General features: G+C 47.7%; 1 protein-coding gene across 1 annotated transcript; it reads left to right on the top strand.

The window, feature by feature from the left end:
- The first annotated feature begins 41,095 nt into the window (after window positions 1-41,095).
- LOC123187955 (oligouridylate-binding protein 1) lies at window positions 41,096-45,800 on the top strand. The gene is made up of 12 exons (XM_044599968.1): window positions 41,096-41,381; window positions 42,560-42,621; window positions 42,942-43,044; window positions 43,172-43,248; window positions 43,354-43,415; window positions 43,505-43,595; window positions 43,783-43,858; window positions 43,944-43,974; window positions 44,165-44,284; window positions 44,748-44,833; window positions 45,034-45,207; window positions 45,333-45,800. Exons 1-12 carry the CDS (start codon window positions 41,259-41,261, stop codon window positions 45,612-45,614), a joined length of 1,287 nt encoding a protein of 428 aa, XP_044455903.1. The 5' UTR covers window positions 41,096-41,258; the 3' UTR covers window positions 45,615-45,800.
- The last annotated feature ends 26,289 nt before the right edge of the window (window positions 45,801-72,089 follow it).

Below are 72,089 nucleotides of genomic sequence, written 5' to 3'. Positions count from 1 at the left end.
CGCGGCAAAGGAAATGGGTCTTTGGGACAAGCTTTGTTGACATCAGTAAAGTCGATACAAAGTCTCCATTTCCCGTTCGCCTTGCGCACGACTACAGGATTGGCCAACCACGTAGGATGGAGCACTCCTCTGACAAGGCATGCTGCTTCCAATTTCTTGATCTCTTCTGCTATGAATTCTTGGCGCTCCACTGCTTGCTTCCTGATCTTTTGCTTGACGGGCCGCGCATGAGGACAAACGGCAAGGTGGTGCTCAATTACTTTCCTGGGAACACCGGGGATGTCAGACGGTTGCCACGCAAACACGTCGACATTCGCCCGCAGGAAAGCAATGAGCGCGCTTTCCTATTTGGGGTCGAGAGTGGCACTGATGGTGAAGGTTCCACCAGTGCCGTCCTCCTTGGCGGACACCTTCTTGGTCTCTGGCGGAGCTGCCATTATCTGCTTACACTTGCCGGTGGAGCTCGATGGTGCGTCCTCGACGGCAGCGCAGCACCCCGAAGAGGTGCGCTTGCCGGAGTAGGCATCAGAACTCTTGCCGGACTTGGTCTTCTTCCCCCCGGGAGCTTCAACGGCAAGTGACTTGCAGTCTGCTGCGGCTGCCGCTTCCCGGTAGATCTTGTCGGCGCAGATAAGAGCATCTTTCTTGTCGCCGGGGACAGAGATGACGCTTATCGGGCCTGGCATCTTCAGCATGTTGTATGCGTAGTGAGAGGCTGCCATGAACTTGGCGAGTGCTGGACGGCCAAGTATCCCATTGTAAGGTAATGGAATATCGGCAACGTCAAAAGTGACTCTCTCAGTCCTGAAGTTCAGCTTGCTGCCAAATGTTAGTGGCAACGTGACCTTCCCTTCGGCTTGCTCCTTCCCGGGTTAATTCCTTGGAATGTGCCGGTCTCTTCAAGCTCGCCGTCAGGGATCTGGAGTTTCTGGAGTACAGCGGAGGAGACCAGGTTCAAGCCGGCCCCGCCGTCAACTAGCATCTTAGTGACCTTGAGGTTGCGGATAGTTGGTGAAACCAACATCGGCAAACACCCGACCGTAGTTGTGCGATCAGGGTGGTCCTCAATATCAAAGATGATAGGCGTGCTGGACCATTTCAGAAGCTTGCGTGATTCGACGGGTGGTTCTGCTGCATTGACTTCCCGCACCCACTGCTTGAGCTGGCGGTGCGAAGTATGCAGAGAAGCACCACCGTCAACGCACAAGACCTCTGTGGCTTTCTGGAACTCCTGCTCACTGGTCTCGACATCATCCATGTCTTCGTCGTCGTAGTTGTCTTCATCGTTGTCGCGGCCGCGGGGAGGTCTATCTCCTTGCCGCTGCTTGGCCTTGCCGCGACGTCCTCCCCGGCCGGCGCGCTTCTTGCCGGATTCTCCAGCGCCACCTTGGGCCCTCTCCTTGTTGCGTCGCTCGTATTCAGCCTTTTGTTGCTGGACAAGCTGCTCGACCTTCTTGCAGCTCTGGAGGTCATGGCCCTTGGTGCGGTGGATCTTGCAGTACTACTTGTCGGAGCCGTCCTGCTTGTCGGCGACTGCTACAGCCTGGCAGTTGGTGCATGCGGCAATCTCCTTGCCGGAGCTACCAACATTGGCTTTCTTGGCGCCACCTTCATTGCCGGACTGCTCAACGACTAGCACATCTTTGCCTTTCTTCTTCCTATTCCGCCGCCGGTTTTTCTTTGCCGGGGCAGCATCCTCACTGTCAGATCCTCCTGCTCCTGTATCCTCTCCGGGGAGTCTCCTCCCTTCCTCAGCACGTGCACACTTGTCGGCCAGGGCATACAGCTCACTGACGTCTCTGATCTTGCACATCGCCATCTCCTCCCGCATCCTGCGGTTACGCACGTTCTGATGAAACGCGCTGATGACCGCGGCAGGGTGGACATCTGGGATGTTGTGTTGTACACGGCTGAATCTTTGAATGTACTTGCGCAGGGGCTCTCCTTCCTTCTGGGCGAGCAGATGAAGGTCACTCTCTTGGCCATGAGGTTTGTGGCCGCCTGTAAAGGCGCCGACAAACTGATGGCATAGGTCTACCCAGGAGGATATGGAGTTGTCTGGCAAGTGCATGAGCCAGGACCTGACGTTGGGCTTGAGCACCAGCGGGAAGTAGTTGGCAAGGATCTTGTCGTCCCGTCCCCCGGCAGCCTGCACCGCGATGGTGTAGATGCTGAGGAACTCCGACGGATGCGACTTGCCGTCGTACTTCTCCGGTACGTCTGGCTTGAAATTCTTCATGCTGGGCCACTGGACTTGCCGCAGCTCACGGGTAAACGCAGGGCAACCTACCGCGTACGGCAAGTCGCCTGGTTCCCCTGGCGCATGCATGTCGACAGAGGGCCCAGCGCGCTGGTCTGATTGACGTCGCGCTTCTCTTCGGCGCTCGATGAGAGTACGAGCGTCTTCTTGTTGTCGTTCGTGAAGAACTTGGCGCTGATCGCGATGAGCTCGTGGATCTGATGACGCGGTGGAGTCGCTGTCGAGGTGGATCCGGCGAGTCGGCGATCTTGGCCTTCGGAGCGGAGAGTGCACAGTGGTTGCACCCCCGCCGGTCTTGTCGCCACCGGCTTGTGCCTGGCTGACTTGCCGCGGCAGCGACGTGTCCGGCTGCCGTTGGGCGTCGCCATTGGCGAAGCCGATGAAACTCTGAATGGTGGCCCTCCAGTCGTCAATCTTGTCTGCCGTTGGAGGGTAGTCTAGGAGCAGTTGAGCTCGCGCCAAAGCTTCTACTGCAGTGGCGGGTGGCGGTGGCGAACGGTGCGAGGAGCGGGATATGCTCGGACTTCTAACCACGTTAGAAGGAGTAGTATCCCGTCCAGGCGACCGTGTCTCGCTCGCGCCAGCATGTTGGTGTGCATGGTGGTCCTGAGCGCTCCGAGATCCACCAGCTCGATCTTGGTCTAGCAAACGCATGGTACCGTGGGTACCATGACGCTGCCGGTCCCGTGCCTCCTAAGATGGGCGCGGTGCATGTACGGACGCCGAGGTCTTGGAGTGCGCCCGGTCGTTGTGGGAGCCGGCCACGCCGCCGATGGGCAGCGCAGCCTTGTCCTTGGACCTGGCAGCACCATGAGCTCCCTCGTCGACGCCCGTTCTTCCACCGGCACCTGCCCCATCAGCCGCTTGCTCCGGCGATGGTGGGTTCGGCGCGGACGGAGCAACCGCCTCCGAAGCCTTCTTCTTCGGCGGCATGTCGATGAGGATGATGAAGATCTAGGTCGCGTGGTCGCCGGATCTAGTTCACACAACCTCGACGCCCCCTACCTGGCACGCCAAAGATGTCGGGGGACTGATCCACGAACACCTATGGGACCGGCGGGCCGAGTCCCTTTCGGTTCGGCGGGGGCGGAGATCATGCAAAGAGCGGATCGGGGCGAAGCACACGAGCGGTTTACCCAGGTTCGGGCCGCACGGATGCGTAAAACCCTACTCCTGCTTTGTGGTTTGTATTGATTTCTTGCTCGGGAGCGCGGAGTGCTACAGTACACACCAGCAGCTAACGAGACCGAGCGGGAGTGTTCTCCGAACTAGCTAACTAGCTAGCCCGTTAACCAGCCAACCTTCTAACCCCCCTCTACGTTGTGCATGGGCCTCCTTTTATATGCTCAAGGGGTCACCGACAGGTGGCAACGTAGACAAGGGTAAAAATGTAAAGGTGCCGTGGTAGGTACAGCTACCTGCTACAGTGTATCATACCTAACCCTGACGGCAGGGGACAAGGGCATTAAATGCCCGTCTGTGTCGCCTAAACAGTGCAAAAGGGACCGCCAGGGACGCCACCGCTTGCCATGATGGCAATCTTGTCAGCGCCGCTTGCCACCGCGCACCCCTGGCTGCACAGCCTCCCGCCACATACGCCTGGAAGGGTCCCAGAGCGACACGTTGGTGGATGTGCTGGAGCGCGGGCGCGGAGTGGTGGCTTGCCGCGGCAAGCGCCTTGCCGTGGTCGTTGTCTTGTCACGTCCGGGAGCTTGTCGCTCACTGGGCCTTGCCGGGGCGCATGGCGCGTCGCGGCAAGTTCCTTGAGCTGCCTTGGTTGGCCTTCCCGACAAGCTCCTCTTGCCGGGGTCTTGTCTCCTTGGCTTGGATACTTTGTTCTTGAATGGCTCCAAAGGAACCACGGAGGACCTTGGCGGTCACCCGGCAAGCCTTGCCGCGGGACGCTGCGACTGCCCGTGCACAAGTTCGGGATACTAGGGTACCCCTACTCTAGTACACCGACATATAGGCGTCCGTTGCAGGCTCAACACTTGGGCTTCGCACGGACCCTAAAGCCCATAAGTCTACTCGGCCACAATCCGAATACAGCTCGGATCACATCCGACTAGTGTCCTCGGATCCGACCTCGTAGGTTCCTTCCCTTAAGCGTGCGACCCCTTAGGTTCAAGCCGGCTTGGTCGCAGTTCGGATCACCTCCGAACTGCACAGTTGGTAGTGGCCTCTAGCAAGGCATGCCGAACACCAAACAGACTATGAAGCTGGTTAGGCGAACTTGTACATCACACTTCCATTCCTTTTGCCACACGATATATGTTGTCGGGCTCAAGGCGAGTCTATCATCCTTCTGTTAGCCTGACCTCTTTCTCGTTCCAGTGATGCCGACCACAAACCAGATTATCTCATAATCCTTGTCGCATGGCCATGCTTATCCTGGTCGGGTCACACGAGGGGCCTAGAGTATATCTCTCTTGATCAGAGGGGCAAATCCCATCTTGCTTGACCATGTCTCGTGGCATGGGTCTAAACAAGCCCGAAACCTACCTTTGTAACTACCCAGTCACGAAGTAGCGTTTGGTTGGCCCAAAGCAAGTCTGTCACCATCCCGAGTACATGCGACAGCTCAGGTCTTAGGACATAGAAGGTATGTTGTACTAGAGACTCACAGATGACATATCGCTGCGTCTCATAGTTGGGTCTGTCTGACTCGGACCTTATCTCAACTTGGATCCGACTACGTCGAATCCGACCAGATCCTTTCAAGTCCATATTATCCGGTTAGCATACAATGCTTCATGGCTACTTAGACCAAGCCATCGACCATGTCATATGCTAGTCTAGTTGGTTGCGCGTTCACACAACCCTTTCGACTAGGGACCTTTTAGGGCAGTCATCATACAATGCATAGTCCCACAAACAAGTCACGTACTTGCTGATACACATCATTGATAATGTCCAAGGACTATCTTTATTCATAATCACATAGGAAATATCATCATACATGATTGCCTCTAGGGCATATGTCCAACAGTCTCCCACTTGCACTAGAGTCAATCAAATAGACATCGAATGCACATAGCTCTAACGTGCCCCTCATGCTTGGGTTGTGGAAGAGGCTTAGTCAACGGATCCGCAACATTTGCATCCGTGTGAATTTTGCATAACTCTACATCACCACTCTTTACGATCTTTCATATCAGGTGATATTTCCGATCTATGTGTCTGACCTTGTGGTGATTCCTCAGCTCCTTGGCTTGTGTGATGGCACCAGAATTATCACAATAAAGGTCCAATGGTTTTACCGAGGCTGGGAAAATACCAAGATCATCCAGAAAGTTCCGAATCCAAACACCTTCCTTTGCAGCTTCACAAGCCGCAATGTATTCGGCTTATGTAGTAGAATCGGCCACTGTATCTTGCTTGGAACTCATCCAGCTCACTGTTCCTCCGTTCATGACGTACACGAATCCGGACTATGATCGACAATCATCTCTGTCGGTTTGGAAACTAGCATTGTGATAGGTCTCCGTCGTATCTACTTTTCCAAACACTTTTACCCTTGTTTTGGACTCTAACTTGTATGATTTGAATGGAACTAACCCGGACTGACATTGTTTTCAGCAGAATTGCCATGGTGTTGTTTTATGTGCAGAAAACAAATATTCTCGGAATGACCTGAAACTCCACGGAACATCTTAGAAAAAATAAAAAAAATCCTCGCCAAAGATGAAGACCAGGGGGCCCACACCCTGTTCACAAGGGTGGGGGCGTGCCCCCCCAGGGCGCGCCCCCCTACCTCGTGGGCCCCCTGGATGCCCTCCGACGCCAACTCCAACTCTATATATTAGCTTTCGGAGAGAAAAAAATAAGAGAGAAGAAATCATCGCGTTTTACGATACGGAGCCGCCGCCAAGCCCTAAAACCTCTCGGGAGGGCTGATCTGGAGTCTGTTCGGGGCTCCAGAGAGGGGGATTCGTCGCCGTCGTCATCATCAACCATCATCCATCACCAATTTCATGATGCTCACCGCCGTGCGTGAGTAATTCCATCGTAGGCTTGCTGGACGGTGATGGGTTGGATGAGATTTATCATGTAATCGAGTTAGTTTTGTTAGGGTTTGATCCCTAGTATCCATTATGTTCTGAGATTGATGTTGCTATGACTTTGCTATGCTTAATGCTTGTCACTAGGGCCCGAGTGCCATGATTTCAGATCTGAACCTATTATGTTTTCATGAATATATGTGAGTTCTTGATCCTATCTTGCAAGTCTATTGTCACCTACTATGTGTTATGATCCGGCAACACCGAAGTGACAATAATCGGGACCACTCCCAGTGATGACCATAGTCTGAGGAGTTCATGTATTCACTATGTGCTAATGCTTTGTTCCGGTTCTCTATTAAAAGGAGGCCTTAATATCCCTTAGTTTCCAATAGGACCCCGCTGCCACGGGAGGGTAGGACAAAAGATGTCATGCAAGTTCTTTTCCATAAGCACGCATGACTATATACGGAATACATGCCTACATTACATTGATGAATTGGAGCTAGTTCTGTGTCACCCTATGTTATGACTGTTACATGATGAACCGCATCCGGCATAATTATCCATCACTGATCCGGTGCCTACGAGTTTTCCATATACTGGTTCTCGCTTATTTACTTTCCCACTGCTACTATTACAATCACTACAAAATACCAAAAACATTATTTTTGTTGTCTTTACTTTTGTTGTTGCTACCACCACTATCATATTACTTTGCTACTAAACACTTTGCTGCAGATACTAAGTTTCCAGGTCTGGTTGAATTGACAACTCAGTTGCTAATACTTGAGAATATTCTTTGGCTCCCCTTGTGTCGAATCAATAAATTTGGGTTGAATACTCTACCCTCGAAAGCTGTTGCGATCCCCTATACTTGTGGGTTATCAAGACCAAATTCTGGCGTCGTTGCCGGGGAGCATAGCTCTATTTTCTGAGTCACTTGGGATTTATATCTGCTGGACACTATGAAGAACTTGAGAGATCCAAAAACCAAGATCTATCCCTCAACTACGAGGGGAGGTAAGGAACTGCCATCTAGCTCTGCACTTGATTCACCTTCTGTTATGAGTAAGTTTGTGACACCTACACCTGCTTCTGCTATTTGTTCTGATATGTCGCATGTTATTGATGATTCCACTTCTGCTATGCATGATACTTATGATGAAACTGCTTCTATGCCTGATACTACTGTGCCCCTTGGTGAATTTCTTGATGAACAATTTGCTAGGGCTAGAGAAAAAGAAATTATTGAATCTGAACACGATGATGATAGTGATGATGAAAATATGCCTGTTATTCCTTAGGGCTATCTTTTTGATATGGAATCTTCTGCCACTATTTTAGCTTGCAAAGATAGATATGAGCTTAAGAGGTTATTAGTTAAATGGAACAAAGAATCACTTAGAGATAAAATGAAACCCGACCCTGCTTTTGCTACTTCACCTATATGTGTTCCTGATAAGGACTATGAATTCTCTATCGATCCTGATATAATTACTTTGGTTGAATCTGATCCGTTTTATGGCTATGAATCTGAAATTGTTGTGGCACATCTTACTAAGTTAAATAATATAGCTGCCCTGTTCACTAATGATGAGAGATCGCGTTACTTCTATATACTCAAAATATTTCCGTTCTCATTAAAGGGTGATGCTAAGATATGGTTTAATTCTCTTGATCCTGGTTGTGTGCGTAGTCCCCGGGATATGATTTATTACTTCTCTGCTAAATATTTCTCTGCTCATAAGAAACAAGTTGCTTTGAGGGAAATATACAACTTCATGCAAATTAAAGAAGAGAGTCTCCCACAAGCTTGGGGGAGGCTTCTCAAGTTACTTAATTCTTTGCCTGATCATCCTCTTAAGAAACCTGAAATACTTGATATCTTTTATAATGGACTAACCGATGCTTCCAGAGATTACCTGGATAGTTGTGTTGGTTCTCTTTTCAGGGAAAGAACACCGGATGAAGCTGAAATTCTATTGAATAATATGTTGACAAATGAAAATAATTGGGCACCTCCTGAGCCAGCTCCTGAGCCAGCCCCTGCTCCAATTACTGAGCCTATTCTTAAACCAACTCCGAAGAAGAGAGGTGTTCTATTCCTCAGTCCCGAAGATATGCAAGAGGCAAGGAAATCTATGAAAGAGAAAGGTATTAAAGCTGAAGACGTTAAGAATTTACCTCCTATTGAAGAAATACATGGTCTTAATATACCGCCTCATGAAGAAACATATGATCTCAATTCTTTATTTACTGAAGAACCTCCTGATCCCGATATCCCGACACAGGTAGTAAAGGTAAATTCTCTCTATAGATATGATAAAGCTGAAGTCCCTCCTACTAAAATTGCTAGTCAGTGCTTGGATGAGTTTGATAACTTTATGTTTAAGCAAGATGACTTCAATGCTTATTTTGGTAGACAATTAAAAGAAAATGCTTATATGATTAGACGCTTGGGTGATTATATGGCTAATATTAAAGGTGAACTTAAACTTGTTAGCAAACATGCTTCTATGGTTACCACTCAAGTAGAACAAGTACTTAAGGCTCAAAAAGAAGTGCTTGATGAAATGAATAGTAAGAAAAATGATTATGCTGTTAGAGTGGCTACTAGAACTGGTAGAATGACTCAGGAACCTTTGTATCATAAAGGCCACCCTAAGAGAATTGAGCAAGATTCTCAAAGAAATAATATTGATGTTCCTAGTTCTTCTAAAAAGAAGAAGAAGAAAAATGGTAGAACTGTGCAAACTTCTAGTGAACCTATTGCTGAACCACCTGATAATCCAAATGATATCTCTATGTCTGATGCTGAAACACAATCTGGTAATGAACATGAACCTAATGAAAATATTAATGATGATGTTCATGATGATGCTCAACCTAGTAATGATAATGATGTAGAAATTGAACCTGCTGTTGATCTCGATAACCCACAATCAAAGAATCAACGTTATGATAAAAGAGACTTTTTTGCTAGGAAACATGGTAAAGAAAGGGAACCTTGGGTTCAGAAACCCATGCCTTTTCCTCCAAAACCATCCAAGAAAAAGGATGATGAGGATTTTGAGCGCTTTGCTGAAATGATTAGGCCTATCTTTTTGCGTATGCGATTAACTGATGTGCTCAAAACAAATCCTTATGCTAAATATATGAAGGATATCATTACTAATAAAAGAAAGATACCGGAAGCTGAAATTTCCACCATGCTTGCTAATTATACTTTTAAGGGTGGAATACCAAAGAAGCTTGGAGACCCCGGAGTACCTACTATACCTTGCTCCACTAAAAGAAATTATATTAAAACTGCTTTATGTGATCTTGGAGCCGGTGTTAGTGTTATGCCTCTCTCTTTATATCGTAGACTTGATTTGTATAAGCTGACACCTACCGAAATATCTTTGCAAATGGCTGATAAATCAACTGCTATACCTGTCGGTATTTGTGAGGATGTGCCTATTGTGGTTGCAAACGTTACTATTTTAACGGACTTTGTTATTCTTGATATTCCCGAGGATGATAGTATGTCTATTATTCTTGGAAGACCTTTTCTTAATACTGCAGGGGCTGTTATTGATTGCAAAAAAGGCAATGTCACTTTTCATGTTAATGGTAATGAGCATACGGTACACTTTCCGAGGAAACAACCTCAAGTTCATAGTATCAACTCCATTGGAAAAATTCCATCGATTATAATTGGAGGTTTTGAATTTCCTCTTCCTACTGTCAAAAAGAAATGGGGATGTGCATATCCCCGTTGAGGTAACTTAGTGTTATTCGAAATTTCTCCGGTTTCGTGATTATCGGAATGAGTTTGTTAACAAGACTTGATCAACCTTGTTAGTGGATTCTTTTTGATGAGCATGAGATGGATGAAACTAGAAGCACAACCTTCTGTACCCCACTTTTACTTTCTGTTATTTATATTAAATAAAGTAAAAATAGTTTTTTCTGTCTGTTTCCTGGCTTATCCGTGCAATATAAAAATATCCCAAAAATAAAAGTCCTCGGAATGCCATGCCAATTTAATATGATTTTTTCGGGAATATTTGAGGATTTACTCTGCAAAATTACCGCGGGAGGAGCTGCCACCTGGCCACGAGGATGGTGGGCGCGCCCCCTGCCTCGTGGGCCCACGGTGGCCCTCCTCCACTTATCCCAGCACCCATCTTCTTCCTCTATCTCACACAAACCCGAAAAACCAACTCAAGCACGAGTTCCAGCCACTTTTGCTGTGATTTTCGATCTCCTTGCTCAAAGCACCTCTCACAAAACTGCTTGGGGAGATTGTTACTTGGTATGTGACTCCTCCATTGGTCCAATTAGTTTTTGTTCTAGTGCTTTATTCTTTGCAAATTTGTGCTGCATAGGTGACCATGTTCTTGAGCTTGCATGTCAAATTTATATGGTTCCAAGTAGTTCTAATGCTTGATATAGGCTCTAGGCACTTGTAGGAGTAGTTGCTATCAACATTATTGAGTTTGGTTTACTTATATTTTGAAGTTACTAAAAATTTCAAAAAAATTCAGAAAATGGTGAGGAGATTATTGAGGGGCTCATCGAGCCAAAGCTCGAAAGAAAAGACACCGAAGCCTAAGTATAATTTGCCACGCACCGCGGAGATTCGGGCGTGTGAATGGCCTTCTGATGATTTCTTGAGAGCAGCCGGTATCTATGAAGATTTTCATGAATTGGCTCACAATGCAGGCCTCACTGCTTTCCTCCATGACCAATGCGATCAGTATCTCTTACTCATAAATACCTTTGTGCAAAACTTTCATTTTCATTCTAGGAACTCACCACCTACGGTGGAGTTTCATTTATATGATGAGCATAAGGAGATGTCACTTTATGATTTTTGCCGGATTTGTTTAGTCCCTTTTGAGGGAAAGACAGAAGAACCACATCATGATGATGTGGTTGGGTTTATTGATACTATCACTGTAGGAGAAACTAGGAAGGTTTCCGATGCACGAATCACTAGCATACATTTTCCTGTTTTACGTTACTTTGCATTATTTGCTAGTCGTTGTTTAATTGGACGCGGAAACTATGGAAACCTTAGTATCCCTGATATAATTATTCTGCTCCATAGTTTATACATTGATAACACTTTTAGTATGGGTGGTATTATTGCCAGACGGTTAAGTATGAACCGTACCAAAGGCCCCATCTTTGGAGGCATCTATGCTACATGCCTAGCCGTATATTTTAACATACTTATTAGGCATGCTGAGAAGGAAGAAAAGGTGCTGCCCCGTGTTTATCTAGATCATAAAAGTATGGTGGCACATGATTTTATTGTTAAGAATAGGGCAGGAGAGCTTAAATATCAATTGTTCTTTAACAAACATCATCCTAAGGCTATTATCATGCCTGCTCCTTCTTTGTTTGATTTGACTGTAGGCACGTACCTTGTTCCGTTGACGACTATTCACGCCTACCGGAACCCTGCACCAGCCGAGGAGACAGAACCGGAACCACAATTTGATCCTTCACGGCAGTCTAACTATTAGTGGGATCCGGAGATGATTGCCAGCCAGTGGCAATCGGAGCCTTCTTCTTCCTCATCACAGTACGACCCCAACAACTATTATTATGGATATCAGCCAGGCCAGCCGTGGCCATAGACCAACTTAGGCCAAAAGCCTAAGCTTGGGGGAGTACGTATTTCTCATCGACATTACATTTATGTTCACACACACTCATTGCTAGATGTCGGTGCTCATACTTTTTCACTGTAATATCCATGCTAGTTTATTTTCTGTTTCCTGCTTTCTTCTTCTGTGTTTGTTAAACCTTAAAAAAACCAAAAAAAAATAGTAGTAGTTTATTTTTCTATTGTAGTAGTAATAATTAAAAAGAAAACCCAAAAATATTTCCCGTTCTTCTTTTGCTTGTTGGGAGCTTTCCCATGTAAATAGTTTTATTTCTTTTCTTTTATTTGGGGGTCAGTAGGAGCAGACCATAATTAAATTGTTGAAGTGGCTCTTATATGCATTATTGTTGATTTAACCAAGAGCCCATATTGCCTTGTCTTCTCCTATTTTTTGAATGCTCGCAGATTCCAGCTTAGTCCAATGCACGTACACTCTTATTATTATTCACACCGTTCAGTCGTTCAAGTGAAAGGCAATTATGATGATATATGATGGACTGACTGAGATGAGAAAAGCTGGTATGAACTCGACCTCTTTTGTTTTTGTAAATATGATGAGTCCCTCGTTCTTGATTCAGCTTATTATGAATAAACATGTTTGCAATGACAATTAGAGATCGTAGTTGCGTGTGCCATGCTTGATTAGCTATGAGTTATAATGATTTACCTTGTGTGCCAACATGCTATTGAGATGGTTATGATATGGTATGATGGGGTGGTATCCTCCTTTGAATAATTTAAGTGACTTGACTTGGCACATGTCCACGCATGTAGTTGAAACAAAATCAACATAGCCTTCACGATATTTATGTTCATGGTGAATTATATCCTACTCATGCTTGCATCCAATGTTTATTAATTTTAATGCATGTACATGGCTGTTGTTGCTCTCTAGTTGGTCGCTTCCCAGTCTTTTGCTAGCCTTCACTTGTACTAAGCGGGAATACTGCTTGTGCATCCAATCCCTTAAACCCCAAAGTTATTCCAGATGAGTCCACTATGCCTTCCTATATGCGGTATCTACCTGCCGTTCCAAGTAAATTTGTATGTGCCAAACTCTAAACCTTCAAATAAACATTCTGTTTTGTATGCTCGAATAGCTCATGTATCAAGCAATGATGTCCTTATCTTCCGTGTTAGGCGGGTTATTCTCAAGAGGAGTGGACTCCGCTCCTCACTCACGAGAAAGTGGCTAGTCACCGGGATGCCCAGTCCCATGCTTTATGCAAACTAAATCAAAATAATTGCAAACAAAACTCCCCCTAGGACTCTTATTAGTTGGAGGCACTCGTTGTTTCGAGCAAGCCATGGATTGATGCTTGTTGGTGGAGGGGGAGTATAAACTTTACCATTCTATTTGGGAACCGCCTATAATGTGTTTAGCATGGAAGATATCGCCATCTCTTAGTTGTTACGTTGACAATAAAAGTATACCGCTCAAAATACAATTTATCTCTATTTCAAAACCGAGCTCTAGCACCTCTACAAATCCCTGCTTCCCTCTGCGAAGGGCCTATCCATTTACTTTTATGTTGAGTCATCACCCTCTTATTAAAAAGCACTAGCTGGAGAGCACAGCTGTCATTTGCATTCATCACTATTAATTTATATTGGGTGTGACTATGATTGGATCTCTTTTACCATGAATTACAATGTCTAGTCAGTCCTTGATCTTTAAAGGTGCTCTGCATTTATGTTTTGCGGTCTCAGAAAGGGCTAGCGAGATACCATCTTGTTATATCATATTATGATTGTTTTGAGAAAGTGTTGTCATCTGAGATTTATTATTATGGCTTGCTAGTTGATTATGCTATTGATATGAGTAATTGTGAGACCTGAGAATTATTGCAAATGTGGTTAGTTATGATCTATGCTGAAAACTTGAATGCTGGCTTGACATATTTACAACAACAAGAGCAAACAGAGTTTGTAAAAGTTTTTCTTTCTTTCTTTCAGTTCGTCAACTGAATTCCTTGAGGACAAGCAAGGGTTTAAGATTGGGGGAGTTGATACGTCTCCGTCGTATCTACTTTTCCAAACACTTTTGCCCTTGTTTTGGACTCTAACTTGTATGATTTGAATGGAACTAACCCGGACTGACGTTGTTTTCAGCAGAATTGCCATGATGTTGTTTTATGTGCAGAAAACAAATATTCTCGGAATGACCTGAAACTCCACAGAACATCTTAGAAAAAATAATAAAAAATCCTCGCCAAAGATGAAGACCAAGGGGCCCACACCCTGTTCACGAGGGTGGGGGGCGCCCCCCCTAGGGCGCACCCCCTACCTCGTGGGCCCCCTGGATGCCCTCCGACGCCAACTCCAACTCTATATATTTGCTTTCGGAGAGAAAAAATAAGAGAGAAGAAATCATCGCGTTTTACGATACGGAGCCGCCGCCAAGCCCTAAAACCTCTCGGGAGGGCTGATCTGGAGTCCGTTCGGGGCTCCGGAGAGGGGGATTCATCGTCGTCGTCATCATCAACCATCCTCCATCACCAATTTCATGATGCTCACCGCCGTGCGTGAGTAATTCCATCGTAGGCTTGCTGGACGGTGATGGATTGGATGAGATTTATCATGTAATCGAGTTAGTTTTGTTAGGGTTTGATCCCTAGTATCCATTATGTTCTGAGATTGATGTTGCTATGACTTTGCTATGCTTAATGCTTGTCACTAGGGCTCGAGTGCCATGATTTCAGATCTAAACCTATTATGTTTTCATGAATATATGTGAGTTCTTGATCCTATCTTGCAAGTCTATAGTCACCTACTATGTGTTATGATCCGGCAACACCGAAGTGACAATAACCGGGACCACTCCCGGTGATGACCATAGTCTGAGGAGTTCATGTATTCACTATGTGCTAATGCTTTGTTCCGGTTCTGTATTAAAAGGAGGCCTTAATATCCCTTAGTTTCCAATAGGACCCCGCTTCCACGGGAGGGTAGGACAAAAGATGTCATGCAAGTTCTTTTCCATAAGCACGCATGCCTATATACGGAATACATGCCTACATTACATTGATGAATTGGAGCTAGTTCTGTGTCACCCTATGTTACGACTGTTACATGATGAACCGCATCTGGCATAATTATCCATCACTGATCCGGTGCCTACGAGTTTTCCATATACTGGTTCTCGCTTATTTACTTTCCCACTGCTACTATTACAATCACTACAAAATACCAAAAACATTATTTTTGCTATCTTTACTTTTGTTGCTGCTACCACCACTATCATATTACTTTGCTACTAAACACTTTGCTGCAGATACTAAGTTTCCAGGTGTGGTTGAATTGACAACTCAGGTGCTAATACTTGAGAATATTCTTTGCTTCCCCTTGTGTCGAATCAATAAATTTGGGTTGAATACTCTACCCTCAAAAGCTGTTGCGATCCCCTATACTTGTGGGTTATCACATCAGCGTAACCCCTTACGACGAGCTCTTCCTCACCTCCATAAACTAGGAACATCTCTTTAGTCCTTTTCAGGTACTTCAAAATAGTCTTTTACCACTGTCCAGTGACTCTCACCTGGGTTGGCCTGGTATCTACTTGTTAGGCTTATTGCAAAAGCAACATCGGGTCGCGTACATATCATGGCATACATGATGGATCAGATTGCCAAGGCATACGGAATCCTACTCATCCTGCTTCGCTCATCAGATGTCGAAGGACTCTGAGTCTCGCTTAGCCTTATACCATGTGAGAGTGGCAAGAACCCTTTCTTTGCCTCACTCATGTTGAACCGCTTCAACACTTTATCTATGTACATGCTCTGGCTTAAGCCGAGAAGCCTCCTTGATCTATCTCTATAGATCTTAATGCCTAAAATGTACATTGCCTCACCAAGGTCCTTCACCGAAAACTTGCCATTCAATGACTCCTTGACCGAGTTCAGCATTGAAATATCATTTCTGATCAATAGTATGTCATCCACATACAAGATCAAAAACACTATCGAGCTCCCAATTAACTTCTTGTATAAACAAGAGTCCTCTTCGCTTTTGATGAAGCCGAAACCAGTGACGACCTCATCAAAACGAATGTTCCAGCTCCGAGATGCTTGCCTCAACCCATAAATGGATCTCTTGAGCTTGCATACCTTACTAATGCTAGTCGGATCGACAGAACCCTCGGGTTGTATCATATACACGGCCTTGGTTAAATTTCCGTGAAGGAAAGCCGTCTTGACATCCATCTGCCACATCTCGTAATCGAAATATGCAGCTATAGCTAGTACAATCCTCACCGACTTTAGCATCGCTACCGACGAGTAAGTCTCGTCGTAGTCAATTCCTTGAACTTGTCCATAACCCTTAGCGACAAGCCAAGCTTTGCGGATCTGAACATTTCCATCCACATCGGTTTTTTTCTTAAAGACCCATTTGCAACCAGTGGTTGTTACGCCAGGCGGTGGATCAACCAAGTCCCAGACTTGATTCTCATCCATGGACTTTAACTCGGATCTCATGGCCTCCAGCCATGCCTCGGAATCCGGGCTCACCATCGCTTCCACATACGTGGCCGGCTCGTCACTATCTAGCAACAATACATCACGCACTCTGCGCAATCTTTCCGACCTCCGTGGTTCTGGTGCCGCTTCCACTACGGGTTCCCTGATTGACTTTGGTATGATCTCATCACCCGCCGAGCTGTCCTCGAGTGGTACTCGAATTTCTTCGAGTCGGGCTGTCCTCCCACTGGCCTCCCGACTAAGAAACTCTTTCTCAAGGAAAACCCCATTCCGAGCAACAAACACTTTGTTCTCTTCCCGGTTGTAGAAGCTATATCCCAAGGTTTCCCTTGGATATCCCATGAATATGCATTTGTCTGACTTGGGTGTAAGCTTGTCTGACATAAGTCTCTTGACAAATGCTTCACAACCCCAAATCTTTAGAAAAGACAAACCGGGAGCCTTCCCGGTCCACATCTCATGTGTTGTCTTATCTACGGATTTTGATGGTACCCTATTAAGTGTGGAAGTTGCAGTTTCTAGAGCGTATCCCTAGAATGACAAGGTTAAATCCGATTTGCTCATCATAGATCGAACCATGTCCAACAAGGTACGATTCTTCCGTTCTGATACACCATTTCTCTGTGGTGTACCGGAGGTGTGAGCTGAGGTACTATGCCTCTGCTTTTCAGATGATCATCAAACTCCTGGCTCATGTACTCACCTCCACGATCAGATCGTAGAAGTTTTATAGTCTTGCCGAGCTGATTCTCAACCTAGTTTTGAAACTCTTTGAACTTTTCAAAAGTCTCTGACTTGTGCCTCATCAAATAGATATATCCATATCTACTCAAGTCATCGGTAAAAGTCACGAAGTACTGATAGCCACCTTTGGCAGTTGTGCTCATTGGTCCACACACATCACTGTGTATCAATTCCAATAGCTCGGATGCCCTCTCACAACTCTTTGCGAAAGGAGACTTAGTCATCTTGCCGAGCAAGCATGATTCGCATGTCTCAAACGACCCAAAGTCGGTCGAAGTTAGGAGTCCATCATCATGGAGCTTCTTCATGCGTTTCAGACTAATGTGTCCAAGCCGGCAATGCCAGAAGTATGTTGGATTTATCTCATTAGGCTTATGCCTCTTGACATCACGTTATAGACCAGTTCATGTTCTAGATTCAATATAAATAACCCATCCACGATGGGTGCATAGCCGTGGAACATACCATTCAAATAAATCGAACAACCATTATCCTTTAAATTGAATTCATAACCCTAACTCATCAAGCATGAGGCATAAATAATGTTCCGACTAAGTGCAGGAATGTAATAACAATTATTCAATTCCAAAATAAATCCAGAAGAAAGCTGGAGCTGCATCGTGCCGACCTCCAACGCAGCAACTCTTGCTTTGTTGCCGACCCTGATGTCAATCTCCCCTTGCGCCACATGCCTAGTTCTTACCAGCCCCTGCATCGAGTTGCAAATGTGAACAACCAATCTGGTATCAAATACCCAAGAGCTGGTAGGTATGTCAGCAAGGTAAATTTCTATAACATATACAACAAGTGTACCTTTGCCTGAAGCAGCATTCCCGGCCTTCTTGCCATGCTCTACAAGCCACTTGCTACAGTTCCTCTTCCAGTGACCAGTTTCCTTGCAATGATAGCAAATGGTCTTTGAGTCCGGTTCAGACTTTGGTGCAGCGGCGGAGGTTACCGTCTCCATGCCCTTTGCCTTAGCCTTTTTCTTGGAACAACTCTTCTTGAACTTAGCTGATTTCTGCACCATCAACACTTGATGCGTGCCTTTCTTAATATCCTTCTCTGCCACTTTGAGCATCCCATGCAATTCAGTGAGCTTCTTATCTATGCCATGCATATGATAGTTCGAGATGAACGTCCCATAGCTGGGTGGAAGAGAACCCAGAACTGCATCAGTAGCCAGCTCATCCAAGAGCGGGAAGCCCAACCGATCAAAAGCTTGCACATATCCGATCATCTGGATCACATGCGGGCTCAGTGGATCACCTTCCTTCAGCTTACAATCCATCAAGGATCACCAGACGTTGAACCTTTCGGTCCTAGCATGCACCTGAAACATGCTCTTGAGACTCTCGATCATATCGAAAGCCCCAACGTCTTCGAAATGCTTCTGCAAATCGGGCTCCATACAAGCCAACATGAGGCAGCTGATCTCGTTTGATTCATCAATGAGTTTCTGGTAGGCATTCTTGGTTGTGGTACTAGCATTATCGGCAGGTTCCTCTAGAAGTGGATCCTCTAGAACATGTTCCTTTTTATCATGCTTGAGAACAATTCTCAAATTTCTATACCAGGTGGTAAAGTTTGTTCCATTCAATTTATCCTTTTCCAGAATTGATTTCAACGCAAAGTTGTTTTTGACCTGGAAGACTGCAGGGCTTACACCCCACAACATTTTATTAGAAAAAAACAAGGTACAAATACATGGTTCCTCAAGAGAAGGAACAAAGAAACAGAAAAATATGCAATCACTAAGCAATGTGTTTATGTAGAGTAGTTCTAGCCTTAAACAGAAATACTCCCACTGAAGTCAGCATCCCTCCGCAAACTCTCAGTGATTCAGGATCCGACTAGCACATGCGACTAGTGAGCTTTAGCATCACTGCTAGACAACATGCCTATCCGGTAAGCAACTCCTTGCTAATCGTATCTCTATACGACTCCTGTCGGTCGGGTAGGTATCTCATAGCCCGGCTCCCGGCCTCTTTTGCCACAAGGCCCAAAACCGTTTTGATAGCCTTGTCAAGTTAACCTAATGCAGTGCATGTCCGTGTCCGACACGAACCCTTCAGTTCAAGGACACCTAGCAGCACCCCAATTTTATGAGCCCACTACTTGACGTACTTAACGTGCGAAGGTGCAACATCGGGAATGGCAATTTACTTGATATTTATGAGGGATCTTTCTACCATTCTAACATGCATAGAAACAAAGAAGCATAAATCACAAGTAAAACATATATTGTGAAATAGTATGGCTCCTTCCTGGACGTTCTTCCAGGTCAGCTTCGACTCTGATGACCATCTAGGAACTCCATCTTGTTTGTCACACCGGGACGTCAAGCCACCAACCTGATCTCTATTATCCAACTACTACAACTAGTAATGAATTTTACATAGAGTCAGAAGTCGACATGCAGGTCGTTATACAATATAATGACAGCACTTTGGCTCCTGCCGGCTGACAAACATGACACGCAGGCCATGTATAATTCACACACATGCATCACATACACATGAGCCACACTATTCACATCAAACCTGCTAAACAAAGTTACGCATAGAATCGCATTCTACCGTTTTGAGTGATCGTGTACGAAATACAAGGCGCTACGCACACGACGGTCCCGCTAGCCGGTTAGCGGGCGGGGTTCGAAGGGGCAACGCCCCTCGTAGGTGCAGGCAGTGCCCGACATTTTCGGAAATCACAAATCACATCTGAGCTCCGATCACGCCAAATTTTCCGATCTGACCGATCTTATCGATCATCGCAAGCCCGATTCAGATTTATGTTTCATTGTTAACCCCGATGGTGGATACCAACCAATAGGGGTAGGTTGTGTCACGACCTCATCGACTCCAATCATCAGAAAACATAGCCACATCGATCCCCATGTGCAGTTGATCTCATCAACCATGCACATAGCCGATCTTATCAACGACAACAGATCTCATCTATCGCCTCCACATATCTAATATGCATACGATCTGAATCCAAATCCTATAGCAGAGGCTCTAATACCACGGTTAGGATCTACGGTAGGGTGCGTCGATTGCAAATTAAAATTTTCCTACGTGCAGAACAACCAAGAACATGCTACGGGAGATGGATCACAGTTCGTTACCACTAGACGCGCGGTGTCGTGCAGCAGAAGAAGAGTTAGGGCAGCGCGTCCGCGTGGATCGTCTCCTCCTCGTCCGATCTCCCTCGTACAGCCGGTTGTCGGATCCCACGTACAGGTTCGCCAGAGCGGCGCAAGTGCACCACCTCTAACGGTATCCGCGTGTGCAGGAGGAACGTCGTGTGGCGGACTTCTAGGTCCGATCACACAATCGGCGGCGAGTGGAGGTGTCTATTCGCAACACATGCAAACCCTAGTGACAGCGCCGAAGCGATCAACCGTGTGAGTGTGCGGCACCTCCACTTTATATAGGTGTCCGTTGCAGACTCAACACTTGGACCTCGCACGGACCCTAAAGCCCATAAGTCTACTCGGCCACAATCCGAATACAGCTCGGATCACATCCGTCCAGTGTCCTCGGATCCGACCTCGTAGGTTCCTTCCCTTAAGCACGCGACCCCTTAGGTTCAAGCCGACTTGGTCGCAGTTTGGATCACCTCCGAACTGCACAGTTGGTAGCGGCCTCTAGCAAGGCATGCCGAACACCAAACAGACTATGAAGCTGGTTAGGCGAACATGTACATATCACTTCCATTCCTTTTGCCACACGATATATGTTGTCGGGCTCAAGGCGAATCTATCATACTTCTGCTAGCCCGACCTCTTTCTCGTTTCAGTGATGCCGACCACAAACCAGATTATCTCATAATCCTTGTCGCATGGCCATGCTTATCCTGGTCGGATCACACGAGGGGCCCAGAGTATATCTCTCTTGATTAGAGGGGCAAATCCCATCTTGCTCGACCATGTCTTGCGGCATGGGTCTGGACAAGCCTGAAACCTACCTTTGTAACTACCCAGTCACCAAGTAGCGTTTGGTTGGCCCAAAGCAAGTCTGTCACCATCCCGAGTACATGCGACAGCTCAGGTCTTAGGACATAGAACGTATGTTGTACTAGAGACTCATAGATGACATATCACTGCATCTCATAGTTGGGTCTGTCCGACTCGGACCTTATCTCAACTCGGATCCGACTACGTCGAATCCGACCAGATCCTTCCAAGTCCATATTATCCGGTTAGCATCCAATGCTTCATGGCTAGTGAGACCAAGCCATCGACCGTGTCATATGCTAGTCTAGTTGGTTGCGTGTTCACACAGCCCTTTCGACTAGGGACCTTTTAGGACAGTCATCATACAATGCATAGTCCCACAAACAAGTCACATACTTGCTGATACACATCATTGATAATGTCCAAGGACTATCTTTATTCATAAACACATAGGAAATATGATCATAACTTTTAGTCTACCTATCTTGGCACAGAATATCTTATCCATCTTCCAATGCATGATATATCATCATTTTAAGTCTAGGAAACATAACACACAATACTTACTGGAGTTCAACATATTATAGGGTACACAACCATTGTTCACAATACATAGTGGAGTTTAGATGCATAGTTCATCCTTTTCTCACAAAAGGATGAAAAGCATATCTACTACATACATACATACATACATAGCCATAGTTCATCTTAGAGAAGTTCACAATTAGTACAACCATACACTACACAACCATCATGCCCAAAAGGTCAGCATTGCCCACTAGTCTCATATTCAACTTCTCCTCTGCCTTCATTAACTCAACAATTTGAAGCTCTAGCCGCCCCTTCTCTTCAACATGCTTTTTCTTTCCCTTAAGCAAATCAGCAACCTGAAACTTCAACTCTAGCTTATCTTGGGTGAGCTTCTCTTCAGACTTTGTCAGCTCTGCATTCTTCAATTCCAAGTTCATCTTAGCTTCACTAAGCAATTGCTTGTCTATAATATTCTTCAACTTCAAGTTCTGGATGACTGTTGCTTGAGCTCTCAGGTTCACTAGCAGTTCATACTTCTGATTAAGCTTCTCAGACTCTGCATATTTCTTTGCCATCTGTGCCTTCATATCAGCCACCAGTTCACTTCTGCATTGCTGCTGATATGCAGATATATGAAATCCACCACCCTCTCCTCCTGGAAGGTCATAAGCTCATGCATATATTGTACTAACTTGTCATAGTTGGCCTCCAGCTTGTTCTTCTCCTCTATCAGATGGTGAATAGTTAAAGCACTTTCAAGATTATCATTCACCCTAGCAGTCTTGCTATCTTCAACCATTGCCCACATCTTCAACAATGCATTCTGCATTGTTGGGGGCCACTGGTGATCAACCCATTCAATAAACCCACAATTCTCCCCTTCCTGCAAAAAGAGCAAAAAAGATAAAAAAAACAAGTTAGTTCGTACCACAGGTAAATAACTAGTGGAAAGCAATAGCACTGTTTTTCCTTTCTACATTGGTAATAACATCACCACTAAGCTACACTGGTAATTGAGATGTACCTACCCACTAAATAACAGCATGACAAATTATAGCACCACTCAGCTACAAATTTGAACTAGATTTTGGTAATCAGCTACAAAACAAGAGCAATCTCAAACTGCAAACTTGGTGAACTGCCAAAGCATATGCAGTACATACTATCCATTCAACTGAATATTTGTAGCATTTATATACATAATAGCAGGTGCATCCCAACGTAAAAGTAACAGTTCACTCAATATTTAGTCCCAAACAAGAGCAAAAGTAATAGCAACATAATTAATAGTAGCACTATCATTCAACTACACAAAAATGCCACAACAGAAACATAAAACCTGTAGAAGTCCCAAACTGAATATTTCACAGGATAGCAAGAAACAATGCCACTGCAAAATAACAGTACCACTATCATTAAACTACACAAGCTACTGCTGTTGCAAAAGTGAATAATCAGCCCTAACAAAATGACAGTAAAGATTCCATTGCCAACCTAAATATGCCCTAATAATCATCCCTTGTACTCATGTTCAATATGCCACTGTCAAACCAACAATAATATGACACTATCAACCTAAATATAATATCCCACTAACAGCCAACAATTCATACCGGCTCTGCACATTCTAAGAACCTTCTCCCTGTGTCTGTTCCTTCAAATGTGACAAGCCTCTCAGATCCCTTACCGTGCTTCTCACATGGCGACATCATTTCCAGCTCAAGCCCCTGGTAATCTGGATCTTCAATGCTGAAAGGGACCTGCCGAAGCTCGTACAAACAAAATGCCCAAATCAAAACCCAGCGAAATCAACCAAATCAAAAGGCCCCAAATCTGAAACCCTAACCCTAAACCTAGCTCAAGGAAAATCACCTGGTTAAGCCCGTCTGTGGATGATGTCGAGTGCATGTACGGCAGGTTGGACGTGTCCTCTAGGGCTGCAAGAAAAGCTCGAGGCTCGTGAGCCGCTCGAGATCAACTCGTTTTTTGACTCGACTCGAGATCGACTCGAAAATAAACAAGCTGAGTTTGAACACTTTATGTAGCTCGACCGAGAAACGAGCCGATCTTGAGCCAATGTTGGCTCGATAAATTTTAGCTCGATAGCTCGACAGAGTATCATTATGTTAAATGATCATGCCATATATTAAATGAAAATAAGATAATTTATTACCATATATGTTGTTCATATTTTTTTCTCCATTTTATTTACCAACGAACATGGAAACTTAATTAAGTGCAGAGAAGATTTAGGCCTAATTATGGCACGTGGTTGATTATGTGTTAAATATCCTATATTTTTGGCGAAGGTTCCCTGCATATTCACCTTAATTTTTTGTTTTTCATCCATAGATTTATAATTTTTATCATCTCATTTAGCTCGAAACTAGCTCGAGATCGACTCGAGATCGTTACAAGCTGAGCACGAGTCATATTCTACAGCTCGATCATGAGCTTCACTTAGTTTGAGCTCGCTCAAATTTTCATATGAGTTGAGCTGAGCCAACTCCAACTCGCTCGAGTTCGACTCGTTTGCAGCCCTAGTGTCATCACTACTTTTGTCTTCAAAAACCATGGCGGGCGGCGGCGGTTTGGTCCGGCAATGCTGCGGGCGGCGACGAGGGCGGCGAGAGAGGAGCGAGGAGGGAGGCACGAGCGAGGAGGAACAGAGTGGAGCACGGGTCGGTCCGGTTCGAGCCGGACCGCACCTATCGAGCGAGCGGGCGCATGCCGATTCGCCAATGTGGCAGCTGACGCATGGGCCCGGGCGGTCAGTTCCATCGTCAATACGTAGAAATACGAAGTTTAGCCCGATTTGCAACGGTTCGACCCAAACGTGGTACAGACACGTAAAAATTACCAAACTTGGTTCCAATTCGCCACCGCCGCCCCAAATGTGATACTATCGTGTAATTGCTTTTCACTAGGGTATGTAGACACACTCTCCCCCTCGTTGCTATGCATCTCCATGGATAGATCACCGCGTGTGAGTAGATTTTTTTTTGTTTTCCATGCAACGATTCCCAACAAGCCCCTCCATCAGCACAGAGTGAAATCTTCCGCTAGACTCCAGCTCCACCTTCAACATGACTCCATGTAGATGCGCCTTGCCACCCCACGCCTTGTCGACTTCAAGCTCTCTCATGTGTGCACCATCTTGAATCAACACCGCGTCATAGTCTGTCGAAGTCGCACAAGCCCTCAGGCCTGCACCATGTGTTTCCATGTCCCAGAAGTTGGCCACCATCAGCATCACGCTCCTACGTCGTCGTCGCTGAAATCACCGCCATCTTCTACTTTGAACAACATTCATGTCGATCCATCAGACAATCCAGTCTGACCCAGCCGAAATTATCCAACTGCAATCATGCTCCACCCTGCGTCGTGTCCGCCTCGCACATCCGTGCATTGCTTGACGCCCTGTGTCACCAATGCAAGCTACCACTAGTGAGCCTCATAAAAATAGAAAATAAAGACACCCACTACACATGCATCTCTACTCTCCACTTCAACCTTTTCGGCTTTATGCATCAGATGACACCTTTTCTCTTCCAGCACTCGCCTCCTACGGATGATCCCGCTGCTCCATCCGAACCTACTTTTCCTAAAATCTCATCCTACGTGGCCTATGGGGCATCACCCTGAGGCTATGCATTGGCCATGCCCTAATGTAATCTACACTTGGAACAATGTCATGACCTAAAAGAGCATGTGGAGGAGGAAGCCAGCACTTGACTATTTTTCCTGAACTTACAACCACTTGACATTTTTAGTTGTTGTTTTGCAGCCCAAAGGGGGAAACTTGGTGCATCCAATAGTCCAGCCTTCGCTGAAGGGGCGCGCAAAACAGGATGGTCCATTAGCATGCCTCAAGCGGATGTAGAAAGATCACGAAAATCAGCGAGAGCGTGGGAACCGAACTCCCGACCTCAGCACGAATAAACCGTTGATAGCCACTCATCCGCGAAACTGTTTGTGACTAAAACGTAGCGTTAACATTAAAGTACCGTGACAGATCCCTTTTTTTCAATTTGCGAAACCTTTGTTGGAAAAAGGTGTGAACATATTTTCTGAAAAATGTGAATATTGTTTAATAATGAAACTAATTCCGAATTCCGAGCAATCTTTGTGAACAGTGAACATTTTTTTAAAAATGAATGTAAAATACATATTGGACATTTTGTTAGTATACAATGAACACTTTCAAATATACACTGAACATTTTTGGAAAAATACGATGAACATTTTTCCGAATGCAATCTGAACAATTTTTCTATACACGATGAACATTTTTTTGTACACAGTGAACATTTTTTCAATGTACATTGCACATTATTTCACTGCGGTGAACTTTTTTTGAAAATGCAATCGGAACGATTTTTCTATACACGATGAACATTTTTTCAATGTATGTTGCGGTGAACTTTTTTTCAAAGGTGTGAACAAATTGAAATCATAAAATAACTTTTCTGAATTTCAAACATTTTTCTAAAAAGTAAACACAGCGGGGCAAGATGGGCCGGCCCATCTAACGCATGTGCGCATTTATCTTTTCCGGTTTTTTTTTCTGTGTGTTTATTGGTTTGGGTTTTCTGCTTCGATTCCTTTGTCTTTTTCAGATTTTGGTTTTTCTTCTGTTTTTAATTTTCCACGCATTTTGTTAATTTTTATAGTTTCACAATATATGATGAACATTTTTCTAATATATGATGACCATTTTTTTGTTATATACACTGATTTTTTAATATACGGCAAACTTTACTTCAGTTATATGAAGAACATTTTTATAACACACACCGAGCATTCACATATTGAACAGTTTTATAAAATATATGTATCCAAATTTTAAGAGATTTTGAAAATATCCAGCTCCTAAAAGACATCATCTGGTTTTTTAGGTGAAAACCCGATTGAAAAACTGATGTGTAATTTTTTTTAGAAAACCGACCATGGGCAGGGTGGACCTGAAGACTCCTCTGTTTGACACCCATGTGCATCATCATGAGATCTCTTGGCACACACGACCAATACAGACGGTTGATTGCACAACGAGACGGAGGTATGGACCCAACTTTTGAAAGTGTTTATCTCGTATTTAAAAAAATCATGCAGTTAAAAAAAATTGTGCACCTTCTCAACAAATTTCATGACATTTAAAAATCTTCACATGTTCAAAACGTTCTTAATGACATTATTAAAAATGTAAAAACAATTTATCCCATGGTTTGTAAAGTTTTTTTATATCATTCATAAAAATTTGATCACCTTTAAAAAATGTTCAACCGTTATAAAAATATGCTCTCACATTTTAAAAAATGTTTATACCATGTAAAAGAATGCTCTCAATATTTTTTTAAAAAGGTACCATTCAGAAAAATGGTCATGCAATTAAAAAATATATCTACCACTTAACCAAATGTTTGCATATTTTAAAAAACGATTTTTTTCATATATGTAAAATATTCACAATGTATTAAAAAATGGTCAATGTGCATTTAAATAATTTTCAGCGTGTATAATTTCAGAAAAAAAATGATCCACATCTGTTTGAAAAATGTTCAGTGTGTATCTAAAAAATGTCCAACCATTATATGGAAATGTTCAACATGTATCTGAAAAAGGTCCACATGTATTTAGAAAATGAAGAAAAAGTAAAAAGTGGAAAAATAGAAAAATGATGAAAACTGATACAGAAAACTCATAGAAACAAAAGGCAAAAAATGTTCAACCTATATATGAAAAATGTTCAACATGTATTTTGAAAAAATCTGCATGTATTAAAAAATGTGAAATATTAAAAGAACATAAAAGAAAAATGAACAGAATGATGAGAAAATATATAAAAACTCACAGAAAAACTTACAGAAAAAACAGTTGGAACCAGTTCATATAAGCTTACCATAACCGACCCCAGAGGCTAAAGGTACACACATTGTGAACTAGCCCATTAGCGGAAGTGTTAGAGGCAAGACAAGCTTAGGTCTCACAGTAAGCGAGGCATAGCTATCTTGGAATGTAAAGACCCCATGTTTTCTGCATGCCTAGGCGATTCGCTAATCGTTGCACATGGGCTGAGGCCAGTGATAACCAGGCTAGCTCAGCCATGGAAGTGTCACGTTATCACCTACGTCTATAGGTGGGAGACGATTGAAGGAGACGAACTAGTCCTCCTTGACCCTCAGTTACTGCACTTATTTGTGTTCTATTGCGGATTTTCCAACCTTTTGATAATCTGTTGCCATGAACTTATCTATAGTAGCCACATGCAAGGAACATGACAATGTTGTCTTTATATACCAGGTCCAGACAACACACACTGTGTAACACATGGTGACAAGAAGACATGATAGCACTCAGAGCATGCTGATTTAGAGGATGGTGTCATGGAGGACTCAAATAAAAATAAAGATGTTAAAAGGGTGAGGCATCATGTACAATTAAAAATTAGAAAGGACTAGCCGCTGCCTCGTTAATTTTTTAGGATTGTTCAAATTTTTCTTACTAATATTGAAATGCAGTGATCAACCATGAGCAGTCGAAGCATGGTTTCGAGCAATGTAGAAGGTTCACCAGAGGTGGGTGTAGTTAGAGAGACAAATTGTCGCTATTATGCAGCGGTGCCAGTGTTATGAACCATGGGGGAGTATTAATTTTGTGTAATGCGAAGCACTTAATGTAACAAGATGCACCGGAGAACTGGACTTTTGCTAGGTCTTGCAAGGTCGAAGGCCATCCGATCTTCATGAAGTATGGTTGTATTTTTTGAAGCTATCTTAAAAATTTACCCATTGCAACACATGGGTACTTACAAGTAAGTCAATAATTGACGGTGAGATAATTCAGATGGTTTTCAAGTAAAAACAGTGAAGGAAGAAGAGTATGTAAAGTTGGATGAATTGTTCTACGGTTCTGCCTAACTGAAAAGAGAATCGTACGTCTTTAAAGTAAAGTCTTTATAAACAACAACAACAACAACAACAATAAATCCTTTAGTCCCAAATAAATTGGGATAGGCTAGAGCTGAAACCCATTAGATCTCGCAACCAACTCATGACTCTGGCATATGGATAGCAAGATTCCATGTATCCCTATCCATAGCTAGCTCTTTGGTGATACTCCAATCTTTCATGTCTCTCTTAACGGACATCTCTCATGTCAAATTCGGTCTACCCCGCCCTCTCTTGACATTATCCGCACGCTTTAGCCGTCCGCTATGCACTAGAGCTTCTGGAGGCCTGTGTTGAATATGCCCAAACCATCTCAGACGATGTTAGACAAGTTTCTTTTTAATTGGTGCTACCCCAACTCTCTCTCGTATATTATCATTTCGGACTCGATCCTTCCTCATGTGGCCACACATCCATCTCAACATACGCATCTCCGCCACACCTAACAGTTGAACATGTCGCCTTTTAGTCGGTCAACACTCAACGCCATACAACATTGCGGGTCGAACCGGCGTCCTGTAGAACTTGCCTTTTAGCTTTTGTGACACTCTCTTGTCACAGAGAACGCCAGAAGCTTGGCGCCACTTAATCCATCCGGCTTTGATTCGATGGTTCACATCTTCATCAATCCCCCCATCCTCCTGCAGCGTTGGCCCCAAATACCGAAAGGTGTCCTTCTGAGGTACCATCTGGCCATCAAGGCTAACCTCCTCCTCCTCACACGTAGTAGCACTGAAACCGCACATCATGTACTCGATTTTAGTTCTACTAAGTCTAAACCCTTTCGATTCCAAGGTTTGTCTCCATAACTCTAACTTCCTATTTACCCTCGTTCGACTATCGTCAACTAGGACCACATCATCCGCAAAGAGCATACACCATGGGATATCTCCTTGTATATCCCTTGTGACCTCATCCATTACCAATGCAAAAAGATAAGGGCTCAAAGTTGACCCCTGATGCAGTCCTATCTTAATCGGGAAGTCATCAGTGTCGACATCACTTGTTCGAACACTTGCCACAACATTATCGTACATGTCCTCGATGAGAGTAATGTACTTTGCCGGGACTTTGTGGTTCTCCAAGGCCCACCACATTGTTGGGGAATGTAGTAATTTCAAAATTTTCCTACGCACACGCAAGATCATGGTGATGCATAGCAACGAGAGGGGAGAGTGTAGTCTACGTACCCTCGTAGACCGACAGCGGAAGCGTTAGCACAACGCGGTTGATGTAGTCGTACGTCTTCACGGCCCGACCGATCAAGCACCGAAACTACGGCACCTCCGAGTTTTAGCACACGTTCAGCTCGATGACGATCCCCGGAATCCGATCCAGCAAAGTGTCGGGGTAGAGTTCCATCAGCACGACAGCATGGTGACGATCTTGATGCACTACCGTCGCAGGGCTTCGCCTAAGCACCGCTACAATATTATCGAGGATTATGGTGGAAGGGGGCACCGCACACGGCTAAGAATATGATCACGTGGATCAACTTGTGTGTCTAGGGGTGCCCCCTGCCCCCATATATAAAGGAGCAAGGGGAGGAGGCCTGCCGGCCCCTATTGGCGCGCCAGGAGGAGTCCTCCTCCTAGTAGGAGTAGGACTCCTACTAGGAGGGGGAAGGAAGTGGGGAGGGAGAAGGAAAGGGGGGCGCCGCCCCCCTCTCCTAGTCCAATTCGGACCGGGGGGAGGAGGCGCGCGGCCCACCCTGGCTGCCCCTCTCTCTCTCCACTACGGCCCATATGGCCCATTACTTCTCCCGGTACGGTTTCGGTAACCCTCCGGCTCTCCGGTTTTCTCCGAAATCACCCGGAACACTTCCGGTGTCCGAATATAGCCGTCTAATATATCAATCTTTATGTCTCGACCATTTCGAGACTCCTCGTTATGTCCGTGATCACATCCGGGACTCCGAACTAACTTCGGTACATCAAAACTCATAAACTCATAATATAACTGTCATCGAAACCTTAAGTGTGCGGACCCTACGGGTTCGAGAACAATGTAGACATGACCGAGACACGTCTCCGGTCAATAACCAATAGCGTAACTTGGATGCTCATATTGGCTCCTACATATTCTATGAAGATCTTTATCGGTCAGACCGCATAACAACATACGTTGTTCCCTTTGTCATCGGTATTTTACTTGCCCGAGATTCGATCGTCGGTTTCTCAATACCTAGTTCAATCTCGTTACCGGCAAGTCTCTTTACTCGTTTCGTAATACATCATCTCACAACTAACTCATTAGTTGAAATGCTTGCAAGGCTTATGTGATGTGCATTACCGAGAGGGCCCAGAGATACCTCTCCTACAATCGGAGTGACAAATCCTAATCTCAAAATACGCCAATCCAACATGTACCTTTGGAGACACCTGTAGAGCTCCTTTATAATCACCTACTTACGTTGTGACGTTTGGTAGCACACAAAGTGTTCCTCCGGCAAACGGGAGTTGCATAATCTCATAGTCATAGGAACATGTATAAGTCATGAAGAAAGCAATAGCAACATACTAAATGATCGGGTGCTAAGCTAATGGAATGGGTCATGTCAATCACATCATTCTCCTAATGATGTGATCCTGTTAATCAAATGACAACATATGTCTATGGTTAGGAAACATAACCATCTTCGATCAACGAGCTAGTCAAGTAGAGGCATACTAGTGACGTTTAGTTTGTCTATGTATTCACACAAGTATTATGTTTCCGGTTAATACAATTCTAGCATGAATAATAAACATTTATCATGAAATAAGGAAATAAATAATAACTTTATTATTGCCTCTAGGGCATATTTCCTTCAGTCTCCCACTTGCACTAGAGTCAATAATCTAGTTCACATCGCCATGTGATCTAACATCAATAGTTCACATCTTTATGTGGTTAACACCGATAGTTCACATCGATATGTAACCAACACCCAAAGGGTTTACTAGAGTCAGTAATCTAGTTCACATCGCTATGTGATTAACACCCAAAGAGTATTAAGGTGTGATCATGTTTTGCTTGTGAGATAGGTTTTAGTCAACGAGTCTGTTATATTCAGATCCGTAGGTATTTTGCAAATATCTATGTCAACAATGCTCTGCACGGAGCTACTCTAGCTAATTGCTCCCACTTTCAATGTATATCTAGATCGAGACTTAGAGTTATCCAGATCGGTGTCAAAAATTTGCATCGACGTAACCCTTTACGATGAACCTTTTGTCACCTCCATAATCGAGAAATATATCCTTATTCCACTAAGGATAATTTTTGACCAATGTCCAGTGATCTACTCCTAGATCACTATTGTACTCCCTTGCCAAACTCAGGGCAGGGTATACAATAGGTCTGGTACACAGCATGTCATACTTTGTAGAACCTATAGCTGAGGCATAGGGAATGACTTTCATTCTCTCTCTATCTTCTGCCGTGGTCGAGTTTTGAGTCTTACTCAACTTCACACCTTTGTAACACAGCCAAGAACTCCTTCTTTGACTGTTCCATTTTGAACTACTTCAAAAACTTGTCAAGGTATGTACTCATTGAAAAAACTTATTAAGCGTCTTGATCTATCTCTATAGATCTTGATGCTCAATATGTAAGAAGCTTCACCGAGGTCTCTCTTTGAAAAAAACTCCTTTCAAACATTCCTTTATGCTTTGCAGAATAATTCTACATTATCTCTGATCACAATATGTCATTCACATATACTTATCAGGAATGTTGTAGTGCTCCCACTCACTTTCTTGTAAATACAGGCTTCACCGCAAGTCTGTATAAAACTATATGCTTTGATAAACTTATCAAAGCATATATTCCAACTCCGAGATGCTTGCACCAGTCCATAGATGGATCGCTGGAGCTTGCATAATTAGTTAACACCTTTAGGATCAACAAAACCTTCTAGTTGCATCGTATACAACTCTTCTTTAATAAATCCATTAAGGAATGCAGTTTTGTTTATCCATTTGCCAGATTTCATAAAATGCGGCAATTGCTAACATGATTCGGACAGACTTAAGCATAGATACGAGTGAGAAACTCTCATCGTAGTCAACACCTTGAACTTGTCGAAAACCTTTTGCGACAATTCTAGCTTTGTAGATAGTAACACTACTATCAGCGTCCGTCTTCCTCTTGAAGATCCATTTATTTTCTATGGCTTGCCGATCATCGGGCAAATCCATCAAAGTCAATACTTTGTTCTCATACATGGATCATATCTCAGATTTCATGGCCTCAAACCATTTCGTGGAATCTGGGCTCATCATCGCTTCCTCATAGTTTGCAAGTTCGTCATGGTCTAGTAACATGACTTCCAGAACATGATTACCGTACCACTCTGGTGCAGATCTCACTCTGGTTTACCTACGAGATTCGGTAGTAACTTGATCTGAAGTTAGATGATCATCATCATTAGCTTCCTCACTAATTGGTGTAGTAGTCACAAGAACAGATTTCTTTGATGAACTACTTTTCAATAAGGGAGAAGGTACAATTACCTTATCAAGTTTTCTACTTTCCTCCCACTCACTTCTTTCAAGAGAAACTCCTTCTCTGGAAAGGATCCATTCTCAGCAACGAATATCTTGCCTTCGGATCTATGATAGAAGGTGTACCTAACATTTTCTTTTGGGTATCCTATGAAGACGCACTTCTCCGATTTGGGTTTGAGCTTATCAGGATGAATTTTTTTCATATAAGCATCGCAACCCCAAACTTTAAGAAACGACAACTTTGGTTTCTTGCCAAACCACAATTCATACAGTGCCGTCTCAATGGATTTAGATGGTGCCCTTTTTAACGTGAATGCAGCTGTCTCTAATGCATAACCCCAAAACTATAGTGTTAAATCGGTAAGAAACATCATAGATTGCACTATATCCAATAAAGTACGGTTATGACGTTCGGACACACCATTATGCTGTGGTGTTCCAGGTGGCATGAATTTGTGAAACTATTCCATATTGTTTTAATTGAAGACCAAACTCGTAACTCAAATATTCGTCTCCGCGATCAGATCGTGGAAACCTTATCTTCTTGTCATGATGATTTTCCACTTCACTCTGAAATTCTTTGAACTATTCAAATGTTTCAGACTTTATGTTTCATCAAGTAGATATACCCATATCTACTTAAATCATCTATGAAGGTCAGAAAAAAACGATACCCGCCGCGAGCCTCAACACTCATCGGATCGCATACATCAGTATGTTTTATTTCCAATAAGTCAGTTGCTCGCTCCATTGTTCCGGAGAATGGTGTTTTAGTCATCTTGCCCATGAGGCATGGTTCGCAAGCATCAAGTGATTCATAATCAAGTGATTCCAAAAACCCATCAGCATGGAGTTTCTTCATGCGCTTTACACCAATATGACCTAAACGACAGTGCCACAAATAAGTTGCACTATCATTATTAACTTTGCATCTTTTGGTTTCAATATTATGATTATGTGTATCACTACGATCGAGATCCAACGAACCATTTTCATTGGGTGTGTAACCATATAAGGTTTTATTCATGTAAACAAAACAACAATTTATTATCTTACTTAAATGAATAACCGTATTGCAATAAACATGATCAAATCATATTTATGCTCAATGCAAACACCAAATAACACTTATTTAGGTTCAACACTAATCCCGAAAGTATAGGGAGTGTGCGATGATTATCATATCAATTTTGGAACTACTTCAAACACACATCGTCACCTTACCCTTAACTAGTCTCTGTTCATTCTGTAACTCCCAATTCAACTTACTAATCTTAGCAACTGAACTAGTACCAAATACTGAGGGGTTGCTATGAACACTAGTAAAGTACACATTAATAACATGTATATCAAATATACCTTTGTTTACTTTGCCATCCTTTCTTATCCGCCAAATACTTGGGTAGTTCCGCTTCCAGTGACCAGTCCCTTTGCAGTAGAAGCACTTAGTCTCAGGCTCAGGACCAGACTTGGGCTTCTTCACTTGAGCAGCAACTTGCTTGCTATTCTTCTTGAAGTTCCCCTTTTTTTTCCTTTTGCCCTTTTCTTGAAACTAGTGATCTTGTCAACCATCAACACTTGATGCTCTTTCTTGATTTCTACCTTCATCGATTTCATCATCATGAAAAACTCGGGAGTCGTTTTCGTCATCCCTTGCATACTATAGTTCATCACGAAGTTCTACTAACTTGGTGATGGTGACTAGAGAATTCTGTTAATCACTATCTTATCTGGAAGATTAACTCCCACTTGATTCAAGCGATTGTAGTACCCAGACAATCTGAGCACATGCTCACTAGTTGAGCGATTCTCCCCCATCTTTTAGCTATAGAACTTGTCGGAGACTTCATATCTCTCAACTCGGGTATTTGCTTGAAATATTAACTTCAACTCCTGGAACATCTCATATGGTCCATGACGTTCAAAACGTCTTTGAAGTCCCGATTCTAAGCCGTTAAGCATGGTGCACTAAACTATCAAGTAGTCATCATATTTAGCTAGCCAAATGTTCATAACGTCTGCATCTGCTCCTGCAATAGGTCTGTCACCTAGCGGTGCATCAAGGACATAATTCTTCTGTGCAGCAATGAGGATAAACCTCAGATCACGGATCCAATCCGCATCATTGCTACTAACATCTTTCAACACAATTTTCTCTAGGAACATATCAAAATAAACACAGGGAAGCAACAACGCGAGCTATTGATCTACAACATGATTTGCAAAATACTATCAGGACTAAGTTCATGATAAATTTAAGTTCATCTAATCATATTACTTAAGAACTCCCACTTAGACAGACATCTCTCTAGTCATCTAAGTGATCACGTGATCCAAATCAACTAAACCATGTCCGATCATCACGTCAGATGGAGTAGTTTTCAATGGTGAACATCACTTATGTTGATCATATCTACTATATGATTCACGTTCGACCTTTCGGTCTCCGTGTTTCGAGGCCATATCTGTATATGCTAGGCTCGTCAAGTTTAACCTGAGTATTCCGCGTGTGCAACTGTTTTGCACCCGTTGTATTTGAACATAGAGCCTATCACACTCGATCATCACGTGGTGTCTCAGCATGAAGAACTTTCGCAATGGTGCATACTCAGGGAGAACACTTCTTGGTAATTAGTGAGAGATCATCTTAAAATGCTACCGTCAATCAAAGCAAGATAAGATGCATAAAAGATAAACATCACATGCAATCAATATAAGTGATATGATATGGCCATCATCATCTTGTGCTTGTGATCTCCATCTTCGAAGCACCGTCGTAATCACCATCGTCACCGGCGTGACACCTTGATCACCATCGTAGCATCGTTGTCGTCTCGCCAATCTTATGCTTCCACGACTATCGCTACCGCTTAGTGATAAAGTAAAACATTACAGCGCAATTGCATTGCATACAATAAAGCAACAACCATATGGCTCCTGCCAGTTGCCGATAACTTGGTTACAAAACATGATCATCTCATACAATAAAATTTAGCATCATGTCTTGACCATATCACATCACAATATGCCTTGTAAAAACAAGTTAGACGTCCTCTACTTTGTTGTTGCAAGTTTTACGTGGCTGCTACGGGCTTAAGCAAGAACCAATCTTACCTACGCATCAAAACCACAACGATAGTTTGTCAAGTTGGTGTTGTTTTAACCTTCGCAAGGACCGGGTGTAGCCACACTCGGTTCAACTAAAGTTGGAGAAACTGTCACCCGCTAGCCACCTTTGTGCAAAGCACGTCGGGAGAACCGGTTTCGCGTAAGCGTACGCGTAATGTCGGTCCGGGCCACTTCGTCCAACAATACCGCCGAACCAAAGTATGACATGCTGGTAAGCAGTATGACTTATATCGCCCACAACTCACTTGTGTTCTACTCGTGCATATAACATCAACACATAAAACCTAGGCTCTGATACCACTGTTGGGGAACGTAGTAATTTCAAAATTTTCCTACGCACACGCAAGATCATGGTGATGCATAGCAACGAGAGGGGAGAGTGTAGTCTACGTACCCTCGTAGACCGACAGCGGAAGCGTTAGCACAACGCGGTTGATGTAGTCGTACGTCTTCACGGCCCGACCGATCAAGCACCGAAACTACGACACCTCCGAGTTGTAGCACATGTTCAGCTCGATGACAATCCCCGGACTCCGATCCAGCAAAGTGTCGGGGTAGAGTTCCGTCAGCACGATGGCGTGGTGACGATCTTGATGTACTACCGTCGCAGGGCTTTGCCTAAGCACCGCTACAATATTATCAAGGATTATGGTGGAAGGGGGCACCGCACACGGCTAAGAATATGATCACGTGGATCAACTTGTGTGTCTAGGGGTGCCTCCTGCCCCCGTATATAAAGGAGCAAGGGGAGGAGGCCGGTCGGCCCCTATTGGCGCGCCAGGAGGAGTCCTCCTCCTAGTAGGAGTAGGACTCCTACTAGGAGGGGGAAGGAAGTGGGGAGGGAGAAGGAAAGGGGGGCGCCGCCCCCCCCCTCTCCTAGTCCAATTCGGACCAGGGGGGAGGAGGCGCGCGGCCCACCCTGGCTGCCCCTCTCTCTCTCTCCACTAAGGCCCATATGGCCCATTACTTCTCCCGGTAGGGTTTCGGTAACCCTCCGGCTCTCCCGTTTTCTCCGAAATCACCCGGAACACTTCCGGTGTCCGAATATAGCCGTCTAATATATCAATCTTTATGTCTCGACCATTTCGAGACTCCTCATTATGTCTGTGATCACATCCGGGACTCCGAACTAACTTCGCTACATCAAAACTCATAAATTCATAATATAACTGTCATCGAAACCTTAAGCGTGCGGACCCTAAGGGTTCGAGAATAATGTAGACATGACCGAGACACGTCTCCGGTCAATAACCAATAGTGGAACCTGGATGCTCATATTGGCTCCTACATATTCTACAAAGATCTTTATCGGTCAGACCGCATAACAACATACGTTGTTCCCTTTGTCATCGGTATTTTACTTGCCCGAGATTCGATCGTCGGTATCTCAATACCTAGTTCAATCTCGTTACCGGCAAGTCTCTTTAATCGTTTCATAATACATCATCTCGCAATTAACTCATTAGTTGAAATGCTTGCAAGGCTTATGTGATGTGCATTACCGAGAGGGCCCAGAGATACCTCTCCTACAATCGGAGTGACAAATCCTAATCTCGAAATACGCCAACCCAATATGTACCTTTGGAGACACCTGTAGAGCTCCTTTATAATCACCTAGTTACGTTGTGACGTTTGGTAGAACACAAAGTGTTCCTCCGGCAAACAAGAGTTGCATAATCTCATAGTCATAGGAACATGTATAAGTCATGAAGAAAGCAATAGCAACATACTAAATGATCGGGTGCTAAGCTAATGGAATGGGTCATGTCAATCACATCATTCTCCTAATGATGTGATCATGTTAATCAAATGACAACATATGTCTATGGTTAGAAAACGTAACCATCTACGATCAACGAGCTAGTCAAGTAGAGGCATACTAGTGACGTTTAGTTTGTCTATGTATTCACACAAGTATTATGTTTCCGGTTAATACAATTCTAGCATGAATAATAAACATTTATCATGAAATAAGGAAATAAATAATAACTTTATTATTGCCTCTAGGGCATATTTCCTTCACACATGACATTCCACGGTATCTTATCATAGGCCTTCTCCAAGTCAATGAACACCATATGCAACTCCTTATTTTGCTCCCTATATCTCTTCATAAGTTGTCGTATCAAGAAAATGGCTTCCATGGTCGACCTCCCAGGCATGAAACCAAACTGATTTTTGGTCACGCTTGTCATTCTTCTTAAGCGGTGCTCAATGACTCTCTCCCATAGCTTCATTGTATGGCTCATCAGCTTAATTCCACGATCATTAGTACAACTCTGAACATCCCCCTTGTTCTTGAAGATTGGTACTAATATACTCCGTCTCCATTCTTCTGGCATCTCGTTTGCCCGAAAAATGAGGTTGAAAAGCTTGGTTAGCCATACTATCGCTATGTCCCGAGACCTTTCCACACCTTAGCGGGGATACAATCAGGGTGCATCGCCTTGCCTCTTTTCATCCTTTTTAAAGCCTCCTTGACCTCAGATTCCTGGTTTCGCCGCATTGAACGCATGCTGGTCTCATCAAAGGAGTCGTCCAGTTCAATGGTAGAACTCTCATTCTCCCCATTGAATAGCTTGTCAAAGTACTCCCGCCATCTATGCTTAATCTCCTCACCCTTCACCAAGAGTTGGCCTGCTCCATCCTTTATGCATTTGACTTGGCCAATATCCCTCGTCTTCCTCTCTCAGATCTTGGCCATCTTATAGATGTCCCTTTTCGCCTTTCTTCATGCCTAACCGTTGGTAGAGGTCCTCATATGCCCGACCCCTTGCTTCACCAACAGCTTGCTTTACAGCCTTCTTCGCCATCTTGTACTTCTCTAGCAATCTTTCTTCTCTTTAATCGCCTTCTGGACATCATCATTCCACCACCATGTATCTTTATCTTCGCTTCTCCTTCCCCTGGACACTCCAAACTCCTCTGAGGCCACCTTACGAATGCAAGTCGTCATCTTCATCCACACATTGTCCGCATCCCCTCCTTCCTCCCAAGGGCCCTCCTTAATGACCCTCTCCTTGAACGCTTGAGCTACCTCCCCCTTGAGTTTCCATCACTTCATTCTAGCGACTTTGGCACGCTTATCCCGCTGGACATGAATCCAAAAACGGAAGTCAGCAACCACCAGCTTATGCTAGGGTACAACACTCTCTCCAGGTATCACCTTACAGTCTAGGCACGCACGCCTATCTTCTCTTCTTGAGAGGATGAAATCAATCTGGCTAGAGTGTTGGCCACTACTAAAAGTCACCAGATGTGATTCTCTCTTTCTAAAGAGGGTGTTAGCTACAATCATGTTGTAGGCTAGAGCAAAGCTTAAGACATCATCTCCTTCTTAATTCCTGATGCCATGGCCAAAGCCCTCATGCGCCCCTTCAAAACCTGTGTTAGATGTACCCACGTGGCCATTGAGGTCTCCTCCTATGAAGAGCTTCTCACTAATCGGTACACTCCTAACCATGTCTTCCAGGCCTTTCCAGAACTCCCTCTTGGTGTTCTCATTATGGTCTACTTGCGGGGCATACGCGCTGATAACATTGAGAATCAAGTCCTCAACTACCAGCTTGACCAGGATAATCCGGTTCCCACGTCTCTTGACATCTACCACTCCATACTTGGGGCTCTTGTTGATCAAGATGCCTACGCCATTTTTGTTTGCAGCCGTCCCCGTGTACCACAGCTTGAAGCCGGTATCCTCCACCTCCTTCGCCTTTTGCCCTCTCCATTTGGTTTCTTGGACGCAAAGGATATCAACATCTCTCCTCACCGTTGCATCAACTAGCTCCCGAAGCTTCCCTGTCAGAGACCCTACGTTCCAACTATCTAAGCGAATCCTCATAGGCTCGGCTAGCTTCCTTATCCTTCGCACTCGTCAAGTCAAATGCGAAGACCCTTTCTCATTTTCCACTACATCCAGGCGCCGATGTAGCGTGCCACTAAGGATGCAACGACCCGCTCCTCGCTCACTTGCCACGTATCCAGATCAAGATACGGCGCGCCACCTGGGGGGTGACGGCCCGGCCCTTGCCCATTTTCCACCACATCCGGGTTCCGATGTGGCGCGTCGCTGAGAGGGTTACGCTCCAACGAAAATCTTTTGGGTTTCATCTCCATAAAAGTGGCTGAGTTTTTACGTTGGCTCGCCAAGCCTATCACAATCCTCCTCCTTTACCTGGGCTTGGGACCGGCTACGTTGAGACAGCATAGGCGGAGTTAAAGTAAAGTCTTTATATATATAAATTAATGCTCTCTCCGTTTCTAAATATAAATATAAGTTCTTTAGATATTTCAATACAAACCACATACAAATGTACATAGACATATTTTAAAGCGTAGATTTACTTAGTGTGCTTCGTATGTAGTTCATATTAAAATCTCTTATATTAAGAAACGGAGGGAGTAAAAAGTAAAGAGTAGAGATCAACAGTGGTTATTTTAGGCAGGATTAAAAGCATCTCCAACAGGCGCCCAAAAAGAACTCCGCGCACTAAAATTTTGTTTTTTTGGGCGCCGCACAGCTCCAGCAGATGCTGTAGCGCTAAAATTTTTTAGGCGCGCGCTGAAAAACGCTATCGCGCGCAGCATATTTTGGGTTTCGGATTGCGCGCGCTTCACAATTTGCACCATGTGCTTTTTGTGCGCGCGTTTTTTGGCGTCTGCAAAAGCAATGTTGGTCTCGACGCACTAAAAATGCTAAAGTGACGCGCTATAATTTTTATTGGGCCCTAAATTATTGTGCGGCCGTTCGAGATGCTCTAAACACTGGATAACATCCTAAGTTCGCGTCAAGAAAAAGAAAACAAATACAGGGGTCGCCGGTGGGTCGCCGGGACGATTCTCTCTCCAAACCGAAAACAAGCGAGCGAGATTCCAGGCCCACGTATCCAGGGACTGACCCAAGACACGAAGCAAAACAAACAAACTCTACCCTTTACTCCCCTTCACCTCTCTTTCTCTCTCTCCTCCACCCCGACCTTCTCGACCCTTCCATCCCCTCTCCCACCCCACCAATCTACCGTCGCCGGACCGGGCAGCGGGCCGGGCCGCGCGATGCTGCCGCAGCAGAGCCAGGCCGCGGCGATGATGCAGCAGGCGGCCGCGATGCAGTCCATGTACGCGATGCCGCCGCCGCCGCATCACCACCACCTCCTCGGCGCCGCGCCGCCGCAGCAGGTCCGTACGTTACCACTCACCTACTCACTCCCCCATCGCGCCCGCCCGCACGGCAGCGCCCCGCGAAAGTTTGGTCCGCCAGAAGGCTGATTGTGGATGAGCTTAGTGTGCGCACATCGGGGAGGGCTGTAGGCGTTTCCGGCTTGTCCCCTGTTTCCCGCTTTGTCTTAGTGGATTCGGAGGCGCTTCTGGTCTGCGGTGGTGTATGGTAAATGGAGCGGTTGTTTAGCGAGCCCGAGGATTCGTGGAATTCTGCTGTTCTGTGTGTCTCCGAAGTCCGGGTGGACTGGATTCTTGCGCCGAAGTAGAAACTGAGGACAGCAGTATTTCTGACTGACTGTGAACGATCAAGTTCATTCTGTTTCGTTTCGGGTAAAAGGAGCAGAGTGAGTGATCTTAAGGCGCTTAGTGTTCAAATCCGTGGCGATTTTAGATTTTGATGTTCAGTTAAGTGAGGGAACAGTCTCCAGGTCATATGGGCGTTTTTATATGTTATATGTTGTAGTGAACGATTAGCGAGTAATTGGTAAGTGTCAGGTGCTACAATTTCTCATTTGTTTCACTTTGTAAAACTAATAGGATGATTTCAGCTTGTTTGGTTAACTTTCTCAACGGGATTGAGGGCTTATTGCTCTAGAGTGCTAGTATTCAAACTTTGATGTTTAGTTAGTGGTTTGCTTGTGATGCTTATTTGGTGGAAGACTGCTAATGCTTCAAATTACAGTGTTCTGGACATTTTGGTTGATTGATTAAATTTTATTCAGCCAAATCTAGCTGGGAATCGCGTTTACCTTGCCGCTCTGTTGTATAATTTTTTACCCAAATGATTTGACATCGTGGGTTAGTTTTTAAGTCTCTTTCACTCAAATCATGAGTTTTTGCACTTGCCTTGTCATGCACCTGATGTAAAATGCTTACATTGTTATTACACATGACGATTTCCAATACTTTGCATTTACACATACATTTTTTCCTGACCGATTAGGTTTTCATCGCAAAGTATGTAGAGTCTTTTATTCTTGATGTTGCACTTAACATATTGGAACTTCCTGGTGATATCTTATAGGGTGTGCTGTGCTCTATAGCTTGCACACATTTGACTTCTTCTCCTTACATTCTTCTTATCAATAGATTTTTCTTTTCTTTCTTTCAATATTTTTACATTTTTATTTTTGCAGATAGAGCCAATTCTTACTGGAAATCTGCCACCTGGTTTTGATACAAGTACATGCCGCAGTGTGTGAGTCCCATTAGTGTTTTTTTCTTTATTTTTTTTGTTTGCATGCTTTGAATTGCATATCACATTTTGAACTTTTACTTCCTTTTGCTTGCACACCTGTAGATTTAATACTCCCTCCGATCAAAAATAAGTGTCACCGTTTTGAACTAATGTTGAACTAACCTTAGTTCAAAACTGCGACACTTATTTTGGATTGGAGGGAGTGCCTAGTTTCACTTTGATGCTCTTGCATGGATATCGTCTATTTTTGTCTGGCAAATACTTAACTACAAGCAATTTTTACGCTGTTTTTTGATTTGCCAAGTTTCTATAAACTTTAGATATGTCGGCAATATTCATGTTCAAGTGACCGAGGCACTTCTCCGGGAGGTTTTCCAGAGTGCTGGTTCAGTTGACGGATGCAAGCTTATAAGAAAAGAGAAGGTAGTTTTCTTTTTCTGTTTTCCTTTTTTTGGGTGCAGATATGTTTGCTTTTAGAAGGTGAATACAAATAAATGATTCAAGTTTAGAGGATGGCAAAATTGACCTTTTGACTATATCTTTTCTGCAGTCCTCATATGGTTTTGTTGACTACTACGAACGCGGATCAGCTGCCCTAGCAATTTTTACACTTAACGGGAAGCAAATGTAAGAAAAAAGAATAGCTAGGAGCAGCTACTAGTTCTATTCTTCTGAAACTTAGTTTTGTCACTTGTTTCCAATACTATATCTTACTGAAGAACATTATTGCAGTTTTGGGCAGCCTATCAGAGTTAATTGGGCATATGCTAGTGGTCAGAGGGAGGATACAACAGGTTAGTACTTCTGTTTCTTGTGAATCACTATTCTAGCATCTTGTGCGGTAGCTTTTGACCAGTTATGTTAATCGTTATTCATTTTACAGACCATTTCCATATTTTTGTTGGTGATCTTAGCCCTGAGGTCACGGATTCTGCATTATTTGCATTCTTCTCAGCATATTCTCCCAACTGCTCGTAAGTATTTCATGATTCCTTATATTCATTACTTTCTTTTGCTATTGGGCTTAGTTAGAGAATTTGTGCCTTTCCTGAACTATAATCTTGTAATGGTGCTGTTATACCTAATATTTGTCGATTGACAGTGGTGCTTGTGTTGCCTAGTGTTGAATCATTTTAAAATGGTGTGATTTGTGTTATCTAGTGATGCTCGAGTAATGTGGGACCAAAAGACGGGAAGATCAAGAGGTTATGGCTTTGTTTCCTTCAGGAATCAACAGGTGTGCTGATTCTCAGTCCCAACCATCTGAATCTGTGCTTTGTCCGTTCCAGGTTTTTGCTGAAATTGATTTATTTGGTCTGCAGGATGCACAGAGTGCCATAAATGACTTAAATGGTATGCCCTCAAAACTTTTCTTGTTCAGACCTGTTTTGTGTGCAGTGAGGATTTTGATTTGTTTTGCCTATAGGCCTATGCATTTGATATTTTCCACGATTGAAACAGTTATGTAAATGACATTGTGAGTGCCAGCTTCTTAGTTTTAAAGTACCGGTGATGACAAAATTACAAAAATTAACCTTTCTAGGTCAATGGCTTGGGAATCGGCAGATTCGTTGCAACTGGGCAACAAAAGGTGCCAACAGTGGCGAGGACCAGCTAACATCAGATTCGAAAAGTATAGCTGATGTAAATAACAATTTTACAGGTATAATTCTATAGATCTGTTGTATTTTGTACTATTTAGATTATTAATTTGCTAAGATGTTGGTTTCAAAAGATGGGTTACGTAGAACATTAGTTCTTCGTTATGTGCTATTATCATTGTCAAATAATCTTTTAGTTAACAATACTTTTCATAAAGGTTTTATTGGTTCATGTTGATACTGTAGTTTGATTAGTAAAGCATACCCACTTAAAGCTGCATTTCTCTAAATTTAGCAGTAATTAGCTGGTTTGACCAGAATATGGGTATGTGATTCTAGGCTGTTTGATTGTATTTATTTGGTTTATGTGATATCTGTTTTTGTTGCAATGCTTTATGTTTACATGATGTTCTTGGGCTTTGACTGCTAGGAACTTAAGTATTGCAGTTCTTCATATGTCATCAACGTGTTTACATTATTATCCTTATCCTGAGATTTGTGGTGTCTACTATTTGTCTTGTCCAGAAAATGCAAAGCAGAAGTCAAATGAAGATGCTCCTGAAAATAATCCACTGTACAGAACTGTTTATGTTGGGAACCTTGCTCACGAGGTAATTCTCTTCAAGCATGCTTCTATGGATGCTTCTCTTATGCTTTGTCATTCACTTGCATGGCTCATATAGACTATAAACTCTGCTGTTACACGAATCACTTTGCATGTGGTATAATGAATTTATTTCAAAATGTCTGATGAATTATCACATCTGTCCCAATTGCTGCCTTAATGATTTCTTGATGTTCTTAATACCAGGTTACTCAAGACGTGCTTCATCGTTTCTTCCATGCACTTGGTGCTGGAGCCATCGAGGAGGTCCGTGTCCAGCATGGCAAAGGCTTTGGTTTTGTCAAGTACAGCAACCATGCTGAAACTGCCCTTGCAATTCAGACGGGTAATGGTCGTATTTTGGGTGGTAAACCAGTCAAGGTTAGCAGCTCCTTTCCTGCTTAACGATTTTGCCGATGTTCATCTTGACCGCCCTTTCTTCGCTAGTATTTTCTGACTGATGTCCTGATTGGAGATGTACGTCTGTCTTTTCTCTTGTTCTGCAGTGTTCCTGGGGCAACAAGCCTACACCCCCTGGTACCACCTCTGCACCTCTGCCCCCTCCTGCTGCTCCTAGCCACCCCGCTGCCACCGATCTTGTAGCGTATCACCGTGCTATTGCGATGAGCAAGATGGCTTCGACCCAGGCATTGATGCAGGCTCAGCATCTCAGGCAAGCAGCCATGGGGATGGGTGTAGGTGCGAGTCAGGCGATGTACGATGGTACTTTCCAGAACGTCGGTACCTCACAGCAGCAGCAACAGCAGCAGCAGCTCATGTATTATTAATTCCAGCCTTGGAGGGAGCTCACCTTTGTAATTTAACCCTGATTTTATGTTTTCTTTTCTATCTTCGTCGTGTCTATATGCAGTGTGACACTATATGTTGGTGTTGCCGTCTGGCTGTGTTGGTAGTGCACCGAATCTGTGTCTGTAGTGATGCCAGTTGACCGGTTAATATCGAATTTTATGTTATTTTCTCGTGTGTATATATAGGCCACCCTCCTGTTTATTGATAATGTGATCGATGAGGCTAATTCAAGGAGTTTATCTCTATGATGAGGCAGCACTGCAGCATCGATCACATGCTGAAAGAAAAATCATTAGGTAAGATGACATGACTCATTTGAGAAACTAGAAGGGAAGGAAAATGTCGGGTGGTAGGTGTGACATATGCCAACGGGTGGCTTATCATTGTGGGAGCCAATAAGACGTCGCCGGTGCCTGGAAGCGGGATGAGGCGAAGACATGTACGCCGGTGAATTTTACCCAGCTTCAGGGCTCTTTGTGGAGATAACACCCCTACTGCTGCTCTGCGGGGTCTCCGCATGATCACTAGATGAACGAGTGGCTACAAGATGCTCCTTGAGCTGTTAGGCGAGAAGAAGAAGAAGGGCACGACTAGCTCTCCTCTCCTCTATATGCGGTGTCTAAAACTAGCTCAGATCCACCCTTCGCATGGGTGCCCCAGGGGGTTTATATAGGCCCACCCCCCGGGGGTACAATGGTAATCCGGCTGGGCGTGGGCCCTAGCCGTCTGTGTCTACGCTCGCCGGCTTCTGCGCCGGCTGCTGGGGCCTGCCGGCTGATGGGTCCCGCCGGCTGCCGGCTCCTTGGTCGACAGGCAGGCCCCACTGTCAAGGGCCTTGTCGGTGGCTGGTTACTGTTGCCTCAAACCTGGTGACGAGGGCTTCGCCGAGGTAAGCGTGGCTATAGTGCCGCCGCCCGGTGGGCGATCGCTGTAGCCTCACCTCGTCTTGTCTCCTTAATGGGGTGTCTTCTTCGAGGGAGGAAGCAAGCTGACTGTGGGGAGCCGGCCCTGTCTTGGGCCGACTGGGGGAGGCCTGGCCGCCTTCGGGTGTCTCTCTGCCTGAAGGGGCCCACCGCCCGTGGGCCGCGCTGACAGCCCGTCGTGGGTGGCATCAGGGTCAACATAGCAACAGTGCCGCGCCGGACGGGTCATGGCCACCCCGTACGACGCACTGTGCCAGGCGTGCTCCGGGATTCGGGGGTGGCAGGCTTTACTGTAGCCACGCCCCGCCACATCGCCGTTATGTGGATGCAGACTTCGAGGGTACAATCTTGACCGCTTTGTGGGAGTCGGCTTCTCGCGGCCGGCTTCTTGGAGCCGGCCATCCCGCGGCTTTCTTCATGAGGGCTAAAGCCGGGCCGCCTTCCGATAGTCGGCCTGGGAGACAGCCGGCAAGGGGAAGGCGGCCCCACGTCTTGGATTTTTGAGGGCCGGATCGGCTCGTTATTTTTTCAGAAGGGCCAGGGGGAGCCGGCTAGGCTACCCGTGGTCGTTTACTCCGACAGTAGTCCCCGAAGCTGATCGAGTTTCAAGGCTGACAAAGGGACGAGAAGCTTGGTCAGCTTCCTATCCTGAGGAGCCGGCTTTGCTTATGCGCGCCGTCTTGGGAAAGCTCCGTATCTTGTAGACGGGAACGTGGGTCGGCCTGCGAGCTGACCGCACGCCACCCCGCGGGCCACGTGGCAAGAAAAGCCTGCCAACGCACACGCGCGATGGGACGCCACCGCAGGCCCGGGCCCGCCACTTCTAGGCCTCGGCCCAAGCGGGGATCTTCTGCGGCCCACAACGGACCGCTCGCCTTCCCGCGGCGGTTTCATTTCGTCATCAGGGCGCAATAATCGCGGGACGTGGGGGAGTGGGCGCAGTTGATCCCACGTTCCCCCACACCACGCCTCCTCGGCTCCGTCGCGTGGGTCTATAAGTAGGGGGAGGAGAGGGAGCGGCAGAGGCTCGCACTCCCTCCCTCGCTCCACCTTTTCTCACCTTCCTTCTCCTTCCTTCCGCCGCCGCAGCGACCCATTGCCGCGTCGCTCCGCCGTCGGACCTCTCGGTTCCTTCGGTCCCGCCGTAGCGGGGTCGTGCGCGTCTCCGCTGTTGCATCGCCTTGTTCCTCGCCGCGTCGCTCCCATGGCGTTGTCGAGCTCGTGGGACGGCTCCAATGTCCACGAGGACCACATTGAGTTCCTCCGCCGGACGCGGCGTCTGCCGGGCGAGAACTACGTGCGGGTTCGTCGTGCGCCGGCGAGGGAGATTTTGCCGGTACCGGAGGAGGGCGAGCGGGTAATCTTCCGCTCGCACTGCCTGCGCGGCTTCGGCCTCTCGGCGAGCGGATTCCTTCGCGCTTTTCTTAAGTTTTACCACCTCCAGCCGCATCACCTCACACCCAACGCGGTGATGCTGCTGTCGGCTTTTGTCACCCTGTGCGAGGGCTTTCTTGGGGTTCTCCCCACTCTCGAGCTCTGGGGAGAATTCTTCCAGTGCAAGCTCGACACCGTTGTCGCGGGCGTGCCCGCCCCCTGCGGAGCCTTCATCGCCATGAGGCGGACGGGCGAGAACAATCCGTTCCCGCCCATCCCGCTGATCCAATCGGTGAAGCTCTGGCAGAAGTCCTATTTTTACGTAAAGAATGTCGCCCAGCAAGGCGACTTCGTCAACCTGCCGGCTTACGTAGCTGGCCCGCCGGCTGGGAGGCAACCCTCGTGGAGCTACCGGGCCAGGTCGTTGTCTCAGGCCGGGAACGCAGCCGTTGCCCGGCTCCGGGTGATGATCCAGTCGGAGGACCTAACCGGAGCCGACCTGGTGGCCGCCTTCGTGGAGCACCGAGTACTTCCACTCCAAGCCCGGCCTCACATGATTTGTCAGATGAGCGGCCGCTTCGACCCGTGCCGGCTGAGCACCAGGGAGATGCCTCATGTCGAGGTGTCTTACATGGTGAACTACATCTCCAACTGCAAGCTCGCCGAGGATCGGTGATACGGCAAGGGGCCGTATTCTCGCGCCAACCCTTCGCATGCTGTAAGTTTTTCTTCTTTTCTTCCTTTTTGTAGCCAGCCTCATGATGGCCGACTTCTGATCAATTGGTTTGTCCTCAGCAGAACCCTCTTCTTCCGCCAACGGCCGGGGCCGCAGGGGTAGAGCGCCAGCTCCTCCCTGACCGCACGGTGGACGACGTCGATGATCCGAACCTGGGAGCGACCGCCATGGAAGATGCCGTCGTGGGGGAAGGCGACGAGGCAGGTGGCACGGGGCTCGGGGACGACCTCGAGGACTGGGCGGACAATGACGAGGTCGAAGTTGTTCCGCACCGCCAGCCGGCGCTTGATCATCAAGGCGCGGGCCCGTCTGCCACGCCGGCTGCCCGTGGCGGCGCACAAAAACGCCAGGCCGCGTCGACCTACTTCGGCAGTCGGCCGAAGAAATCCAAGGGTTCCACGGCGGCGACCAAGCGGGATGAGGCGGCCGTAAAGGCGGCCCGCTTCCGCAAGGCGGTGAAACAACCGCAGGCGATCTCGGCGTAAGCGTCAAACGTCTTGTATTTTTTGTTGTCCTCTTCGATTGAGGCTCTTCTAAACTTTTCTTTGCTCGCCGGGCAGGGCACCGCTTTCCCTCGAGCGAGGTCCTGGCGGCTCCGTAGTTGGGCCGACTGGAGGATCCTCAGGCTCCCATCACGTGGATCCCTGCGCCGACCTTATGGAGGCCACGGAGCGGAACGCATGGGAGGCGTGGGAGGAGCGGGAGGCGGCGGAGCGAAGGACCGCCCAGGCGGCGAAGGAGCAGGCCGACGCGGCGGCCAAGGCCCGGGCGGAGGCGGCGGCCGTGGAGAAGGAGGCGGAGGCCTCGTGCAACCAGCCTCCGCAACTCATTGTTCCCCTCCGCGCCGTGGCCCCCGACATCCCCGTGCCCCCGTCAGAGGAGGTCGACCGAGACCCACCGGTGATGGAGAGGAGGGAGGACCACGTGGTCTTCATGGAGGAGGCGCCGCAGACGGCGCCGACTGGAGCGGGCCAAAGCGGCCAACCAGCCGCGACGCCAGAGCAGCCGGCCGGGGGCGAGCCGGAGGCAGGGGCCGGCCTCGAGGTGCAGCCGGCATTTCGCCGGTGCGCAGGGGGAGCTACCTCCGCGCCGGAGCCGCACAGAGCTGCGGGCGCCAGCCGGACGGCGGAGGCCCTAGAGGCGGCCAACGCCAGCACGTCCGAGTGGACGCCCAACGGGGGGACGGCCGAGCTGAACACGGCGGCCCAAGAGGTCCGAAACCGGCTTCAAGCCCAGGCCGCTTCGCTGCGGCGATATACCCAAGAGTTCCTCACGACGCGGGTCATCATCCGTGTGAGCCTTCTGGCCTTGGTTGTTTTGCTTTTTTGATTTCTTCCGTGGGGGCGCGTCAGCGCACCCACTGGGTGTAGTCACCGAGTTCTGAGTCGGCTGCTGAGCAGGCGGCTTGGAACTTACTAGGCCCTGACAGCTATCTTATTCTTGCATCCTGTCTGATCTTCCAGGAATACCATAACCTCCGCGCTGCTGCCTTCAACTCCCAGGCTCGGGAGCTGGGCCAGAAAACCAAGGACCTGACCAACAGCCGGAGTGCGTGCTTTGTCTCGTTTATCTCCTGTGGGGGCGCGTCAGTGCACCCACTGGGTGTAGTCCCCGAGATTCGGGCCGACTGCTGAGCAGTCGGGTCGGATCTTCCCTGACGACTTCTTCCTTATTGATTTTTCCTTTGTCTTCATGCTCGCAGGAGCCAATGCCGACTTGAGGGAGCAGCTCAGCGGGGCCCAGACCGCCCTTCACGCCAAGGAAGCCGAGTGCAACGCCTTAGTTCTGGAGCGTGACCGCCTGGCCAAGAAGTTGGCCGACCAGGAGGAGAGCCACAAGGCGGCCCTAAAGAAGGCGCAGGACAGTGAGGACGCCCTCAAAGCTGAGTTCGAGACCGAAGCGGCGAGCTGGGCTGAGGCAAAACAAGCGCTGAGCGAGGGCTACGACCGGGTTGAGGATCTGATCGATGGTAAGCCGCCTTCCTCACTCCTTGCTTGCCCCTTGCCCTCTGATTTGTGTTCTGACTTGTGCTGCTTTTTGTTCTTTGTGCAGACTACTTCCCCGGCTACTCCGTCATTGCCACCCAGACCATCGAGGCCCACCGCGAGGCGCGTCGATAGGCGGGGGCTGAAATCGCGCTGGACGCGAGCCGGACGCGAGCCGGACGCTTGAGGAGCAACTCTTGGCGGTCCAAGCCCGGCTGCAGCCGGCTCACCGCATGCTCCGCCGCCTCCAGCGCGCCGGGGCGCAGATGTTGGCCGCCCTCTGGCCAGGCGAAGCGATTCCCCGCACCCCGAGTTGGACTGCCGACTGGCTGGAGGTTGCGGTTGGCCGCTTCGAGGCCTGGAAGGCATCGGCAGCCCAGCTTGGAGCTGGGCGGGCGCTGGAGTTCGTCCGAGCCTGGTATCCCGGGCTGAACCTGGACCAGCTGCGCACCTGGCGGCTGGAAGCCGACGAGGAGATGGAGGAGGTGCGGCCGGCTATCGCTCAGCGTGCCTCGACGATCGCCGAGTGCACTGACATCAGCGCCTCTGCTCTTGAGATAAATGACGACGGCGTTGCCCAGCCGGAGGAATGGTTCGGGCTGGACTCGACAGAGGGTGAGGACTCGGTGGAGGAGATCGCTTCCAGCGATGAAGGTGAAGACGACGAAGGAGAGGAAGGCGAAGACGTCGAGCCGGCCGGTGAAGCAGCCAGCCAGCCTCAGCTTGACCGTGCCTCCAGCAACGAGGCGCGTGCTAGCGCGCCCTCTGCGGGAGGTGGTGATCATGCCGAGGCTCGCCAGCTGGCCACTCCTCCAGCCAGCACTGCCGTCTCTACCGACCTGCCCGACTCGCCAGTCGTTCCCTTGGCTTAATCTGCCGTCCTTGCTTTTCTTGCTTGTTACTCTTTGAACAATTTTTATTAAACTTGCGCAGTTCCACCCACTGGGGGTGTACTCAAACTATGTTGAATGCTGGCCTTTCGAAGGTCTTTTGTGTAAATATGATCGTGTGTGTGTTTGGCTTCCATTCGCGTATGCTTTTTATCCTTAGGCTGTTTCCTTTGCCGCCTTACCCTGGCTGCTGCCTTCCCAACCGGCAGCTGCTCTGCAGCCTATGGCTAGGGAAGAACTTGGCTATATTTATTATTATTTTTGGGGGGGGGGGGAAGGCAAGTACTCGAGCTTTCTTAGATTGAAGCGAGGTGAATGGAAGCCAGCCGGCCGGCTACTCTGCTAGTCGGTCGGTGGTGGGAGAAAAACCGGCTTTTGTTATATTAGTCCGTTAGTCCCTAGCCCTTTTTCGTGTGGGCGTCCTTTCCTGCCTTTAACTCTTGCCAGCCGGACAACCGGTTCTTCGAACTGCGACTTTTGGCAAGAGAAGGCTTGGGTGCCGGCACACTACTTGTCTGACTGCGGGTAGGACTTCTAATATAACTCAAGGCGGCCAGTCCCCGGGCCGACTAGTCGAACCTAGTGCCGGACGAAAAAAGTGAATGTAATGACATGATCATAAGCATGATACTCTTAATTCATAGATAAAAGATGGCAGTCCCCGAGCTCTCCTCGGGGGGCCTATTGTCTCGTACTTAGTACAAAAGTTAGTGTGAAACATACTGCATTTCAACTGTAAAATCTTCGGAGGAGGTTGGCGTTCCATGGTCGTTCCGACTCCTTGCCGGAGTCGTCTCTCTTTCGTACCTTCGGCTTCTGTGCGTCGATCAGGTAGTAGAAGTCATTTCCCAGCGCTCTGCTGATGACAAAGGGGCCTTCCCAAGGGGCCGAGAGCTTGTGCTGGCCGGCTGTTCGCTGGATCAGCCGGAGCACGAGGTCGCCCTCTTGGAAAGATCTTGGTCTGACCTTCCGGCTGTGGTAGCGGCGCAAGCCCTGCTGGTAGATGGCGGACCGGTTGAGGGCTAACAGCCGGCCTTCTTCCAGCAGGTCGACACCGTCTTCTCGTGCTTCCTTGGCCTCCGCCTCCGTGTACATGGTTACCCGAGGCGAGTCGAACTCGATGTCAGTTGGGATGACCGCCTCGGCACCATACACGAGGAAAAAAGGAGTGAAGCCGGTTGACTTGTTTGGGGTAGTGCGCAGACTCCAGAGGACGGCTGGCAGCTCATCGAGCCAACAGCCGGCCGAACGTTCCAGTGGTACGACCAGTCGGGGCTTGATGCCGGAAAGGATGAGGCCGTTGGCTCGCTCGACTTGGCCATTTGACTGCGGGTGGGCAACGAACGCTAAGTCCAACCGGATGCCCTGCATCGCGCAGAAACGTGCCAATGCTCCCTTGGCGAAATTCGTGTCGTTGTCGGTGATGATGCTGTGTGGCACGCCATACCGAGTTGTTATATCTGCGATGAATGTCACGGCAGTCGGCCCATTCAGCTTCTTGATCGGCTTTGCCTCAATCCATTTGGTGAATTTGTCCACGGCGACAAGCAGATGTGTCATGCCGCCGCGCGCTGTCTTGAATGGGCCCACCATGTCCAGTCCCCAAACGGCGAAGGGCCAAGTGAGCGGAATGGTCTTGAGTGCCGAAGCCGGCGTGTGTTGCTTGGAGCTGAAGACTTGGCACCCTTTGCAATGTTTAACTAACTCCTTGGCGTCATCCAAAGCAGTCGGCCAAAAGAACTCATGGCGGAAAGCTTTGGCGACGAGTGATCTTGAGGCCGCATGGTGGCCGCATTCTCCTTGGTGGATGTCTCTGAGGATTGCAATGCCCTTCTCTTGCTCGACGCATCGCTGGAAGACTCCAGTGACACTGCGCCTGACGAGCTCTCTGTTGATGATTGTGTATGCTCCGGCTCGGCATTGGACTTGTCTTGCCTCTGTTTCGTCAGCCGGCAGATCTTGGTTTATTAGGAAGTTGAGGATGGACTGGGCCCATGATGGAGCTGCGACTTCTTCTATTGCTAACACGGCTACTGCGACCAGGGCGGGCGGGCTGGGTGGTGAAATGCTGGAGTCGGCCGCCGCCTGTTGTGTTGGTGCAGTCCCCGGGCCGACTACCGCAGTCCCTGAGCCGGGTGTGGCAGTCCCCGGGTCGGGCATAACTACAGAAGTCCCCGAGCCGCCTACTGACGTCCCCGGGCCGACTATGGAAGTCCCCGGGTCACCTGCTTGGTTCTTCGAGCCAGACTCGGCTGCGTCGGGGTCAGGCGGCACGAAGATGGAATTGGACTCTGGAGACGGCTTGATAGACGGCTTGAGGAGGCATTATAGAGAGACACCGGTTGGTATTGCCTGCCGAGTGGAGCCTATTCAAGCCAGGGTATCAACTGGCTCGTTGTCGGCTCGCGGTACATGGAGGAACTCACATCCTTCAAAGTCCCCGCTGATCTGCTGAACGAGGAAGCAGTGGCTTGCCATATTTGCGTCCTTGGTGTCCCAGTCGCCGGATGATTGCTGGACTACCAAGTACGAGTCGCCGTAACATAGGATCTGGCGTATGTCGAGCTCTTTGGCAAGCCGGAGCCCGTGTATGAGTGCCTTGTACTCGGCCACGTTGTTGGAGGCGGCAAAGTGAATTTGCAGCGTGTATCTGGGCTTGTCGCCTTTGGGAGAGGTGAGGATGACGCCGGCTCCCAAGCCGGTGCGCATCTTGGACCCGTCGAAGTGCATGCGCCAATGAGTGGAGTCGGGAGCTGGCGGCAGGTACTGGGTCTCGGCCCAGTCGACGAGGAAGTCGGCCAATGCTTGGGACTTGATGGCGGTGCGAGGCTGGTAGAAGATCGTGTAGGGGGCCAGCTCGATGGCCCATTTCGCCACCCGGCCGGATGCATCCCGGCTGCCTATGATCTCGGCAAGCGGGGTGGTGCATATGATCGTGATGAGGTGCTCTTGGAAGTAGGGCTTCAGCTTCTTGGCGGCGAAGTACACGACATAGCACATCTTCTGGTAGTGCGGGTAGTTCTGCTTCGAGGTAGACAACACCTCACTCAAATAGTACACCGGCCTCTGGACCGGCTGGGCTCGGCCCTCTTCTGGGCGCTGGACTACGATGATGGTGCTGACCACCCGGCTGGTTGCAGCAATGTAGAGGAGCATGGGCTCTTTCTCAGTCGGCGCCGCCAGGACAGGCGGCGTGGCCACTCTTCAGCTCGTGAAAAGCTTGGTCGGCTTGGTCATTCCACTCGAAGTGAGTGGTCTTCTTCATGAGGCGGTAGAGGAGGAGAGCTTTCTCTCCGAGCCGGCTGATGAAGCGGTTCAGGGAGGCCAAGCACCCAGTGAACTTCTGGATGTCTCGAAGTTTGGTGGGAATCGCCATTCTCTCAATGGCCTTGATCTTTACTGGGTTGCATTTGATGCCGCGTTCGGAGACCAGGAAGCCTAGGAGCTGGCCGGCTGGCACTTCGAACACGCATTTCTCGGGGTTGAGCTTGATCTGGAACCGGCGCAGGTTCTCAAATGTTTCCTTGAGGTCTTCTAGCAAGGTGTCACGCTTCTCTATCTTCACCACAATGTCGTCTACGTAGACATGGGCATTTCTGCCGAGCTGCTTGAGGAGACACTTCTGCATGCAACGCTGAAAAGTGGCACTGGCATTTCTTAAGCCGAATGTCATAGTTAGGTAGCAGAAAGCTCCGAATGGCGTGATGAAGGCGGTCTTCAGGCGGTCAGCCGGATCTAGCTTTATCTGGTGGTATCCTGAGTAAGCATCCAAGAAACTCAACAGCTCGCATCCGGCCGTGGAGTCTATCACTTGATCAATCCTTGGCAGGGCAAAGGGATCTTTGGGGCAGGCCTTGTTGAGGCTCGTGTAGTCTATGCACATGCGCCACTTGTTGTTCTTCTTTAGTATGAGGACCGGGTTGGCGAGCCACTCTGGAAAGAAAACCTCCATAATGAAGCCAGCTGCCATAAGCCAGGCTATCTCTTCTCCTACAATCCTTCTTTTCTCCCCTGACAGTCAGCGGAGGGGTTGTTTGACTGGTTTTGCGCCTTCTCAGACGTGTAGCTTGTGCTCGGCGAATTCCTTCGGAACACCCGGCATGTCCTTAGGGGACCATGCAAAGATGTCCAAATTCTCATGGAGGAAATCGGCGAGCTCGCCTTCCTATTTGCTGTTTAGGTTTGCCCCGATGACGGCAAACCTTTCTGGGTGCTCGGGGTCAAGAGGTATCTTCTTCGTCTCCTTGGCCGTCTGGAAAGATCCTTGGGCATCACACTCCTTGGGATCAGGGGACAGGGCCGGCTATTTGCCGGCCATGGCCACGACTCGGTCCAACATCTTCTTTTCTTTGGCAATCACAAGGGACTCGGCCAGCCGGCTGCTGGCTGCTGCGCACTCGGAAGATTTCTTGTAATCGCCAGCTATGGTGATGATGCCCTTGGCGCTCGGCATCTTCATCTTGAGGTAAGCATAGTGGGGAACAACCATGAATCTGGCCAAGGCAGGACGGCCAAGCAACGCATGGTAGGGGCTCTCCAGGTCCACCACTTCAAACCAGATCGCTTCCCGACGGAAATGATCCTTGTCCCCAAAAAGAACATCAATCTTGATCTTGCCAATGGGGGCGCAGGACAGGCTAGGTACAATGCCATGGAACACAGTCCGAGTAGGCATGAGTTGCTTCGTCTTGACGTTCAGCTTCTCTAGGGTGTCACGGTACAGGATGTTGATGCTGCTCCCGCCGTCTATCAGCACGCGGGAGAAACGGGCGGCGCGTCTGTCCGTTGCAAGGGTGGCATCCAAAACCAACGCATAAGAGCCGGGAGATGGCATCACCTCTGGGTGGTCGGCTCGGCTCCAGCTGATAGGCTTTTCTGATCAGTGCATGTGCTCGGCGAGGTTGGTAGCAACCACATTGACTTCCTGGTGCTCTCGGCGTCTGCTGCACCGGCCTTCGGGCTGGCTTGTAAAGACGACATAGGCGGCATGCTCGTCGGGGAACTCGTCGTGCACAGCTCCGACTGCTGGCCGAGCGGTCGGCAGCTGCGGAGCCGGAGGCGGCGGACCAGCAGGCGGAGGCGGCGCGAGCCCTTCGCCTTTGGAGATTCGGGTGAGCCATTGGCACTTCCGGGTTGTGTGGTTGGACGGCTTCGCACCGCTGTGGAACTTGCATGGGGCGTCGAGAGTTTGCTCATAGGAGAAGGCCGGCTGCCAAGCCGGCCTGCCACCCCTCTGCTTCTTGGGTGCGGGCCGCCCTTCGGGCTGCTCGTCTTTGACTGTGGCCACCTGCCGACTGGTGGAGAGCGGCACAGGGCCCTTGCGCTTGTGGTCGTTCTGGTACGGGCGTCGGCCGGAGTCCCCAGCCGGCGTCTTGGGCGCCGGGTTGAGTACCTTCCCGGACGCGTCTACCCGGAGTTCAGTCTTCATTGAGGAGTCGGCGGTGGTGTACTTGTCCGCTATGACCAGAAGCTCGTCGAGGGTAGTCGGCTCGTCGCAGAGGAGCTTGTGCTTGAGGAGGGTGCCTTCTCGACACCTGGCAGTGAAGTATTCTATGGCTTGCACCTCGTGCACCCCTTCGCAAGAGTTGCGGAGCTCGGCCCAATGCGTGAGGTAGTCGCGAGTGGATTCGGCGGGGCCTTGTACGCACAAGGAGAGCTGTCTGGGCTTGGGAGCCCGCTTGTAGGTGCTGGTGAAGTTACGGACGAAGGCTTCTGTGAAGTCTAGCCAGCTGTTGATGCTGTATGGCCTGAGGCTGTTGAGCCAGGTCCGCGCTGTGCCTTGCAGCATGAGGGGCACGTACTTCACGGCAACATGCCTATTGCCGTTTGCTATGCGAACCGCTGTGGAGTAGTCGATCAACCAATCTTCTGGCTTCACGGAGCCGTTGTACTTGGGCGTGTCTCTTGGGAGCGAGAACCCTTTGGGGAAAGGCTCGTCGCGGATGCGGGGGCCGAAGCAAGGCGGGCCGACATCATCTTCTTCTTCTAGCGCCAGGGATCGCGCTAGGCGGTCGATCCGATGGCAGGCGTCGTTCTCGTCGACTCCTTCGCGGCGACCTAGTCGGCCGCTGAGAGTCGGATGTGTGATAGGCGGTGGGGTGGGATATCTCTCCCCACGAGGCGAAGGCGGAGGCGGGTTGCCCCGCCGCTCCACGGCCCGGGGACGGCCTTCTGCGTCTCGCTCGATGGAGATCCGGGTTCGGCTTCGGCTGGTAGCCGGCTCTTTCTCGTGTCGCGCGCGGGTTTTACCCGCAGTCGGCGTCCGGGACGTTGCGTCGTGCTCTCGGCGCGGGGGAGGGCTTTTCGTGTGGGCGTCGGCTTCGTGCCGCTGTGCGGCTGCATCGATTAGTTGCTGAATGTGTCTGGTCATGTGGGGGAGTTCTTCGGCCCCCAGTCCGTCTAGCTCGTCTACGGCCGCCTGGGCGGCGTGCAGGTTCTCGAGTGGAGTGGCATAGACTGGGCGGTCGACTCCTAGCGTGTCGGCGAGGGCAGCGCCGCGCTGTCTGACAACGCCGGCTTGGCTTGGCCCGCCTGGGGGCGGCGTGCCAAAGGCGGCGCGGTCGGCTTCGCGCTGGTGGGCCTCAGTGAGGCGTCTCATGGAAGCCAACTTCCGGCCCTCCGCGAGGAGGGCGAGGCGGCGAGCCTCCAGTGCTTCGGCGTCGGCATCGACCGGGAGGGGGATGGACAAGTCGTGGACTGCCGCATGCGGGGCGTCGGGGGCGTTCTCGCCAGAAGTGCCGTCGTGGCTGATGACCATCACCTCGGTGGTGGCACCGTCGCAGCCATCGGCCCGGGGAAGCGGGTCGTTGTAGATCGCGACGTCGGTGGGGAAAGGGTCGAGCGAGGCCCTGTCGGAGTTGACAGGCATTGGATCGGTGGAGCCAACAGACTCCAAGTCCACAACAGGCTCGCCGGAGACGTGGAGTTGGCTGAGGAGGTTGACGAGGTGGTCGGTGCCCGCGTCAGAGGTGGGCTCGTCGGAGATGAGGGTCTCGTCAAGGAGATTGGCGAGGCCGCTCGCTGCACAGACGTTGATGACGCCTTGCAGCGCGTCGTGGCAAGCGCCATCGGGCGTGCCGGGCTGGCTACACTCGCTGGGGAGGAAGAGGGTTCCCGTCCAGAACAGGTCTCCGGACGACGGTGCACCTGGCCCCACGGTGGGCGCCAAATGTCGGGTGGCAGGTGCGACATATGCCAACGGGTGTCTTATCATTGTGGGAGCCAGTAAGACGTCGCCGGTGCCTGGAAGCGGTATGAGGCGAAGACATGCACGCCGGCGAATCTTACCCAGATTCAGGGCTCTGCGTGGAGATAACACCCCTACTGCTGCTCTGCGGGGTCTCCGTATGATCACTAGATGAACGAGTGGCTACAGGATGCTCCTTGAGCTGTTTGGCGAGAAGAAGAAGAAGGGCACGACTAGCTCTCCTCTCCCCTCTATGCGGTGTCTAAAACTAGCTCAGATCCACCCTTTGCATGGGTGCCCCGGGGGGTTTATATAGGCCCACCCCCCGGGGGTACAATGGTAATCCAGCTGGGCGTGGGCCCTAGCCATCTGTGTCTATGCTCGCCGGCTTCTACGCCGGCTGCTGGGGCCCGCCGGCTGGTGGGTCCTGCCGGCTGCCGGCTCCTTGGTCGACAGGCAGGCCCCACTGTCAAGGACCTTGTCGGTGGCTGGTTACTGTTGCCTCAAATCTGGTGACGAGGGCTTCGCCGAGGTAAGCGTGGCTACAGTGCCGCCGCCCGGCGGGCGATCGCTGTAGCCTCACCTCGTCTTGTCTCCTTAATGGGGCGTCTCCTTCGAGGGAGGAAGCAAGCTGGCTGTGGGGAGCCGGCCCTATCTTGGGCCGACTGGGGGAGGCCTGACCGCCTTCGGGTGTCTCTCTGCCTGAAGGGGCCCACCGCCCGTGGGCCGCGCTGACAGCCCGTCGTGGGTGGCATCAGGGTCAACATGGCAACAGTGTCGCGCCGGACGGGTCATGGCCACCCCGTACGGCGCACTATGCCAGGCGTGCTCCGGGATTCGGGGATGGCAGGCTTTACTGTAGCCATGCCCCGCCACATCGCCGTTATGTGGATGCAGACTTCGAGGGTACGATCTTGACCGCTTTGTGGGAGTCGGCTTCTCGTGGCCGGCTTCTTAGAGCCGGCCCTCCCGCGGCTTTCTTCATGAGGGCTAAAGCCGGGCCGCCTTCCGATAGTCGGCCTGGGAGACAACCGGCAAGGGGAAGGCGGCCCCACGTCTTGGATTCTTGAGGGCCGGATCGGCTCGTTATTTTTTCAGAAAGGCCAGGGGGAGCCGGCTAGGCTACCCGTGGTCGTTTACTCCGACAGAAAATAATATTGATGATTAATGGAAGGCTAAAAATCAATCAAGGTTGCACCTCATGTCAGTGGGTGAAATGAAATGATAGCTAGGAAACAAAACAGAGAAAAAATATTGTTGTGGAATATCATTTTGAAATTACTTGCATCCCTAAGCAGCAAAAAACATTTTGAGGAAAAATCTTAGTATTACAATAGATTAAATTGCAAAAAGAATACGAACAGAGATAAACAAACCATTCATAGGTTTCCTTCACTGTTTCAAGAACAAATGAAAAACTAAAATATCACAACTAAAAATATCACAACTGACCAGGGATGCGGGGACAACAACACTGGTTATGCGCCTCTGTTGATTTTATTAACAATACCAGTTTCAAACAGAGTACTCATGTAAGCATTTAGGAAGAATCTCAAATATAATCACTATTCAAGCATTGCTAAAATGATGAATACTTGAAATGTAAAATACAAACTGAGTAAGGTATCAACAGGGGATCTCTTTTTAATTAAAGCATAGTCGCAATTACTTATTTAAGGTTCCAAAGCAGAACATTAAGCATATGCACTTAGCCAACTTTCATGTTAGATAGTACTTCCTCCGTTCCAAAATAGATGACCCAACTTTATACTAACTTTGTATTAAAGTTAATATAAAATTGAGTCATCTATTTTAGAACGGAGGGAGTATCGGCCATTTATACCTTCAGGAAAGCGTAAACAATTATCAAATGTGTCTACCACGCTTAGGAGAACCAGACCGCAGATGAGACTTGAAGTTGAAATGGAGAGAAATATGCTAATGTAGTGTTTTTTTTTGACTTGAAATCATGCTTGGTATGCTAATGTAGCACTATTTTTGGAAACAGGCTGACTATTAATGGTTATTTTAAAATTGGCAAGGTAGATGATAATCATGTTGATTCCCATGACAACAAAATATTCAGAAGCTCAATTACTCAAGTGGTCAAATTGGCTCATAAACATTGTGTTGTCTAGGGCATCAGTTGGAATAACAAGGCAAGCCTTAAGAGAGAGTTAAGTTTTATCATTAAAACACTTATAGAAACAAACATCTCTGGTGTTAAGATTAAAACACTTATACATTAGCAGTATCAAACTTATAGAAATACATCTCCGGGGTACTACATTAAGTTTTATCATTAAAACACTTATAGAAGCAAACCGGACTGCTAATAACAAGGCAAGCCTTAAGAGAGAGTTAAGTTGACATGGTTTTGCTTCTGGCAAACTACTTTCGAGGTCCGTAAAGCTGCTGATCAGCGATGGAACCGTGTCGAGCTCGGGTGAAGAGGTGATCTGTTTTCTATCCCTTTGATGGCCGCTTCGGTGGTGTCGAAGGAGAAGAACATGCGCTGGTATTTTGCATAGGATTATCCTATCTTTTCAGTCTTGTAATGTTGGTGCTTACGTGGCTTTAACCGGATCTTTATTTTATAAATGAGATACGTATTACCATGCAAAAAAAGTAAATAGGAGAGCTAGCCTCATCATTTTCTTCTTTAGTACTCCCTCCATTCCAAAATAGATGACCCAACTTTGTGTTGGGGAACGTTGCAGAAAATTAAAATTTTTCCTACGGTTTCACCAAGATCCATCTATGAGTTCATCTAAGCAACGAGTCAAGGGAGTGAGTTTGCATCTACATACCACTTGTAGATCGCGTGCGGAAGCTTGCAAGGTGATGATGGAGTCGTACTCGACGTGATTCGAATCATCGATGACCAAGTGCTGAACGGACAGCACCTCCGCATTCAACACACGTACGGGACGGGAGACGTCTCCTCCTTCTTGATCCAGCAAGGGGAAGGAGAGGTTGAGGAAGACAGCTCCACCGGCAGCACGACGGCGTGGTGATGGTGGAGAGGCAGTACTCCGACAGGGCTTCGCCAAGCACACAACGGAGGAGGAGAGGTGTTGGGGAGGGGAGGGCTGCGCCTTGGAGGGTGGTGCGGCTGCCCTCCCCTCACCCCTCTATTTATAGGGGGAAGGGAGAAGGGGGCCGGCCCCTCTAGAACCCATCTAGGGGGGCCGCGGCCAAGGGGAGAGGGGGAGAGGGTGGCTTGCCCCCCAAGCCAAGGGGGCGCCCCCTCTAGGGTTCCCCCCTCAACCCTAGGTGCAAGGGCCCAAGGGAGGGGGTGCGCCCAGCCCACCAGGGGCTGGCTCCCTGCCCCACGCAGCCCATGTGGCCCCCCGGGAGGGGTGGCCCCTCCCGGTGGACCCCCGGAACCCTTCTGGTGGCCCCGGTACAATACCGGTATGACCCCGAAACTTCCCGTTGCCCGTTTGACAACTTCCCATATATAAATCTTTACCTCCGGACCCTTCCGGAGCTCCTCGTGACGTCTGGGATCCCATCCGGGACTCCGAACAACATTCGGTAGTCACATACTAGTCTTCCTAATAACCCTAGCGTCACCGAACCTTAAGTGTGTAGACCCTACGGGTTCGGGAGACATGCAGACATGACCGAGACGCTCTCAGGTCAATAACCAACAACGGGATCTGGATACCCATGATGGATCCCACATGCTCCTCGATGTTGTCATCGGATGAACCACGATGTCGAGAATTCGATCAAACCCTGTATACAATTCCCTTTGTCAATCGGTACGTTACTTGCCCGAGACTCGATCGTCGGTATCCCAATACCTTGTTCAGTCTCGTTACCGGCAAGTCACTTTACTCGTACCGTAACGCATGATCCCGTGTCCAACACCTTGGTCACATTGAGCTCATTATGATGATGCATTACCGAGTGGGCCCAGAGATACCTCTCCGTCATACGGAGTGACAAATCCCAGTCTCGATCCGTGTCAACCCAACAGATACTTTCGGAGATACCTGTAATGCACCTTTATAGTCACCCAGTTATGTTGTGACGTTTGATACACCCAAGGCACTCTTACGGTATCCGGGAGTTACACGATCTCATGGTCGAAGGAAGAGATACTTGACATTGGCAAAGCTCTAGCAAAACGAACTACACGATCTTTTATGCTATGCTTAGGATTGGGTCTTGTCCATCACATCATTCTCCTAATGATGTGATCCCGTTATCAACGACATCCAATGTCCATAGTCAGGAAACCATGACTATCTGTTGATCACAACGAGCTAGTCAACTAGAGGCTCACCAGGGACATATTGTGGTCTAAGTATTCACACATGCATTACGATTTCCGGATAATACAGTTATAGCATGAATAAAAGAAATTTATCAAGAACATTGAAATATAATAATACTTTTATTATTGCCTCTAGGGCATATTTCCAACAGTCTCCCACTTGCACTAGAGTCACCAATCTAGTTACATTGTGATGAATCGAACACCCATAGAGTTCTGGTGTTGATCATGTTTTGCACGCGAGAGAGGTTTAGTCAGCGGATCTGCGACATTCAGATCCGTGTGCACTTTGCAAATCTCTATGTCTCCATCTTGAACATTTTCACGGATGGAGTTGAAATGACGCTTGATGTGCCTGGTCTTCTTGTGAAACCTGGGCTCCTTGGCGAGGGCAATAGTTCCAGTGTTGTCACAGAAGAGTTTGATCGGCCCCGACGCATTGTGTATGACTCCTAGGTCGGTGATGAACTCCTTCACCCAAATCGCTTCATGCGCTGCCTCCGAGGCTGCCATGTACTCCGCTTCACACGTAGATCCCGCCACGACGCTCTGCTTGCAGCTGCACCAGCTTACTGCTCCACCATTCAACATATACACGTATCCGGTTTGTGACTTAGAGTCATCCAGATCTGAGTCGAAGCTAGCGTCGACATAACCCTTTACGACGAGCTCTTCGTCTCCTCCATAAACGAGAAACATGTCCTTCGTCCTTTTCAGGTACTTCAGGATATTCTTGACCGCTGTCCAGTGTTCCTTGCCGGGATTACTTTGGTATCTTGCTACCAAACTTACGGCAAGGTTTACATCGGGTCTGGTACACAGCATGGCATACATAATAGATCCTATGGCTGAAGCATAGGGGATGACACTCATCTCTTCTTTATCTTTTGCCGTGGTCGGTGACTGAGCCGAGCTCAGTCTCACACCTTGTAACATAGGCAAGAACCCCTTCTTGGACTGATCCATTTTGAACCTCTTCAAAATCTTATCAAGGTATGTGCTTTGTGAAAGACCTATGAGGCGTCTCGATCTATCTCTATAGATCTTGATGCCTAATATGTAAGCAGCTTCTCCAAGGTCCTTCATTGAAAAACACTTATTCAAGTAGGCCTTAATGCTGTCCAGAAATTCTATATTATTTCCCATCAAGAGTATGTCATCTACATATAATATGAGAAATGCTACAGAGCTTCCACTCACTTTCTTGTAAACGCAGGCTTCTCCATAAGTCTGCATAAACCCAAACGCTTTGATCATCTCATCAAAGCGAATGTTCCAACTCCGAGATGCTTGCACCAGTCCATAAATGGATCGCTGGAGCTTGCATACTTTGTTAGCGTTCCGAGGATCGACAAAACCTTCCGGCTGCATCATATACAGCTCTTCCTTAAGATGCCCGTTAAGGAATGCCGTTTTGACGTCCATCTGCCATATCTCATAATCATAGTATGCGGCAATTGCTAACATGATTCGGACGGACTTCAGCTTCGCTACGGGAGAGAAAGTCTCGTCGTAGTCAATCCCTTGAACTTGTCGATAACCCTTAGCGACAAGTCGGGCCCTATAGATGGTAACATTACCATCCGCATCCGTCTTCTTCTTAAAAATCCATTTGTTTTCTATCGCTCGCCGATCATCGGGCAAGTCTGTCAAAGTCCATACTTTGTTTTCATACATGGATTCTATCTCGGATTTCATGGCTTCAAGCCATTCGTTGGAATCTGGGCCCGCCATCGCTTCTTCATAGTTCGAGGTTCATTGTTGTCTAACAACATGATTTCCAGGACAGGGTTGCCGTACCACTCTGGTGCGGAACGTGTCCTTGTGGACCTACGAAGTTCAGCAGTAACTTGATCCGAAGTACCTTGATCATCATCATTGTTTTCCTCTTCAGTTGGTGTGGGCATCACATGAACATTTTCCTGAGCTGCACCACTTTCCCGTTCGAGAGGTAGTACTTCATCGAGTTCTACTTTCCTCCCACTTACTTCTTTCGAGAGAAACTCTTTTTCCAGAAAGCATCCTTTCTTGGCAATAAAGATCTTGCCTTCGGATCTTAAGTAGAAGGTATACCCGACAGTTTCCTTAGGGTATCCTATGAATACGCATTTTTCCGACTTGGGTTCGAGCTTTTCAGGTTGAAGTTTCTTGACATAAGCATCGCATCCCCAAACTTTTAGAAACGACAGCTTAGGTTTCTTTCCAAACCATAATTCATACGGTGTCGTCTCAACGGATTTAGACGGTGCCCTATTTAAAGTGAATGTAGCTGTCTCTAGAGCGTATCCCCAAAATGATAGCGGTAAATCGGTAAGAGACATCATAGACCGCACCATATCCAATAGAGTGCGATTACGATGTTCGGATACACCGTTTCGCTGAGGTGTTCCAGGCGGCGTGAGTTGTGAAACGATTCCACATTTCCTTAAGTGTGTACCAAATTCGTGACTTAAGTATTCTCCTCCACGATCTGATCGTAAGAATTTTATCTTTCGGTCACGTTGATTCTCTACCTCATTCTGAAATTCCTTGAACTTTTCAAAGGTCTCAGACTTGTGTTTCATTAAGTAGACATACCCATATCTACTCAAGTCATCCGTGAGAGTGAGAACATAACGATATCCTCCGCGAGCCTCAACGCTCATTGGACCGCACACATCGGTATGTATGATTTCCAACAAGTTGGTTGCTCGCTCCATTGTTCCGGAGAACGGAGTCTTGGTCATTTTGCCCAAGAGGCATGGTTCGCATGTGTCAAACGATTCATAATCAAGAGACTCCAAAAGTCCATCAGCATGGAGCTTCTTCATGCGCTTGACACCAATGTGACCAAGGCGGCAGTGCCACAAGTATGTGGGACTATCGTTATCAACTTTACATCTTTTGGCATCTACACTATGAACATGTGTAATATTACGCTCGAGATTCATTAAGAATAAACCATTAACCATCGGAGCATGACCATAAAACATATCTCTCATATAAATCGAACAACCATTATTCTCAGACTTAAATGAGTAGCCATCTCGTATTAAACGAGATCCAGATACAATGTTCATGCTCAAACTTGGCACTAAATAACAATTATTAAGGTTCAAAACTAATCCCGTGGGTAAATGTAGAGGCAGCGTGCCGACGGCGATCACATCGACTCTGGAACCATTCCCGACGCGCATCGTCACCTCGTCCTTCGCCAGTCTCCGTTTATTCCGCAGCTCCTGCTGTGAGTTACAAATATGAGCAACGGCACCGGTATCAAATACCCAGGAGTTACTACGAGTACTGGTAAGGTACACATCAATCACATGTATATCAAATATACCTTTGGTGTTGCCGGCCTTCTTATCCGCTAAGTATTTGGGGCAGTTCCGCTTCCAGTGACCCTTCCCCTTGCAATAAAAGCACTCAGTCTCAGGCTTAGGTCCATTCTTTGACTTCTTCCCGGCAACAGGCTTACCGGGCGCGGCAACATCTTTGCCGTCCTTCTTGAAGTTCTTCTTACCCTTGCCCTTCTTGAACTTAGTGGTCTTATTGACCATCAACACTTGATGTTCTTTCTTGATTTCAGCCTCTGCTGACTTCAGCATCGAGAACACTTCAGGAATGGTCTTTTCCATCCCCTGCATGTTGTAGTTCATCACAAAGCTCTTGTAGCTTGGTGGGAGCGACTGGAGGATTCTGTCAATGACCGCCTCATCTGGGAGGTTAATGTTCAGCTGGGTCATACGGTTGTGCAACCCAGACATCTTCAGGATGTGCTCACTGACAGAACTGTTTTCCTCCATCTTACAACTGTAGAATTTGTCAGAGACATCATATCTCTCGACCCGGGCATGAACTTGGAAAACTAGTTTCAGCTCTTCGAACATCTCATATGCTCCGTGATGCTCAAAACGTTTTTGGAGCCCCGGTTCTAAGCTGTAAAGCATGCCGCACTGAACGAGGGAGTAATCATCAGCACGAGACTGCCAAGCATTCATAATGTCTTGGTTCTCTGGGACGGGAGCGTCACCTAGCGGTCCTTCTAGGACATATTGTTTCCTGGCAGCTATGAGGATGATCCTCAGGTTCCGGACCCAGTCCGTATAGTTGCTGCCATCATCTTTCAGCTTGGTTTTCTCTAGGAACGCGTTGAAGTTCATGTTGACATTAGCGTTGGCCATTGATCTACAAGACATATTTGCAAAGGTTTTAGACTAAGTTCATGATAATAAAGTTCTAATCAAATTATGAACTCCCACTTAGATTAGACATCCCTCTAGTCATCTAAGTGTTACACGATCCGAGTCGACTAGCCCATGTCCGATCATCACGTGAGACGGACTAGTCATCGTCGGTGAACATTCTCATGTTGATCGTATCTTCCATACGACTCGTGTTCGACCTTTCGGTCTCCGTGTTCCGAGGCCATGTCTGCACATGCTAGGCTCGTCAAGTTAACCCTAAGTGTTTTCGCTGTGTAAAACAGTCTTACACCCGTTGTATGTGAACGTAAGAATCCATCACACTCGATCATCACGTGGTGCTTAGAAGCGACGAACTGTAGCAACGGTGCACAGTTAGGGGGGAACACTTCTTGAAATTTTTGCAAGGGATCATCTTATTTACTACCGTCGTCCTAAGTAAACAAGATGCATAAACATAATAAACATCACATGCAATTATATAGTTGTGACATGATATGGCCAATATCATATAGCTCCATTAATCTTCATCTTCGGGGCTCCATGATCATCTTGTCACCGGCTTGACACCATGATCTCCATCATCATGATCTCCATCATCGTGTCTTCATGAAGTTGTCACGCCAACGACTACTTCTACTTCTATGGCTAACGCGTTTAGCAATAAAGTAAAGTGAGTTACATGGCGTTCTTCAATGACACGCAGGTCATACAAAAAATAAAGACAACTCCTATGGCTCCTGCCGGTTGTCATACTCATCGACATGCAAGTCGTGAATCCTATTACAAAGAACATGATCTCATACATCACAATTCATCATTCATCACAACTTCTGGCCATATCACATCACATGATCAATCACTGCAAAAACAAGTTAGACGTCCTCTAATTGTTGTTGCATCTTTTACGTGGCTGCAATTGGGTTCTAGCAAGAACGTTTTCTTACCTACGAATAACCACAACGTGATTTTGTCAACTTCTATTTACCCTTCATAAGGGCCCTTTTCATCGAATCCGCTCCAACTAAAGTGGGAGAGACAGACACCCGCCAGCCACCTTATGCAACTAGTGCATGTCAGTCGGTGGAACCGGTCTCACGTAAGCGTACGTGTAAGGTTGGTCCGGGCCGCTTCATCCCACAATACCGCCGAAGCAAGAAAAGACTAGTAGAGGCAAGTAAGATGACAAAATCCACGCCCACAACAAAATTGTGTTCTACTCGTGCAAAGAGAACTACGCATAGACCTAGCTCATGATGCCACTGTTGGGGAACGTTGCAGAAAATTAAAAATTTTCCTACGGTTTCACCAAGATCCATCTATGAGTTCATCTAAGCAACGAGTCAAGGGAGTGAGTTTGCATCTACATACCACTTGTAGATCACGTGCGGAAGCTTGCAAGGTGATGATGGAGTCGTACTCGACGTGATTCGAATCACCGATGACCAAGTGCTGAACGGACAGCACCTCCGCGTTCAACACACGTACGGGACGGGAGACGTCTCCTCCTTCTTGATCCAGCAAGGGGAAGGAGAGGTTGAGGAAGACAGCTCCACCGGCAGCACGACGGCGTGGTGATGGTGGAGAGGCAGTACTCCGACAGGGCTTCGCCAAGCACACAACGGAGGAGGAGAGGTGTTGGGGAGGGGAGGGCTGCGCCTTGGAGGGTGGTGCGGCTGCCCTCCCCTCACCCCTCTATTTATAGGGGGAAGGGAGAAGGGGGCCGACCCCTCTAGAACCCATCTAGGGGGGGGGGGCGGCCAAGGGGAGAGGGGGAGAGGTGAAGGAAATATGCCCTAGAGGCAATAATAAAGTTATTATTTATTTCCTTATAATCATGATAAATGTTTATTATTCATGCTAGAATTGTATTTACCGGAAACATAATACATGTGTGAATACATAGACAAACAGAGTGTCACTAGTATGCCTCTACTTGACTAGCTCGTTAATCAAAGATGGTTATGTTTCCTAACCATGAACAATGAGTTGTTATTTGATTAACGAGGTCACATCATTAGTAGAATGATCTGATTGACATGACCCATTCCATTAGCTTAGCACCCGATCGTTTAGTATGTTGCTATTGCTTTCTTCATGACTTATACATGTTCCTATGACTATGAGATTATGCAACTCCCGTTTACCGGAGGAACACTTTGGGTACTACCAAACGTCACAACGTAACTGGGTGATTATAAAGGAGTACTACAGGTGTCTCCAATGGTCGATGTTGGGTTGGCGTATTTCGAGATTAGGATTTGTCACTCCGATTGTTGGAGAGGTATCTCTGGGCCCTCTCGGCAATACACATCACATATGACTTGCAAGCATTACAACTAATATGTTAGTTGTGAGATGATGTATTACGGAACGAGTAAAGAGACTTGCCGGTAACGAGATTGAACTAGGTATTGGATACCGACGATCGAATCTCGGGCAAGTAACATACCGATGACAAAGGGAACAACGTATGTTGTTATGCGGTCTGACCGATAAAGATCTTCGTAGAATATGTAGGAGCCAATATGGGCATCCAGGTCCCGCTATTGGTTATTGACCAGAGACGTGTCTCGGTCATGTCTACATTGTTCTCGAACCCGTAGGGTCCGCACGCTTAAGGTTACGATGACAGTTATATTATGAGTTTATGCATTTTGATGTACCGAAGGTTGTTCGGAGTCCCGGATGTGATCACGGACATGACGAGGAGTCTCGAAATGGTTGAGACATAAAGATTGATATATTGGAAGTCTATGTTTGGATATCGGAAGTGTTCCGGGTGAAATCGGGATTTTACCGGGTTACCGGGAGGTTACCGGAACCCCCCGGAAGCTATTTGGGCCATAGTGGGCCTTAGTGGAAAGGAGAAAGGGGCAGCCCAAGGGGGCTGCGCGCCTCCCCCCTTCCCCTAGTCCTATTAGGACTAGGAGAGGTGGCCGGCCACCCCTCTCCCTCTTTCCCCCTTGGGAATCCTAGTTGGAATAGGATTGGGGGGGAGTCCTACTCCCGGTAGGAGTAGGACTCCTCCTGCGCCTCTCCCTCTTGGCCGGCGCCCCCTTCCCCCTTGGCTCCTTTATATACGGAGGCAGGGGCACCTCTAAACACACAAGTTGACACAAGTTGATCCTCGTGATTGATTCCTTAGCCGTGTGCGGTGCCCCCTGCCACCATATTCCTCGATAATACTGTAGCGGAGTTTAGGCGAAGCCCTGCTGCTGTAGTTCATCAAGATCGTCACCACGCCGTCGTGCTGACGAAACTCTTCCCCGACACTTTGCTGGATCGGAGTCCGGGGATCGTCATCGAGCTGAACGTGTGCTCGAACTCGGAGGTGTCGTAGTTTCGGTGCTTGATCGGTTGGATCGTGAAGACGTACGACTACTTCCTCTACGTCGTGTCATCGCTTCCGCAGTCGGTCTGCGTTGGGTACGTAGACAACACTCTTCTCTCGTTGCTATGCATCACATGATCCTGTGTGCGCGTAGGAATTTTTTTGAAATTACTACGAAACCCAACAAGAGGGTGGCTTGCCCCCCCAAGCCAAGGGGGCGCCCCCTCTAGGGTTCCCCCCTCAACCCTAGGCGCAAGGGCCCAAGGGAGGGGGTGCGCCCAGCCCACCAGGGGCTGGCTCCCTGCCCCACGCAGCTCATGTGGCCCCCCGGGAGGGGTGGCCCCTCCCGGTGGACCCCCGGAACCCTTCCGGTGGCCCCGGTACAATACCGGTATGACCCCGAAACTTTCCGTTGCCCGTTTGACAACTTCCCATATATAAATCTTTACCTCCGGACCCTTCCGGAGCTCCTCGTGACGTTCGGGATCCCATCCGGGACTCCGAACAACATTCGGTAGTCACATACTAGTCTTCCTAATAACCCTAGCGTCACCGAACCTTAAGTGTGTAGACCCTACGGGTTCGGGAGACATGCAGACATGACCGAGACGCTCTCAGGTCAATAACCAACAGCGGGATCTGGATACCCATGATGGCTCCCACATGCTCCTCGATGTTGTCATCGGATGAACCACGATGTCGAGAATTCGATCAAACCCTGTATACAATTCCCTTTGTCAATCGGTACGTTACTTGCCCGAGACTCGATCGTCGGTATCCCAATACCTTGTTCAGTCTCGTTACCGGCAAGTCACTTTACTCGTACCGTAACGCATGATCCCGTGTCCAACACCTTGGTCACATTGAGCTCATTATGATGATGCATTACCGAGTGGGCCCAGAGATACCTCTCCGTCATACGGAGTGACAAATCCCAGTCTCGATCCGTGTCAACCCAACAGATACTTTCGGAGATACCTGTAATGCACCTTTATAGTCACCCAGTTACGTTGTGACGTTTGATACACCCAAGGCACTCTTACGGTATCCGGGAGTTACACGATCTCATGGTCGAAGGAAGAGATACTTGACATTGGCAAAGCTCTAGCAAAACGAACTACACGATCTTTTATGCTATGCTTAGGATTGGGTCTTGTCCATCACATCATTCTCCTAATGATGTGATCCCGTTATCAACGACATCCAATGTCCATAGTCAGGAAACCATGACTATCTGTTGATCACAACGAGCTAGTCAATTAGAGGCTCACCAGGGACATATTGTGGTCTAAGTATTCACACATGCATTACGATTTCCGGATAATACAGTTATAGCATGAATAAAAGACATTTATCAAGAACATTGAAATATAATAATACTTTTATTATTGCCTCTAGGGCATATTTCCAACACTTTGTACTAACTTTAATACAAAGTTGGGTCATCTATTTTGGAACAGAGGGAGTAGTCAACATGCAGACATGCCAGCTAATCTTCCGGTTCATGCGCCAAGCATGCTAGCTCGCTGATGATCGCCGAGAGTTGGATAGAC

Source organism: Triticum aestivum, chromosome 2A, assembly GCF_018294505.1.
Source record: "Triticum aestivum cultivar Chinese Spring chromosome 2A, IWGSC CS RefSeq v2.1, whole genome shotgun sequence".
Taxonomy (NCBI): Eukaryota; Viridiplantae; Streptophyta; class Magnoliopsida; order Poales; family Poaceae; genus Triticum; species Triticum aestivum.
Note: the sequence above shows the minus strand (reverse complement) of the source record. Positions and strands in the feature narration are given on the sequence as shown.

Coding starts and splice junctions, on each gene's coding strand:
- LOC123187955 (XM_044599968.1), top strand. CDS start 41,259: ATGCTGCCGCAGCAGAGCCAGGCCGCGGCGATGATGCAGCAGGCGGCC. Junction 41,382..42,559: donor GCGCCGCGCCGCCGCAGCAG/GTCCGTACGTTA, acceptor TTATTTTTGCAG/ATAGAGCCAATTCTTACTGG. Junction 45,208..45,332: donor TGGGTGGTAAACCAGTCAAG/GTTAGCAGCTCC, acceptor CTTGTTCTGCAG/TGTTCCTGGGGCAACAAGCC.